The sequence below is a fragment of the Brachyistius frenatus genome, unplaced genomic scaffold, assembly GCF_029030835.1.
Source record: "Brachyistius frenatus isolate BFR_SWC_R1_liver_20210118 unplaced genomic scaffold, ASM2903083v1 Contig_115, whole genome shotgun sequence".
Lineage (NCBI taxonomy): Eukaryota > Metazoa > Chordata > Actinopteri > Embiotocidae > Brachyistius > Brachyistius frenatus.
Genome location: NW_027210714.1, coordinates 1 through 64,177, shown reverse-complemented (window position 1 = coordinate 64,177; position 64,177 = coordinate 1). Strand labels below are relative to the sequence as shown.

General features: G+C 42.0%; 2 protein-coding genes across 2 annotated transcripts; one reads left to right on the top strand and one right to left on the bottom strand.

The window, feature by feature from the left end:
• Positions 1-7,930: 7,930 nt before the first annotated feature.
• On the top strand, positions 7,931-33,722 carry LOC138629400 (inactive carboxypeptidase-like protein X2). Its single transcript, XM_069713058.1, has 14 exons — positions 7,931-8,397; positions 11,462-11,563; positions 16,698-16,807; positions 18,855-18,994; positions 22,001-22,085; positions 23,150-23,300; positions 24,298-24,386; positions 26,237-26,360; positions 26,534-26,730; positions 27,658-27,837; positions 28,787-29,084; positions 29,396-29,535; positions 30,544-30,643; positions 32,819-33,722. The coding sequence occupies exons 1-14, from the start codon at positions 8,115-8,117 to the stop codon at positions 33,073-33,075; spliced, it is 2,256 nt and encodes a 751-aa protein (XP_069569159.1). The 5' UTR covers positions 7,931-8,114; the 3' UTR covers positions 33,076-33,722.
• A 10,527-nt stretch (positions 33,723-44,249) lies between these two features.
• On the bottom strand, positions 44,250-49,998 carry LOC138629401 (G-protein coupled receptor 26-like). Its single transcript, XM_069713059.1, has 3 exons — positions 48,456-49,998; positions 47,368-47,481; positions 44,250-44,535 (listed from the first exon to the last, which is right to left on the bottom strand). Exons 1-3 carry the CDS (start codon positions 49,121-49,123, stop codon positions 44,307-44,309), a joined length of 1,011 nt encoding a protein of 336 aa, XP_069569160.1. The 5' UTR covers positions 49,124-49,998; the 3' UTR covers positions 44,250-44,306.
• Positions 49,999-64,177: the final 14,179 nt, after the last annotated feature.

The window sequence follows — 64,177 nt, the reverse complement described above, 5'->3', positions numbered from 1 at the left end:
CACCCAGTACGACATCAAAGTTGGCACAGGTAGCGTAAACTTACGTTGTTGAAGGGAATTTTTTATTTGTTTTTATTTTTTTATAGCATTTTAACATTCCGCTTTCCTTCATTTAAGAAAGCCGTAACGCACTTTAAATCGATGACGTCACGGAAGTGGTGCACATCCCATATGTAGCCTACCGACAAGTAGGCCTACATGATGTCATGAGTATAGTTGGGTGTCTGCCCTGACAAGCTTCTGTGCTTCGACCCATTTTGTTTTTGTTGCAAACTGACTGTGTTAGTGAGTAAGAAATGAAATACGTGCACATTTCTGAGTGGACCAAAGCTTTCTCTGAAAACAAAACATGACTGTCACTGAGAATATTGCTTTATATATACAGTATATAAAAAAAAATAATAATAATAAAAAAAAAATATATATATATATATATATATATTTTATATGACTGATAGGTGGCTTATGACTCGATGCAGCTCCCTGTCTCCGTCAATTTAAAATAAAGCAACCCAAGCCTTTTATACGTGGTCATTTTGCCTTAGTCTGTGTTTGTTTTATTTCCGTTTGTTTTGTTTTGTTTTGTTTGTTTGTTGGTTTCTTTCTTTGTTTCTTTCTGTCTTTCTGAGCTGGCTGCATGCTGTTGTCTATACTCGTGTTAATACCCAACACAAACTTTAAGAACTGTCTTTTGCGACACCGTTTTATGTCCTCAGCAGGAATCACTAATCACTATTGCTCACAATTTCCGTTTTCTTCGCAGTGTTTGTAGACTGTAAAGGCTGTTCACGTTAATGTTCACTCAGCCGCTCTAAGGGCTGAACCAATCGGCGATCAGTTTCAGTGCGAAAATGTTGAAGTTGAGCGTTTGTTGCAGCGGTGGTAGTTTCGGCCGGTTATGTTGCATGTGCCGATTGGTTAAAGGTATAGTTTCAAAATTAACCCAAGGGATGCACCTACTGTAGACTGTAGACTGTCGGCCCAGATATATATATATATACATATTCATGAAGTGAACTGCTGGTTTTGGCCTTTTTTGGCTTTGTTGACAAAAGGAACAGATGATTAAAAAAAAAAGGCAACCTTATCCTTTAAGAGGAGTTGCACCATCGTCCCAGCTGCTGTGGAGCCACCTTGAAGAAAGGTAGTCGAGATGCCGGCAGCATGGCAATAGGGTCCCTGTGACTGTAACACGCAGGTAGGGGACATTTAAGGGATTCGCAACAGGATTTTGGATGTGGTTGCGAGACATTTTCTCCACAGGCCCATTTCTCCTCTGTCAGTTTGGATAAGCTTTTAAGCAGGGCTTTAGCTGAGAGGGCTCTCTCTCTTCAACATCTCACCCACCACTTTTGTTGTCTCTCCTCATCAAGAATCCCTTAACTCCACTACTCTCTGCCCTCTCATCACGCTTAAGTCTTTTGTCAAATGAAACTTTAGTGAAATTCTATTGTAGTGTGGGGCTTATTAATGTGCAGGATGTTTGTTCCCTGGTCTCTTAGTTTAGTTTTAGGCTTTAGACCAACACAGTCAGGGTAGAAAACTCTGTGAAGTCCACTCCAACAAAGTGGAATTCAGTACTGCTCCTTCTTGCCCATAACAGTCTCATCCTCTCAATCAAGCTGGATCAAAATGAAAATTCCTCTTTTCAATTGCAGCTCTGTGTCTCATAGCAGTCAATGACTAATGAACTTTCTTGACATAAAAAAGGAAAGAAAGATCTGAATAAACAAGTTTATGCAAACAAACATTTGCAATCCAGCATGCTGATTGATTGTCTGATAGCCTGCCAGTTGTATTTGCAAGGGCTGTGTGAGGCCCAGTCATGCCCACTGATGATGGAGGGAGCAAAGAATGCAGAAAAAAAAAAAAAAGATCTTTATAAAAACTCTCAATTGGCTGAGATTTGTGAGAAAAAAAAACTATCTATAAAGCAACTTTTCTCTGAAAAATTGTACTATAGACATTAATCCGAAAGTAAATTGAGGATATTAAACAGAAGAGTCTTGCAAGTCGTGTTCAGTTCTCTCTCCCAATATTTGTTGGAAAGGCTCAGCCCGAACCATCTGTTTGTGATATACAGTGCTATGCAGTTTTTATCTGTTTTGGACACATACTGTAGAATTATAACTGGTCCCTGGCAAAGCTTGTGATTACTGATTGCCCTGCTTATGTCTTCACACAGTCTACTAAGCTAAGCTAAGACGCCATTGTGATGTTTTCAAGCAGGGAGCATTTTCCGTGCTCTTATAAACATCGATGCCCAGAATCCTTTTAAACTTGCACATTTGTTTTTAGGTTGGCTTTAGCTCCAAATTTAATATCAAGAAAGGTTTTAAACCTTCAGAAACTTCTTTTCAAACATGTTTTAACTCCAGCTTTTTGTCCTGATGGTTCTGTTTAGTGTTAGCAAGTCTCCATAAGGCAGAATTAATCGATTCAGCTATTTTCATCAGGCCAAATTCTTAACAATAAGGCATGTGTTAAGCCAGGTGTTTCTTGTTTGTTTTTTGTGCCTTCTCAGGCCTCTCGTGCCCTTGCAGTTGTGTCGTTGCTCAACAAGGTTCGATGCATCGCAGGATGTTGCTCTGCATTAGCCCTGACCTCAGACTGCAGCCCAGCATTTCAAAACAGGGACAGCACAGAATCCTAATGTGGTTACATCTGTGCTTGGGCGGACCACCTCCTCGAAGCAGCAACGCTGACAGATGTCCTTCAGGGTACCCGTAGGACATGGGACTACTGCTTTTACTGCCAATATCCTGAATGCAGCTGGATTATCAAACTTTTGATGATGTATTGAGAAAATCATTGTTGTCTAAGAGTCTGATGACTTTTTCTTTTAATGGTCTGATGACCATTAGTGTGTCAACAAAGTCCTAATAGGTGTTTTCACAGCAAACAAACAGCTTTGCCATAAAGAACAAACACCAGCTACATGTTACATGAAATTTTATCGCATTCGATTGTGCTCATATGCAAATGAATTCTTCTGTCAGGATTTTATTGCCATTCAAATAAAAAACTGCCATTAGATGTGAACATCTGGCCTGTTTGGTCACATCCAGCTGGACCCTGTCCCAGCTGCCACGATTGTGCACAAAGAATTAGAAACACAGGTGCTCAGGAAGGGAATAGTTTCAGGGAGGAAACCGAGGGCTGCTGTGCTTAGACGCATCGGGATCCAGGCCACCATGTTGTAAAAACTGACAGTGCTATAGAGCGACTTGAGGTCTAAGCATGTGATAAATGCATAAAGAGCCTTTTCATAACAAGCGGTCTCCAATGGGGGGATTTTCTCAGCAACCAAACCACAAACAAATAATAAATTGTCAATTTTTTGGGGGAAATCTGACAAATGTTTCTGCAAGGATCATACGATACAGATGTCTGAACAGAGGCAATGCAGAAAGTAGAAAACCTTAAAAGTAGGTTGCAGCCAGTAAAAAAGACAGATGTCCAACAAATATTTTGTCTCAATTGAGTTAAATAAACAGCTTACTGAGCATGTTGATAAGTTAGTATTCACATTCCAATGAAAACATTTGCTTTAAAAACTTTTATAGATTTTGATTTGAGGGCAGCAATCTTTAGCCTTACGCAATAGGGGACAGCAGAAACAAGCTATAAATAGAATACTGTCCTATTGTCTTTTACCCAGATAATTTGTTGGTACCCAGCAGATGTGTGGCTGCTGGTTGTTACTGACTCTCTGATAGAGTAAGTCATTATTAACTCCACTTTAAGCTCTGTTTTTGCTCTGTAGCAACCTCTGCGGAAAGCAGTCCAAATGGGAAATTGTGTTTACCAATTATTTGCTAACTTTGTCATTTGGTGCTTATAGGTAGCCTTGATTGTTTTTTTTTTCACAGGAAAAAGTTGCCTGCAGCTTCTGACAATGATGCGGTGATAACGTGTGTGTGTGTGTAAGAGTGAATCAAAACAGAAAAGTTGTGGATCATTGCACCAAGAAAGCGACTTAAAAGACAGGAAAGGAAGTATTGAGTGATAATCCTCTGTTGTCATGGTGACCCCTCCCATGCACACAGTAAAATTTCAATCTAGTCAGGACAACAGCCCTCCATATAAGTCACTTCTTACACTATTATGATGGTACTGTCGAAGGTTCTCCTTACCATTGCCAGAGGAAAGAAAAACATCTGACTGCTGAAGTAAGCACGATCTGATATGAAATATCAATAAAAACAAACCACATCTAATGAAACTGAATCAACTGAACCTGTTTCAAATCAAATGAAAGAGAGGGAGAGAAGTTGGACTGTCACTTACACTCTATCTGAAATCCATTTGAGCATTAGACAACACCAAAGAAATTCCACCACCTGTGATGTGATGCACCTTAATCAAGTTTCAACACTGACTATAATCACATCAATAAAAAATAATTCCTAATATCTCAACTGGTGAAACTGGTTGGATCTGCTGAGTTCCAAGAAGGACACCGTGAAAACATAAGCTGACACAGACTTCAAGTCTCAAAGCAGGCTGCTCTGCATGTGTGCCGGTCTACCAAATATGACCATTGCCACGTTTCACACAGTTTCCATGGACACAGGAGAAATATTGCTGAGATCCAACCCCAGGCTGTTACCTTCTTCTCTGATCCTACAACGATCAGAAATGTTCACAGCTTAATTGAGCCAATTTAAAAGTTTATGCAGCCAGAGAAATGTAGAAATAGATATGTATATTCTTAAAAGCCATAAAAGCTGGACTAAAAGAACCTCTCTATCTAGCATGTTGACTGTGGTTGTTGTTTTTGGTTGATTATTAAATATAAGGATGCTAGGATGCTTTTAAAACCTCCAATTAAACTTGAGGAACAGTGCCTGTTACTGCACTTATTCCATGTCTATTCCATTTAAATACATATAGCACTACCATTAGATTCAAGGCCTGACAGTACATGTCTCCTCCCTGTGTAGAAATTAAATACGTTTGCCTTTCAGGGGCGAAGTGAACAGAGATTACACTTGCAGATTTTGTTTTTATGCCTGTCCGAACATCAGCAATGCCAAGAGTTATCCATAATGTAATGCACATGCTTTTAAGCAGTAAATGCCAAGGTTGTAATACGCCATGCTTTGGATCCATAAATGTGTCACATTACATTTTGGTGGACATGTAAATAGATTATGGGAGAGGGAACAATGCTGGTTTATCAAGCAGGAGTAGAATTGTTTGTCCTCTGTGAACTCTTAACATCAGAATTCAGCAGAAATAATCGGCCACAAGCCAGTTTGTCAAACTCAAGGTTGTATTTGATGGATGATAATAAAATGTGTTTGGATGCATACACTTTTGTCTGTATGTGTACAGAATGTGTGAGACTGCACATTCATCAGATTCCCTCCGCAAGCAAAATTTAAAAGACCTCCACGTTTTAAAGCCAGTTTGGGTTCATTACCTACTTTAATTCATGTAATGTTTTGTCTCCAGCAGAGTCGAGGGGATCTTGCATTTTCTTTTTCTATTTCTCCTTTTTTGTTGTAATTATCACTCACTGCACACTGTTTCTCTGGGAGAATTTGGCTTCCACATCCTGCTGAGCAGTTAAAATACCATTATACATTATTCTTTCCACCCTCAGATTGTCTATCTTTGGTCTGTCCCCCATTTTTCTTCAGTTGCAAGGTGACAAAGCAGCAGCACAGAGTATTTTGCCGCTGAGCTTTTAACCTGTCACTCCGGGCACTGACGTCCAATTAATGAGAATCCTGCCAGGGATTTTCTCCCTAAAAGAGATTATGGAGAGAGGCAGGAGGCATCACTCTCCTTTCCTTGGGTGTTCTTCACTGAGAAAGACAGCTATTGTCACAACATCCCTGCCTCAAGCTGCTCTGCCTCACAGCTGATAAGCAGCTGTTTGATCTGCCTGCTTCAGACTATAGCAGGTGTTTTAATGAAGACATGCTGTTTTGTTCAGGAAATCATCTCATGCTTTAATAAATGCGGAGCATGTCTAACTAACTTCTAAACTCGAATAAATACGTTTAATCTATGTCATGCTTCAAGTGGCACAGAGAGAGGAAGACAAACATGTTCCTTAAGTAAGGTTTATGGTTTGGGGTCAGCAAGGTTTTTTGATTTGTTATAAAACAACAATTTAACTTAAAAATTAATAATAATAATAATAATAATAATAATTGCCACGAGAAAGTGAATTTTAACCATTCATATTTGAATGGCTCAATTTAAATAATTGCATTAAAAACTGAATTTGAATCACCAAATTTGAATTTGTAGTAGATTATGCAACATTTTCCTGACAAACGACCTCGTGTAACCACTGTTCTTCCTCAAAAGCAAACTGTAATGCGGACCTGTCTGCAGCGGCATCACAGTGACGGCGCAGTCATGCACGGGAGAAGCCCTCACACTGTGAGAGTTGTGAGTGTTTTAAAGTGTGCAGAGAGGCTATTACATGTCTCAAAGCCTTCGCAGTAAAATCTCCCTTTCCTCTTGGCTGCCTCCTTCCGTTTCCTCGCAGACAGTTCAGGATGGGTGTAGTCGAGATGAGGGGTGGGCGAAACGCAAATGCCTGCCTGGCTGGCGAAGCATTGTGCCAGCTGAACACAGTCTTCCAGCCTCAAGCTGTCCACCCACTACAGATCCTGTTTTCCTCTGATTAGCCTGCAGCACCCGCTGCCCCCCCTCCTTTAGCCTCCATTCAGAAGCTCTCTCAGTCTCAGGTGCAAGTCCAATTTCCAGGCAACCTTTTTCGACTTTTCTGTGCGCAATGTCCATCGACATCAGTTATGTGTAATGAACCAGTGCATTTAAATTGGACAGCATCCAGGCAGGCCACCAGGGTTGTTGGAGGATTATTATCTCCGTCTTCGTTTACCTTGCCTCAGGTTGATGAAATGTCAAGAGCTGTACTTATTAGTTGTGCGAGTGCTCGGTGGAATCCCCTCTCCTTATGACTAAATGAAGCCCAAGGCTAGACATTTCTTTGCTTAGCTATCGCTCCAAATGCTTCTTAAAATACCAGAGATAACACACAGGGAGACTCGTGATGAAATATTTCTCTATTTTTCTGATTTATCTTGAAGAAAAATCTTTTTAGCTGATAAAATATGGTTTCAGTCAGGGAAGTGTCAGTTTGACTGTTGCTGTAGGCTTTGTTATTGTCTTCTTGTGAAAGTGAGGCTCCATCAGCTGCTGTATGTATGAAACAGAGAGGGAGAGAGGGAAAGATTCATAAGGAACAGACAGTGGTGATGTGATGAACGGTGACACACAGGGCAACGCTCCATCCCTGTGTTGGAACATGCCTGGCTGCTCCACGGAGAGTTTGTTTGGTTGAATTTCAGGAGCTTGTTAATGTGTAATTACTGCAGAGTCCACACATGTCTTTTCCAGTAAAGGGATATTACGTGGCGTTAGTTGATATTAAAGTCAATAAGTTCACTTTTATTGAAAGATGTACACCCAATGTGATGAAAAGGGCAGATGAGTCCATCTGTTTGTTTGGGAATGCATGTTTTGTGCCAGTTTGGACTTTGAACACACCCCTATGTTGACCAGGACACTTGTCTCTGCTTCTCTTTTGAAGACAAAGAGTTGGTTGATAGTTCCCCTCGCAGGAAAGCGGAAACTTGCCCCAGACAGAGTGGGAGGAGATGTAAATGAAACCAGATCCTGAATTTGTCAATTTATCCCTATTTTACTTCGACCCAGACCAATAAAATGATTGCAATGTGTCAGCAGTTTGAACTGCTCACACACCCTCTCTCACACACAGACACACACACACCACACAAATGTTTTTTTTGAGTCACCTGCCAGCATCTAAAGGGGAAAACTGTAATTTCTGTCTCCCTGCCTCTCTCCTCTCTGCTCCCTCATCTCCTTGCTCGCTGCGAGTCTCCCTCCCTCGCTGCATTTTTCCCAGGCTGAGGCGTCCATGGACCCTCTGGCTCCGCTGCTTTCGTCAGCGACTTGGATTTCTTTGAGAACTTTGTGAACTCCTCGTGTTGGAGTGGGGAGGGAGAGGAAGAGAGGCAGTTGATGGGACGCAGCCCGGCAGCAGCAGCAGGCTCCTCTGGAGACGGCGTCAGGACTCTCAGCTGGAGATAATCTCCCAGGTCATGACGAGGCAACACCTCAGCGTCTTAACCCCCCTGGCTCTGCTGGGACTCCTCGTGGGGTTTGCAGACCTCAGCCATGGCTCTGCCGGTGAGGATGAGGATTACTACATGCAGGAGCTGCTGACGAGAGAGCAATACAACCAGGTCCAAATGTTGGAGAAGCCCATGGCCTCGATACCTGATGGGCATGAACACCCCAGACAAAACCCTGCCAAGAAAATACCCAAGGGGAAGACAGACAGCAGCAAGCGGACTGATAAAACCACAGTGGATGCAAAATCAGGTAAATGCACTGCCATCTCTCAGGAGGACAATATAATATAAGATAATAATAATGAAAAAAAAAACAATATCAGTCTCAAGCTTTGTTGTAGTAAAATCTGCTCTAAAAAAAGAATCTTATCATTACCATAGCAAATAATTAAAGATAATAATTTTGTAAATGTCACAACCGAATATTCAGACAGATATTTGTGTGGCTGCAAAATCTTTTATGTTCAGTTAACTTATGAGTCAATGTTCCGACTTTGATGTTTTTTTTAGGTATTTTTTTAATACAATTAATGATGCAATTATTTTAAATAACACCTGTTGTTCTGGCTTTTTTTTAATATATATATCAGTGGATGCTTGCAGTATAATGTTGTTCAAAGCCTCACTCATGCTGTTTTATTAATGAAAACAGAAAGTTTGAGGCATCAAATTGAACCTTCATGTGCTCCTTGACTCCAGAGGAGCAGCTGAATTCAATTCACATGGTGATGGATGTGCAAAAAAAAAGAAAGAAAAGAAACAACAACAAGGACCTCCAAGAGTAGTCCTCCTTCTTCTCCTCACTTCCCGGAATGCATATACATCACAGCTGTGTTTCTGTGTGGCTTCTGCACATCAAGCAGGATTAAAGGCTTCATGTGAGACAGAGGTCAGGGCTGCATTATACAGAGGTGCGGGAGCACATGTGAAATCCACACTTTCCCTAAAGCAGCTATGCACTGCAGTGCTGTCCTGTCCAGGCCAGAAATGGAATCATCTCATGCGGTAGCAGGTCTGGAGGTATGTTAGAAAGACAGCCAGGTGATTGGAGGACAGTAACAGGCGTGAGGGTGTCTGTTGGTTGGTGGCCGATAATGTAGAGCAGCTGCGTAGACAGTGACCTCATGTTTCAGGCATCTGGCTTCACGTGTCTGAACAGGACTACCTGCTGCAGGTAGAAAGAGAGGAGGAAGATGATAACATGGAAATATACAGAAATCACTGCTTCCCTTTGATTAAAGTTGTTTTTATATCTTCATCACTCTGCATTACATTAATAATATTGATTGTTTTGTGTTATTGGCACATGAATACTGACTGCAAAGACTTAAAGTGAAATGATTTTCAGCTTGTTAGTTGATGGTACAACTAAATATGGGAACTCTTAACTTCCACTATATAATTATCAATAGAACTGGTGAACTTAAAGCTGCACTGATCAATATTTGTTTTTACATAAACATTAAATCAGATGACTAGATGTAATGTAAAACTGGTCCCTTAGCACCACAAACCCACAGGAAATTATCACTGAACTCTGCCGTTCCCCTCAGCGTTGTAGAGCATTTTATCACCTTTCTGCTTCTTGCTTTGCTTCTGCAGCTCATTACTTTTCGGTTCATTCTCAATGCTCTCATCTCATCATCTCCAGACAAAGTGAGCAAAACAAAAAAAAAAAAACCTCTAATAAAACTGACTCTATTCAACCTTCCCAGCACTGTGTATCAGAAAGACAAATAAACTAGCTTGTGAACATGGCATAGTGTCAAAGCAGCTGGCTGTTTCACAGATTTTCCTGCAGGAGTTGATGTCCCTCCTCGACAACATGTTCGCCATAACAACTTTAAAAACTAAAAGTTTTGGGATTCTAATAAATTGCTTTGTATGCTTTTTTTTTTATCTCCATTACCAAAAACGGTTTTGAGAAAGAAGCAGAAGTTTCTTAATGTAAGAAGAGGATCATTTTGTCTTTTATCAGATATGACAGAATGAAACCTGTGAGTTAAATGGTCCTGAACTTAGCTATAGTTGTACACAATATGAAAAACCTTGTAGTTTTCAAAGGTGGATGTGCAGAGTGAACTGAGAATAGAACTCTTCAGCTTCAGTCTTTTCGGTGATTATAGTCTGGAAATCCTGTTGGCATTAAGGTTTGCTCAGCAACTCTGAATGGCAAACCAATGAGCAATCAGTGGGGGTAGCTAAGTGCGATTAAGTGTTTGTTTCAAAATGTAGTTCCAACAATGCGGGCAGTGGTAGAGCAAGACGAAGCGATACCAACAGTTGTAGGAACGCTAGCAAATATCGAGGAATTGAACCCAGAGCAAGAACCATGCCTCTTGTATTATTAACTTGACGTTACAAAGTTTGCAACCATGATTTACCGACACGGCGTTGCACTTTGCTCACAATGGGGGAGGGTTTCTGTCGGTGAGTTTCGGCACACAACATGCTTCATATGGTCGGTGCTGACTGGTTAAAGGCCGATCCAATAGTTTCAAAATTAACCTGAGGTCTATCTACGTCCATTAGGACATGACTGGGAACACTCCTCGTGGCCAGACTTATATATTCATGCAGTGAATTTTTGTCTAGTAATATCAGGCTAGGTCCGTGGTTAAAGTACCAATGCCTTCACTGCTTAAAAGTGGCCTATATAAGTGGAAGTGTGATTTTCTTGAGTTCACTTCACTACCCTTTGATCAACATCACATCACCATGAGTGCTGCCTGCACCACACCAACGTCTCTGTGACCATATGTGTCTGTGCTTTCTAAATCTGTTTCGCTGAGCCACATGTGCAGCTCGGAGCGCTGCGGAGGCTTTAACCTGTCCCTCGAATGAGATGAAGATAAAGACTTTCAGATGTGAGAGGGGTTGTTGTCATGTGGGGCCTATCCTGACCTTAAACTCATTCAAATAAAAAGCATACGCCTCACTTCTATCTTCAGTTCCTGGAATGCAACTCCCTGCCCCCATCCTTCCTCTACAGGGTAGTTTCATCATGGATTTGAACCTCGAGGCAGTTATCTCTTATATATTATCACTGTGTTAAAGATCTTCAATGACTGTACAAATTAAAATGCATATTTGAGCATAGGGAGCACAAGAGTTTAGACGTTTCAAATTGTGTGCCCAGAGATGATCTCTCTGTTCAGTCCCAAATCCTGAATCCAACCATATGTGCAGGACTTTTTTTTAATCTTTTGTCAACACTGTTGCTACTCCTCTCTATGATGACAACTATGAATCAGCAATTTTAATTGTGATCCATATGCATGTCTTTTTCTTTTTAATGTCATTTACTTCTGTAGTGAAAACACCCAACAAAAAGGCAGAGAAGAACAAGAAGAGCCCAATGAAAACCCCAAACAGCATCTCAGAGGGAGATGGACAACACAACATGATAGAGGAGGGTGAGTGAAAAACAGATGACACTCACTTGTTATGGGAAATTCATGATCTCATAAAAATTCCTTTTTCCTCCAATGCACAGGGATTATTTCCCCACTTCCAAAAGAGTCGTTATGATGGGAAAAAAGAAGCAAACTCTCTCAGACATGAAAAATAGTTTTGGAAAGCATATTTTCCCGGAGAAGAAAGGTCTGGCAGTATAAGATGATGCTCTCAAGCGGAGTCGAGCCACAGAGGCACCAATGTCCTCTTTGCCGATGAGGCATTGTGTTTGGTTTCCATGGATCACAGTATATTTGCTAAGCCGAAGCCAAGATGCCCCAGTAGCCTTTCTGGCATGTCAAAGGATAGATTAAACTCGCTCAACTGAGTCAGTGCAAAGCGCATGTGCTTTCGCCTCAGACGACACAGTGTAAAGCATTTCGAGCATTATGGCAAGCCGCGGTTAATAATTTTGGGAGATTTAGAGTGGGTATGGTGGCCAGCTGGGAATTTATGTGTTTATGTTGAAGCAATGGTAAAAGAACATACCAAAAGAGAAAGAAAGGCTGCCATTCTTAATTTGTCACTGGGGAACCGGAGCAGAAAGTTGGATATTCTTGCATGTTGGAAAATGGGAACACCATGCCGACATGCCTGGCATGGCTCACACTGACAAAATGTGGATGTCTCCGACTTCCAAAATCATGTTTTCACGGCTGAAACTGTGACTCAATACCAATCTGTTTTGCAGGATTGTTTCAGCGTCTCCTGGTAGCAGATGATGTAGCAGGGTTGTACTTTCAGGGCTCCAACAATATGCAAACATAGACTTTGTGTTGATCAGCAGCTTCATTGCTCACCTTCAGAAATTGTTTCACTTCCAAAATGTTAATTACTTGGCCAGGTATAGAAGCACCTGAGTGCCTGCTCCAAGCCCAAATTAAAACAACTGGGAGTTCATTAAATGGGGAGCCGTAGGCCAACAGGAAGTTTTTCAAAAGTTTCATCCAGCAGATGTTTCAACAGATCATTTATTATTCCCATCGGATGTAACAGAAATCTGTTGGCACCAGAGGTTTCCGCTCGGATGTCACAGTTTGTCACGTGCATTGTCAAACTGATTTGATCTATTTTCAAAATTGGGTTGTTGAAAAGTATAACTTGTACGAAGAGTTGCTTGGAAGCTTTTCTGTGTGCAGCTGTCTTGTGATGATTCAGGCTGGAGTTTGTCAGAGTTGAAAAAAGAAATAATACAATCTTCTTTTTACAAATGGAAAGCCAAAATCGTAATCATTAAAATGCAGTCTTGATCAATTCAACACACTGCGGTTTGATTGATCAATAGCAGCTTATGCTAATGTTTTTAAACTTAGTTAGAAGTTAGTTTGCTGATCTTCTGTCTTCTGTACTTGTGATACTGTAATTTGTAGTTCATCACAACTAAACATTTCAATGGTTTTATGAGAAATTGAAATGTGATACTTTCAAAGTTACAGCCTCATTCAAATATTTAAAGTTACAAAACACCTCTTCTGTTTAGATTGTTTTTACAGTGGTCAAAGCGTTTCCCCCAAAAAAGGGTTGGACACACTTTGTTTGGAAGCATCTCAAAGCTTACAGCCCATAAACTTCATAATATGAATAAATTATACTCCAACAGTATTTCAATACCACCAAATGTGAAATAGAAACTTGTGACTGAACTTTGATTCCCCACTTGGTTTTGGACCTCAGCGGTAATAGTCCAAGTGGCCGAGATAGCAACGTACAGTATGAGGCCTCGTCTGTCTGTCTTGTCATTTCTCTTATACATTATTGCCGAAGCCAGATGCTGTTTTTCCTGCATGGGACCTCTGTGAAAGGATTGCATGCAGCTGGAGATAATGATTTATGGCCTTGCAACATGGCCGGCACCCGTCGAGTTTTTTGTCTCCCACTTAACCTTGATCGTTTGCTTTGAGAGATGGGGTTGTCCCCAATATGTTGTGACCGCTACACACAGAAAGAGTGCTGACTTTATGAGTCCAAGAGGATTGTAAATATATCCACGCATGGTCACAAGTACAGCAACACATGTTTTATTGCCATATAAAGTTACTGTGCATATTTTGCTAACAGCTCTTACCAGTGGCCTTGTGTCTGGCTTGTTAATCAACTTGTACTCTTCAGTTTAAAATCAGGATTTAATTGGGTCTCAAGCTACGTTTTCTTTATGCACCGAACATAAATCGTTTCATGCATGTGTGGATTTGGGATCTTTTTTTTTGGTCTGTGGTTTCTCTAAAAACCTTAGAGCATGCGATTGACAGCGTCTCAGACACATCAGGCCGGTATGCAAAGCCAACTTCCTTTATGCAACATGTATAAGATTTACTGCAGAGCTAAAATGTCCACCTTCATATGCATATTCTTTAAAAGTAAAAATCCACGACATTCTTAAAGAAACTCCCATCGTCTCTCTCTGTCCCTGTTTCACTTCTGGGTGTTCACTTGCGAAGGCAGTCCTGTCTGTGCGAAAGCGACATGTGGAGCATGTGCCGCATGTCCAAACAGACCGGTGCCCAATCGGAAATTCTTGCTCTGAAATTCCATTGCTGTGATCCAGAGAAGTCTGAAAAACAGCTTGATCTGACCCAAGGAGCCGTTGGGCCGCTGAGATTTCACACGTCAGCTTTGAGATGCCCGTTTGGCCCACACTGGACGATATCCATTGTAGCGTAAAACGATGAGCCAATCTCACACAAAGAGCTCTATTTAGTGAACACCATCACGGTGTCTGCAATCACTTAAATACAGGCTTTGGTTCAAATGAACTGCAAACTCCCTCCAGCAGCAACGAAAACACTTTTAGTGATGTGCAGCTTTCTCTTATAAAGACTTTGTTATGTGTGTGTTTTTCCCCCAAATAAAGACCGTGTGTCTTGAATGCAGCTGCTTTCCTGCCAAACCTTAGTGTCAGTGGGTGTTGCTAGATAATTAAGGAACTCCATGTACTCAAGGAGTTAGGTATAATTTGATTGTTGATATTGATGGCTGCTAATTACCATCACTGGTGCTGACAGTGAATATATTATAGGACTCAATGCATAAATTAGAATCATCCTTTTATTTAGGCTGTAGGAATACCTGCACAGTCATCTCCTACTGAATTTCATGAATACTGGCAAAAATTTCAGTTCTAAAAATTATTAGTAAACGTAAAAGAAATCCTGCCAATGTCTCCACTCCATCAAGATTTAGTTGTGTCAGGATTTATTTGATTTGCTTGATAAGACAGAATGACATGATTCTCTTTGTGTACTTGGAACAACTGGATCTGCTTTTGAAACAAACTTATAATGTTCTTATATCACTGACAAATTCCTCCTTTTGCAAGTCAAAACTCAAGAAACTGTATTTGAATGGCATGTTCCATGTTAAGACAAGGACAGTTTAACACTGTAGCATTTCTGCATGACTTAATATGTGGCCACTCAACATGCCTAGAGCAAGACATCCAGTTCACACATTGCAGCCTGCATCACAACCCATCACATAGAGCTGTGACTGCCACCACATTAGGTATCAGTGGTAAAGCGGGACTTCACACTACAGTTCACTAGTCACAGCGACGACTTCTCAACCCTTAAAAACAGTTGTTTATCGTCTGCTGTGGCTCTGACAAAATCTTTGAAATTAACCCAAACGATGTCAGGAGACAAACTAGTAAACTACTAAAATTACCACCTCACAGTTAAATGTCAACCAGTCAAGACCTTGACCTTTGACTTTTAACAAAAAAACAGTTTGTTTTTTTTAGTTCGTTCTTGAGTACAAGTGAAGGTTTGTGCCAGATTTGAAGGAAGTTTCCCAGGATTTTCTTGAGAGATTGCATTCATACTAATGGGACAAACGTGAGGTCGATGTGACCTTTGACCTTCAATGTGCAGCTCATTACGCGGGGAGGGTCAATGTTGAATTGTGGGAAATGTAGGATCGAGCATTTTGGGGTTTGGCCCACAGAGAGAGATGAAAAGTGAGGATGTATCAGGCTTTGATCTTAGCCTTACATACATGTCGACTGCGTTTGGTTAAAGCCAGTGATTTGGATAATGAGAACTGACCTTCTGGTTATCCAAGCTTGACATTTTCTGCTTTTAAAATCTGTTGATTTCAAAATCTGAAAGACTAAATTTAAACATTCATCATCTGCCAAGTCTATTATGTAACAAACAGCTCCTCAAAAAACCCTTTCTGACGTTGAAAAGTCTTCCCTTGATCACATTTGATATGTTTTAACCAAACCTTGAAAAGGTGCTTGACAGGTTAACAGCCGCAGCGGCAATTTCCCCATTTTCTCCCTTTCAGGATAATGATATTGCTACAGTCAGCTCAAAGATTTAATCACATATTCAGGGTACAGTTAGATGGATATGATAGGTGTGCATTACAAAACGCAAACGTTCATAGCGTACGGCCATTAATCTGTGTCCAACAGATTAGCATAAAAGCATAAAGCTTGACACATTTTGAAATTCATGGCCGTTAAAACATGAAAGCCTCTGTCTAACTTAATTTAAAATTTACAGCAGGTTCACCGTTTATGGTTTGATTTTCCACCTTTTGAAAAATGGAGCTGTTTGTGCTCAGAAATGCACAAAAACTTGTGTTTATTTGTCTCCTTTTCAACTTGTGTTTATTTGTCTCCTTTCAAACTTGTGCTTAGGGTCCTGCAAGTGATCAAAGTAGCTGCAGAGGAGATTTACTTGATGACGTTTCCATCTTGAGTTGTTGTGTTGGGTCGAGAGCAAAGATGAAGAAACATCACCAGTGACGAAGGCTGCTAACATAATAATCACATTCTGCTTTTAATTGGGCATTTCACATTACGGGAGCGAAGCTGTTCTCTGTTAACTAAGTGTTGACCACATTCTGCAGCTATTATTAGATCTTCTCAGTAACAAACACAGAGTCTGGTGTCCTCGCGCTTCTCACATTTGAGCTCACTGTGCAAAGTCTAAATTGCTCATTACTGCCAGAGTCAAGCTCTTCATAAATGCGGGGACTATGAGGGGCTACAGCATGCAGTGCAGAAAGCACAACTCTCCTGGAGAAATGCCACTCGTGATACATAACATTACCATCACTGGCCAATTTGTTATTCTCGTTACCTAGGATGCCCTCCCATGGGACTGGAGACGCTGAAGATTGATGATTTCCAGCTTCACGCTTCATCTACGAAACGCTACGGCCTCGGTGCGCACAGAGGTCGCCTTAACATTCAGGTAGGACGGCAAGTGTTGGGCAAGCTTACCTGAAGTGTTGGGGATTGCATTATACCCTGGGCTATCTCACCTTTCCTTTCGCTTTAATGTTTTCTTGAGCCGTTTTTTTGTCCCCCTCCCACAAAGGAGCAATACAAAGGAAATATCATCGAGAGATAGTATCTTTTAATTTCAGGACCAGTTTAAGTTCATATTTTAGGCTTCATGGAAAGATTCCAGCTGCGATAACTGTCATTTCCTCTGTTAAACGTAGATGAGATTATCAGTCTGTTTCAGCTCACTGCATATTTTAATACTCCAAAGCTAACTATAAAAAAAAAAGAAAGTAATACTGCTGCCATCAAACCAGGGGCGCATCCCCAGACCTAATAAAAAAAAAGGGCTGGCATCTGGGAGAGGAGGTATTTCCTGTTAGTGCAAGCTGTGCTTTGAGGGTATTAGCCTGCATAGAGTCTGCAGCCAGCCTCATCTTCTGCAAGCCGCACTGCTCCAAATCCAGCTGCACAATTAATGAAACACACACACACACACACACACACACACATGCTCTTAATTCACTCACAACGGCAAGAAACACCAAAGGACAAAACAAGGGATTTGTTATTTTGTGTGTTTGCAAGTGCAGGGAAGGACGGAGATAGCGTCCATTCAAAGGCCAATTATCTGAAAATCAGGGGAAACACATAGAAAGCAGATGTTGCCTGTTGAATTGGGCCCGTGTCCAGTGAGCTCGGTTTGTTTTCCCTTTTTGGAGCCGCTACAGTTTGTTTAGATTGCACACACCATCAGCGCTGGAATGAATTTAACTATGTCTTTGTCTTGAGAGATACATGGAGGCAGGAAATCATGAAAAATAGAGATATTGCACTCTCTTTTCTAAAGTAGTAATTCATGTTTCAGTCCATATCCTGTAGCAAAAATACATACAGTGACAGACAATCATGTTATGGTAAATAATTCATGATCTGCACCTGGATGTGGATTGGCACCTAAAAGTAATCACTCGTTCCTTCTAGCCAAAAACTTCCTCCATTATTCATTTACATTTGTACATGAATCAGAACCCTTACGGCAGGAAGCTACTTGCAAATTACATCCATTACTGAACAATAAACTTACACATTCTGTGCATAAACCAGAAATTTGCTTCAAGGCAGCTGAACACATGCGGCTGAAACAATCCTCTCCCAGCTGCATGTTAATTAAAGTATGATTCATATTTTCTTTTCCTTGTCAAACCCCCATTATGACAGGAAGGCGGATGAGCCACTCAGTTTGTTTAACATACACAATGACCTTTGACTCACCGCTGAGGTTAGAATATGTAAATGTAGATGTGTCAAGCCGCTTTCTTCTCTGCTTAGATCTTTAAATGATTAACTGTTCTGTTTCAAAAAAAAAAAAAAAAAAAAGGCATAATAAGCGTGGCGTACTTCAAAAGAGACCTGACCGTTACGATAAAAAGGCCGCGATATTATGTGCTGTAGGCTCTAGTTCAGTATGTCATTATAATGTTTGAATTTCGATGATGAAGATAAACAGTGTGGCCTGTCAGCATATATGAGCGTGAATGTTCACACGTCTTGCTCTGAGCCAACAGTGTCAGCTGGTGCAGTGCAAGCTTTATAGAGTAGCATTCAATGTATCGTAATCGGGCAGCTGTTGAAAATTCGTCCTCACGTTACAATAAAAAAAAAATAAAAAAAAAATGCTGGGATTTGGAAAGAAGCTCCGTCAACACTCAGGCATTTAAAAAAAAAATTTTTTTACAAATATGTTTTGTGCTCGTTCCTGTAACTTAACTTTATTGGCATTATTCTGCTCATGATCCAGCCTGATTCTTATCTAGACAGAGAAGCAAATCCAAACAGCTCAGCCTTTGTCGACTTTTTCATACTTCATTGTCTCCACTGTCAACGCTTAAGAAGTAACCTTTAAGAAATGTATATCCAGGCAGTGCGTTGTGCCTGTACACACCGTAAGTGTGAGTCGGCATTTACATCTGGAGTAAAACTTGCGCTCCACTTGGCTGTTTTCTGGCTTGCAGGCCGGCATATATGAAGATGACCTCTATGACGGTGCCTGGTGCGCCGGGAGAGATGACCCGCTGCAGTGGTTGGAGGTGGATGCCAGGAGGCTCACAAAGTTCACCGGGGTCATCACACAAGGCAGGAGCTCCCTCTGGTCGTGAGTAGGAACCCTGCAGACTTGCATGGAGAGTTGCAGATGATTAGCTAACGTTGCAGGGGAGGAAGTGGAGGGGGGGGGGGTTGGGGCCATGGGGTGCTTTGTGCAAGGTGGTGGAAAGTTGGTTTGATACATTTGTGCCACTTATTTTTGGATGAACAGCGACCTCCAAGGAGCTTTTATAATTGAGCACATTTAAGAATAAATTATCTTTTAATCTTCTGCCTTTTTTTGTTTTGTTTTGTTTGCTTTGCAAAGGTCTGCCAATGCAGGCCTCTTTGCATTAATCACTCATCATAATTTAAGTCTTATAGTCTAGTCCATAAAGAGAATAATAAAAGCAAGACACAAAAAAACCAAAAACAAAGTACAATGCCAGAAAATCTAATTACATATGGCAGGAAATTCAAAATGACTACGATTAATGAACAATCATTCATAGAAGGAGACAAACAGCAATAATTGTTCCAGAGCTCCAAACGTCTCTTGGATCTTCCTTTAAACCCTTCTGACATTTTTTACTTCACAAATATAGACAAAACAGGCTCTTCAGTTATGTCCACATGGCGCCGAACCTTCACTGGTGTTTGGCCTTTTCATAAGTCTTTTCTTGATCCCCTCAGTGAGGGATTAAGGATTTATGACTTTGATTGATTGGAGTGCAGCTTGTTTCTTTCATATCGCTTAAAAAGTCACTACACCATAAAAAATAACAGCACTGTAAGCATGGTCATCATCACACTCAGATGAAGAGGGATGAGTGTTTTGGGCCCAAACTAATATGGTTATTGGGACCCAGTGAAAGACACAGCAAGTTTAAGTTTTACCCTAAAACAAACACCGATTTATTGTTCAGTGTGTAGAATTACTTGAAGGGGGTCCTTTGACAAATACTTTTTTTAAGATTAAGATTTGAAACTGAATCTGGCCATCCACCTACGCCGACTTTACTTTATCATAATATTTGACAACTTTTAGCCTTTGCACTTCTTAATTGGAAAGGGTGGCACAGACTTCTGGAAACTGTTTCGTGTAATCAGAGAGCACGGGGAGACACTTTATCAGACTGTGTTTGTAATTTTCCTTGAAGGCCGGTGCGATGTGAAGGCACAGAGGACTCCGATTGCCTGAGACAGAATTTCTCCGCAATTAGCTCTGTAGGGCATGTAACTGTCTGCGGAGCTCAGGGGCTCCTGTCTATAACAACACTTTAATTAGCAGAACTGGGAATTCCTACCAGGCCGGACCAGCTCAGCATTGATGTCTTTATCCAAAAGCAAGAGAGACGCTGCCAAGCTACATCCAGCACACTCTGGGTAGAGCTCCGTTTGGCATGATGGGACGTTCAGTCATCAGTGAATTATTTTTTTTATGGGCACAAATAAAAAGCATTGTACTGGTGCTTTACCTTTCTGGATTCTATATAAACCATCTTTAAAGGACCAGGCTGGTGTGTTTGCAGGCTGTAACTCTGTAACTACATCCCCTATATATTTATACTTGTGTTTGCAATTTCATGCTGTACTTTTAAAATAAACTTTCTTGGATAGCCATTTGGATCAAATTAATTTCCATACAGTGTAAAAATCTGATGTTCACCATTAGGGATTTAAGTCAAGTCTGCATTTATAAGGCTATATTACTGTAGCCATAGTGACTTTTTTTTTTTTTGTCTAAACCACAGGCTGTCAAATATATAACTGGATTTTTTTTTTTTTTTTTTAGTTTGTTCTGTTAACTATTCAGAATATTTTCGGTGTAACACTCACATTGGTTGATAAAAACCCAAACTTTTCAGAAAGAATACAGAGGATTTTTGCCAAAGTGCCCTCTGTTGCATGATAATTCAATTCATAATTGCTTTTAAAAGTTGGCACGGTGCAGCTTTGACAAAAGTTCATGCAGATTTGATGTTCACTGTGATGGATTTAACTAAGTGAGCAAGTTTCAAGAGTGCACTAATAGATTGTCAAGATGAATGGGGACCAAGTGATGCCTGGAAAGTCGGGAAAATAGATTGAAATTACTAAAACACAACATGGATTGTTGAAAACAGGGCCACAAAATCAACTAATGCTTTATTACCCGCCTTGGTGGATATGGTAATTGATTGGTTCAAGTTGTTCTTTATTAAATTAACAAACAAACAAATATGCAGCTGTAAATGTAAATGTGGAGCTTTCTTGGGACTCTTGTTCTGGCCTCACTTGCCAGCAGTTCGATAAAACTTGTCATCACAGCGGTTGCCGGGCCACCAGCCTGAGTTAAAGGGCAGCTGCCTATAAAACAATGACAAAATTTAAAGTTTCTTTTTCTGTACAGATTAAACAAATGAGATCTAATGTGTTAATTAGTGAGCTTCATGGGTGCTGCTAGGTTTGGAATAAATCCAAAACTGCTTTCTTCTTTTGTATTTGTTTTCAAGATAAGCTAACAGGCTGCTGGCTCATCTCATATACCATACATATGTGGCAGTCCTAACATTCTTGCCAAGAAAATAAGTTGGTGAATTTCTCAAAATGTTCTTTTGGCACTTACTGGTAAAAATATCTTGAATTTAAAGCATTGCACTTTGTTGGTTGTAGACCACTGAATCACCACCGACGTTTTTTTTTTTTTTTTTTACATTCACCCATTGATTCAAATGAATAAATGAATGTATAAAGTGAAACAAAAAGGCAATTCACTGTGATTATCAGGCTCAACTTGACCCAGTTAAAAAAAAAAAAAGAAAAAAAAGAAAACGAGTGAGAAACCTCCCTTTTGCTCACATTTCTAACCTCGAAGTAATAAAACTCTCAGCTGACAGTTCCTTTATAAATTCCTTGACCTCCTCTCCAGTTGTACAATTTGTAAATGGGTTTTAGGCCCTTGGAGAATTTCAATGTGTCTGGATGGGTTGCTGAGCGACTTCTTCGCAATCACCTTGGTGCTCTATTTGCATTGAATTCAGCCTGACAGGATGTTCTTTTTTTCCTTTCTCTGACTTTCTCATGACGTTATCAGGAGCGACTGGGTGACCTCGTACAAGGTCATGGTCAGCAACGACAGTCACACATGGATAACGCTGAAGAATGGCTCGGAAGACTTGGTGAGTAACAGTCATGACATTTAAAAATAATTTTCTCCTGTATATCTATAGGCTCTGTAAAGCTTTCGAGCTCAGGCATTATTATTCTTACTTTCCAGCTATATAAGGACTCTTGTTTCATGCAGCACCGGTTGAATGGAAGCAGATAGAAAAATTCATTCTTGCTTAAGAGCAATTACAGAGGGAGATTCAGATGCCTGCTTATTTCCAGGCTTAATGAGCTGAGAGGCAATAGTAAATACTGATGATCCTCAAGCAGATGGGAACCTCATCCTGGCTCGTTGTGAGAGTTGCGCCTTTTTTCTGCACTTGATGTAATTGAATAGACAGAAACCAAATACAGCAAACTGCTCACCAATAAGTAAAAAAAGAAAGGAAAAAACGAGGGGGATATATAAATAACCCCTTCATTGATGAACAGGCAAATCTGATTAGGTTGATTATAAAATCATATGCTCATTCCTCCCAACACGTCCCAGTTAATGATATTTTGGTGTAACTGCACACTGCTGATGTCATCGCTGTGGGAGATAATACCCCTCCAGTAATTTAGTCCCTGCTACAAGCTTCCCTCTCACCCACTCGCCCACCTTTTGTGCCAAATGCCAAACTGCTCTGTTGGTCTTTTCAAATGCCAAAAGGTGCGGAGAAGAACTCCAAGTGTAGGTTTTGAAATTTACAATAAACTCCCGGTAGAATCAAAGTTGAGTGACAAGGCGCAGGTGCATGGATGTGTTTGTTTAGAGTTTTTTCATGATATTTTCTTTGTCCTTTAGTCCATTTTCCAAATTTCCAAAAGCTCCTAGAGGATCTACTGTATGTTCTGATCTTTATTCATGTTAAACTTTATTAGATTTATAGGCTGATTCTGAAAATCTGAGAAAGACCAATGGATGACAATTAACATTCTTGGCTACGATTGGTGCATTTACAGCTGTTAAATAAAAGCTATTGTCCATTCGAAATATGCTCTATTCAAAACTTAGATAAGCAACAGTTCACTTCATAAAATATTGTGTTCACGGCAGATTATTCACCGTGACTGAATCTGTTTGCCTCAGTAGATATTCAGTGGTAACAGAGAGAAGGAGATCCCAGTCCGGAACATCTTCCCAGCGCCTGTGGTGGCTCGATACATTCGAGTCAACCCTCGCTCCTGGTTCAACAGTGGCAGCATCTGTATGAGAGTGGAGATCCTTGGCTGTCCTATGCCAGGTGACGGGTTTGTATGGACAAAGCAGACACATGAAACTTTAAAAAGTCAGACAGGAAAAAACACAGGGCCTAGTTTTGGTTTTATGTGCTGAGGTTTTGAACCAATTTTCCCTGGAACATTTTGTACTGAAAAAATAAAGCGTTGCACAGCACAGGTCTGCAGAGATGATCCACAGTAACTGGGACATTGTTTCTGGAAAGACAGGCTGCTGCTGCTGAGTTATTCATGTATAATTGTGCATGCCAACAGCACGATAATTAAATAATAATTTCCTTCATTTTGTTTTGGGGTTTTGGTGGAAACCTGTAAAGCAGATCTCTCAAAACCTTGGCACAAAGCACCAAAACTTTCTGCATGGCTTGATGCCTTTAGAGGTAAGAAAGGAAATGTGTTTCTCAGTCATTTTGGCCGAGCTAAACATTAACCACAGAAAAGAAAGCAGGTGCTTGGTATTTATAGTCCTAAAACACGTGCCATGACTGATCATTCCTTCCTTTTTTTGTCATTGAACCCGGTATCATGGCAAAGCGCGAAATAGACACGCCTGTCCACTACAGTAAAACGTGAGATAGCCACGGTTTGGTGTGAAAGTCACACGTTTTCCTGCAGTGGAGGAAAATGAAACCTACTGCATGCTTTGAGCCATGTGATTTACAGAAAACTGAAACTTTGCAAAAACACATGGTTGGGTTTAGGGAAAAAAAAAACATGGTTTCGAGCCTCATCGTCCGATATGGCAGTCTGTGACTAATGCCTCCAAGCCACCCCTCCTTCCTCGTAATAACGCCAAAGATTGTTCTTTGTACACTTACAAAACGTGTAACTTTCACGCTTAGACAGCCCAATGCGTGGCTATCTCCCGTTTTGCTGTAGTGGACGGGCGTGTCTATTTCACGCTTTGCCGTGATACTGGATTTTATTACTGCAAAAAAAAAAGAAACTAAGCCGTCTCTTTTCATCTCGGAATATCAGTAACTGTAAGTAATCTGATTCCAGATCCAAATAACTATTACCACAGACGCAACGAAGTCATAACAACGGACGACTTAGACTTCAGACATCACAGCTACAAAGAAATGAGGCAGGTGAGTCGCAGCGAACAGACAACAGTAGGTATCAGCCCGCTTTCTTATTCAGCAGAGACCAGAACGCGGAGAAATAAAACATTTTGTGTAACTGTGAGCCAACACCAGTCAAGTTGTGTCCTTTGCAAGAACAAAGTGTGCAACAGAACAAATGAAGTGCGCCCTGCCAGCCACATGAAAATGCATAAAGCATCTCCTGGGTTGTGTCATTACTTATTCATATAGTTGTCATGAACAGAGGCCTGTTTGTACTGAGAAGGAGGACAGCTGTATTTGTCACTGTGTACACTGTGCTTCAGTGGTCGTGATGGCACAAGTGCTGTGGCTCCTAATCTTCTGTAGTGTAGCTGCTCCCTGTCCCACACAGTTGACTATATGTGTCCTGAACTGCTGTTTAGGACGCCCACACTTAATGCTCCAAATGTTTGGCTCATTGTAAAGCACCCGTTTTTTTTTTCTAATGTGGCAGCCTGAAATGCTACTGCAGGAATATCAAAGCACATTTCTTTCTTTCCCGCTAAAGCTAACGTAGGTCACACAGGGTATCCAGCCTTTAAAGGCCTTCACAAAGAAGGGGAGGGCTATTTTTAAAACTTCTTTTCTAAAGTCTTTTCACCCCTGAAAATGCACTTCTCCATTCAAGTTTCGGGTATCGTACCTCCTCTTCATCAGTAGCAGTTTAAATAGTGCCGTGCCACAACTTTAAAGTGAAAATACCCAATTAAGACTTCTCAAATAAAGTACACGCCCCACGGGAGCAGTGAAAAAGATATCCCTTGTAATATTTAATACTTTTTTTAGATTACAGCTGATATAATGTCGTAGCGTTGGGAATACTTATATTACCAGAGCATAGACTGTTAAGAAAAATTATAGTTAGGAGGAAAGGATGGACAGTTTCTGCATTCCTCACAGAGTAAGATGTTAAATTTACGGCTCATCCATGCCAAGCGGCTTCTCTTCAATAATTAGCCCAAGTATAGTTTCTACATGAAGATTAAAACATAGTCTGTCCTATCCAGTTTTATTATGTTTGTATAAGAAAGGTGGGATATGTAAAAATATCCATGCCTTTAAGACAAAATGTCCTACATTGATTCTGGTAAATACGTCCAGGTATATTTATCAAGGGAATGCTGTGCTTTATTAAATTGAGTGGAGGTATTTCACTGCCGACTTGTAACCCTTTATTTTATCAACCAGCCAGACGTTTGTTTACTGATTTACTTGGTTAGAAAAAGTCAAGATTAAATCCAGTCTTAATTAAAACCCCATCGTTCCGGTTAATGACTCCTCCAGCAGCTGGAAGAGCGAGTAAACACAGATTTCTGGCATTAACTCTGTCACTTTACTCAACAGCTGGTTAGTCTTTTTCCTGCTGTGCTTCTTCTTTGTGTCACCACTCGTGCCCATACAGCTAAATGATAATTGTTACTATTTTAATCTATGAGCCTGTCTCCGTAATTACCTTGAGAGTTTTCACACAGTCCCCCTCACAGGCTAGAGTGGTATTTAATAAGGCCTGTGACACAGCACTGGTGATATTTATTTTTGAAATGTTCAGTAACATGGAGGCTATTTTGTTCTGTTGTAAGACTACAGGTATCCACCATTGAAATGAAGAATAAAAACTACAAAGTGTAATTTTCATGTGTCAAAATAAGCAGCAAGTTTAACCCTAACCATGTAGGTCTACATGTTTTTGTTTTCCTAAAGCACTTGACACTGATTTAACATGCTTTGCTGCATATCAGGTTGGAACCTAACGGTTGAACTTCTGGTTCACATACTTTAGGTCAGTTTTTAAACGATTTCTCAAGAGTTGATGCTCCATTGTTTACCCTCCACAGCTTATGAAGGTGGTGAATGAAATGTGCCCCAACATCACCCGGATTTATAACATAGGAAAGAGCTACAGTGGCCTCAAGCTGTATGCCATTGAGATCTCTGACAACCCAGGAGAGCATGAAGTGGGTGAGTAGTTTGTAGTTTACACAACGATGTGGTTTAATGCAACAAGACTTTATGTTATGTAAAAACAAGACATCACACCGTGTTCCCACCAGTGTTTTTCTCTGTGTGGCTGTTGTTGCTGTGACTGCATAATTGATCCCTCGTCTCTCCCTTCTTATAAACCTGTTGACCAGGTGAACCGGAGTTTCGTTACACAGCAGGTTCCCATGGTAACGAGGTGCTGGGACGAGAGCTGCTGCTCCTGCTGATGCAGTTCATGTGTCTGGAGTATCTATCCGGCAATCCACGGATACGTCACCTGGTGCAAGAGACCAGAATCCATCTATTGCCATCTGTCAACCCCGATGGGTACGAGAAAGCCTTTGAAGTGGTAGGTCTGCAAGACAGCTATTAGTGACCTCGCATCACGAGCTGGCCTCGGGTGAAAACAGCACCATATCTGCTCGGCAGGTCTTCTCCTGATAAAAGTGGTGCAGGTGCATGATGGAAAATTAGTTTGAATGATCTGATGAACAATGAATGCAAGTGGGCTGGAGTGCTGCAAAATACCTCTGAAACACGTGTCGTTTAAATCAGGTGCACGTTGAGATTAAAGGCCCAGTTGTAATGAAACACACGCAGATAAAGACAAGACGGAGAGCTACAAAACAAGCCTGACAGTGCTCGTCATTAGGAAACTTGTGTAAGTGCTCTATACATCCTGAAACGCTTTGTTTCACAAAGGCACCAAACAACAAATTTTCACATTTGTACACGTACATGCACGATGAAAAGAGATGAGCCTATTTAACCATGAGGCCTATAGAGTGGCAGCAGACAGGCCTCTCTTCTCCTTTTTTTTTTAGCACGTCACTCTTTCATGGCTGATGCAGTGATTCATGTTTTTCTAAGAAATATTTTCGATATTGGCTTGAATCAGATGACTTTGTATAATGTGGAAGGGTCAGTAATAGTGCAGAGAGTGCTACATCCACTTATAATAAATGGTCAGCTCTGCATCTCTGCAACTCTTGGCCTCTTTTGGCTGATTGTTTTGGTAACCTGGCTGCTCCTAATCAGGATGTTGGAGCAACTTTCCCCATCTGTAACGATGAGGTCGCCCACCCTGCACAGGAAACTCACATCCTTGCTTGAATCTGCAGTCTCAGAACTTTCAGTTACTATCCAGAGACTATAGGTAAGGGTTGGAAGGTGGATCAACTGGTTCCTTCTGCAAATCAGACAACTGTGTTCCGACTAAAATCTATCATTTTCTCAGAATTTCCTACACATTGTGTTTTTGTTTTCTGTTACACAGGGTTCAGAGCTCAGCGGCTGGTCTCTGGGTCGATGGAGCAACGATGGAATAGACATTCACCATAACTTTCCCGATCTCAACACGATTCTGTGGGAAACTGAGGCCAAGAAGTGGGTTCCTCGCAAAATGTTCAACCACCATGTTCCCATCCCAGAGTGGTACCAGAGCAAAAACGCCTCAGTGAGTCTTACTGACTGTTACAGAGAATTTGCATGATATATTAAATTTAATGTGGAAATTTCAGCATCTCTACAGATGTAATTTTCAAACTAGGGTTTTCCAGAAATACCACATATGTATGTCAAAATGTAGGAGCTGCAACTTAAGAGAAATGTAAACTGGAATGCTTTTAAAGTCCTCCACACAAACATTTCATTGTCTGCAATTTAAATGTTGTCTTCCATGTGCAGCATCTTCGATAATGTGCCATTTAGTTTGCTGTGACTTCACCTCCAGGTGATGAATCGTGACACTGTTCTCTCTACTTGCACCTTCTCCAGTATAACAAACAAATTTCACGGTGGAAATCATCAGCGTTTTGAAAAGGGTAAAACCGTCACGAGGGCACGTCAGCGCCATCTATTTTGGGAGCAGCGTTGTGTGACGAAGAGGCTGTGAGCTAAAATATACCCGGCAATCTATTAAAAGCTCAGCCTCACGAGTGTTTTGACGTTATGTGAGTCATGAGTGAGTCACACAGAGCCTCCAGAATAGATGCTGCAGAGCTGGGATCCCCATCCGTTCTCACATTTCTGTAAAACTGTTCCTGCTTGCATGGCTGACTGACTGACTGACTGACTGGGCTGAGCATTGCTTAGAGAGAACAGGGCTGGCGTATGAGCCCAAACATCAGGGGCAATTTGATCAATTTCCTGATTATAACGTGAAAATACAAGCCACTGGATGCAAGCTGGTTTGCAACCTCTTAATGATTATTTCAGAGTAACAATTAGTGAAATTTGTTTACAGTGAGGATCGTGTGAACGACCTCTTTGACAGCTTCGTCACTCCCTCTTGAGAGCACGTCGAGGGGAAATTGTTTTTAGCACGAGGGAGTTAATTTAGCAATCAAACTGAGATGATTGCACGGATCACATTATCCACCCCTCTCCCCGTGTCCCCGCCGCAGGTTGCCGTGGAGACACGAGCTCTGATAGCATGGATGGAGAAGATGCCCTTTGTGCTGGGCGGTAACATCCAGGGAGGGGAGCTGGTGGTGACCTTCCCGTACGACAAAACCCGCTCCCAAGGGGTGAGCAGGGAGTTGACCCCCACCCCGGACGACCACGTCTTCCGCTGGCTGGCTTTCTCCTATGCATCCACCCACCGCCTGATGACTGATTCCAACCGACGGGTGTGCCACACGGAAGACTTCGCCAAGGAGGATGGCACCATCAACGGAGCGTCCTGGCACACTGCAGCCGGCAGTTAGTGTCCATATCTGGCTGAGTGTTTCCTCTCTGATCCCAACACTGAATTATGCAGGATTTCTCTGCTCAGCTCTGAGCCTGTGAGCTGTAGCTTTTTTTAGCCTATCTGCATATTCAGTACTGAGCCCCTTTCGCGGCTTCAAAAGTTTCTAGATTATAGCCCGAAGCATCGTGTACGAATTTGAAAGATAAACAAACAATGAAAGACAAAATTAAGAGCGTTTCAAAGTAAATAAGTCGACATTAAGTAGATTAACTTCTAACCTAAGATTATGCGAGCCAACAGATATGTCTGTCTTCCTTGGCAGGTATGAATGACTTCAGCTATTTGCACACCAACTGCTTTGAGCTCTCGATGTATGTGGGTTGTGACAAATTCCCTCATGAGAGTGAGCTGCCTGAGGAGTGGGAGAACAATCGCGAGTCTCTTCTTGTCTTCATGGAGCAGGTACAGAGGCGAAGTATAGCCCCCGCAACTAACACATTTCAGTACACTCAAGAAAAACACGTGTACATACAAAAAAATAATACATAAAGTCACATAAACACAAGCTTTTTATTGTTTTAAAGTTATTTTAGGAATTTGTTCCTGTTATTCTTCTCACGAAAGCACAGACTTAAAAGTGCTGTATCAACACTATGAGCTGAACATATAGAATACAGAAGAGATGTTAACTATCGGACAATTAAATGGGTGTTATGGTAAAAAAAAAAAGAGATACCCAAAGACAGGGTCTGAAATTTATTGTAAAAACCGACAGGAAACCAAATTTAATAACTAAATCCTCTGAGGGACATTTCCCATAAACGCCTGTCACTAAGAAAACATAAAGCCTGAGCTCAAAAACAAACAAAAAACACAGGATGTGCGTAATGTCCCTTTTTCCTGACCATAAGCATGTATTTTTTTCAACCTGAGGCATCTCGCACGTATCTATGAGACACCAAGGGGTTGAGACAAAACAGCAACTTTTGCCCAAAATGACTCAATGTGTAGTTTTGACCCCCCCCCCCCCCCCCACACACACACACACACACACACACACACACCGTTTGCCCTGTTAAAGCTACTGCATTACATCTCAATACAAACTCAACACTTCCTGTGTCCATTTCAAATTAAAAGCCCCCGAGCATCCTTCATTTCAAAACAAGCCTTTTATTGTGAAACATTCGCAGGAGCCTATTTGCGACTGAAATCAGATAGTAACACTTCAGCTGATAAATCCATAACATCTGTTGAAAATAATCTGTGTCAAACTTGCCGCCGTAGGAACGGTAGTTCACAACCTCAGAAAGAGCCAACAACTTAACAGCGTAAGTTCGTACATGTTCATCGCTGGTGCCTCCTGGCACTTCAACAAATAGCACTACAAACCCAATTGTGTCAAATAATTCGGTAGATGTTGATGGAGGAACCAAGATTCACACATGGTTTCATGTTTTTCACATGCAGGCGCATCGCGGGATCAAAGGTGTCGTCAGGGACCTGCAAGGTCGTGGAATAGCTAACGCCATCATCTCTGTGGAGGGCATCAGCCATGATGTTCGCACAGGTACACTGCAAAGCATTTCATCAGATCCTCGTGTGTGAACGTGTTTATTTTAAACATGTTCACATGAAAACGCTGTTCAGCTTACAGGCTGTCTGGTTGCAAGCAGCTGTCCCTGTCTTTTTTTTTGCAGCATCTGGGTATTTTTTTTTTTCCCTTCATCTGAAATTTGATGTGAGTAAGCTGAGATTCTGCAATCAAAGCAGAAGAAGCTACCTCAGGGTGCACTGACTCGACTGTCTCTACACTTCAGCCTCTCGCACGAAGGTAGCATTTCATTGTGAGATGGAATAAAAAGGAATAAACAAAACCAGGTGATTTTTTTTTTTTTTTAGCAAAGCCGCAGGTTGGAGTCTGACTCAGTTCACAGTCGTGGCCGGTGCTGTCGAGGCCTCCTGCTCTGAATTTGACTATCAATTGTGAGTCCTCAAGGCAATCTCTGCTGATGCCTAAGAAATGCGGGCTTCAAAGCCAAAGTAGTTTTCACTTAGAGCATGAAATCAAATGTCCAAAAGGACATTAGCCATTATTATTCCTGGAACTAAGTACAAGTCACTGCTTCCTTTTAGAAGCCATGTTGTTCTCAGTTGCAAGTCAAGAAAGATTTCCAGCTAGTTATTTTTTAAATTCCACCTTTTGAGCAGATTTGCCTTGAAACTGCGACCCTTCAGAGACTTGTGCAAAGAAGTAGTTACTGAGAAGACAGGGCAGAGCTTTTCTGCTACCGATACATTGATTTCTAAAACCAGACAAAATTCATTAGCTTATTGGTATTTTACATTTAAGCATTTCAGGAAACGATTAAATTCCCTTCTGCCACCTAAATGTGAGTGATGTGAGCGTTATGTCCGTGTACGGTAATGAATGTCTCTGCTGCTGATCGACAGTTGACCCGAGCAGACCTGCCATCATATTTCATTTGTCTCTGTGGTTGTTCAAACGTGTCAGGTGGGTGGATGGATGACAGGAAGGTAGCATCTCTGTCGTTTTTGTGAGTGAGTCAAAGGCTTGAAAATAAACCACAAGCACACTCGTGTATCCAGGTCACATAAAGGCAGCGCTCAGCATAGAGAGCCTGAGAAAATCCGACGTGACAAAGCAGAGCTATTTAAAAAAAAAACACGAGTATAGAACTCCTCCCTTCTCAAAAGTAGAACACAGAGAACTCTGCAACATTTATTTTCAGCTCCAAATGAAGGCTTTTATAATATTTATTTTATTTGCCACTGTTGAGTGAGCTGTTTAAATTCAGATTTCTAGGACAAAGGTTCCCACATCGCTGCTGTTGCAAAAGTAATGTGTGTCTGTTATGCGTCTAGTGACTTAGCCAAAGTTTTATGTTTACACGGTCCGTTATAAAGCTTTTGAGGATACAACATGAATGGTAAAATGAATTGCTAACGAGGAAAACTAATGCGATCACATGCATGACACATGTTTACCACATTTTGTAATGATATCATGGGGACAAATATGTGGAAAAGTTTTTACATGGGAATCTACATTGGCTTCACACACTACAGCATGAAAATGTTCCAAAACCGCATGTTTCACATGTGCACAATCACATGTCATTTTCTACATTTTTGCACGTTTTTTTCCTGCAAAGACTAGTAAGATCAATTTCTCTAGGAATGAAAAAAACAGTCAGCACAAACTGGGGAGAAACTTTTCACTTCGTCTCAAGGATCACCTGATCAGATTTTAGGTGGTCAAAGGTCCTCACGAAAACATTTGTGGCAATAACTCAATAATGAATTTGCTAATCATGACAAGATTTCAGACAAATGTTTAATTGGATAAAATGATGAAGTGATGACATTTGATATCCAAAGGTTAAAGGTCAACTTCACTGTCGTCGTCGTCATGTTCTGCTAAAAACCCTTTTCTAGCCAACAATTAACATCATGACTCAGAAACTCAATATACACAGTACACAGGTACACACAGACAGCTGAGTATTTGAATACCCGGTCAGATCTTCAGTATTTGCTGTTTGTCACATTAATTTGCTGTTCTGAAGATGTTTAATGTCAGACAGGCAGCGTGTTTTTGCTGGACTTCTATTTTGTAGCCTGGAGCTCAATGTAAAAACTAAAGACACAAGTTTAACGCTGCACTTTCCTTGCAACCCAACAACAAAAGTGCAAAGTATCTGTTCGCTGTGTGTCTCTTCAGCTGCTGACGGTGATTACTGGCGCTTGCTGAACCCTGGAGAGTACAGAGTAACAGCCAGGGCCGAGGGCTACAGCATCACCAGTAAGAAGTGCGAGGTGGGCTACGAGATGGGCGCCACCAGGTGCGACTTCACCATCGGCCGCACCAACTTGTCACGAATCAAGGAAATAATGGAAAAATTCAACAAGCAGCCCATCAGATTGACCAACAGGCAGTTCCAAGTTCGCAGGTCCAGAGAAAGACGTCTGGGGACATAATGACTGCCATAGGAAGAATTAAAAACAAACATCTGCTCTGATCAGACTGGGGTGAAGTCCAAGCTGAGGTTTGGACCCGTGTAAGATTCCTCCTGAGTGCTGTCAGTGGAATTATTGTTTGGAGACTGAAAATGTGGATTAATTTAAAATGGGGCGCTCGATTCGATTTTTGGTTTTGGTTTCATCCCCAGAAAACAAGCTCTCTCTAACTTCACCGTTGTCATCTCAACTTTTCTTCATATCCACGGTAGTTTTGTCTTCATCAATAAGAAATATGAAGACATTTACCATCATTCCTTCTCACATCAACTCTACATAGTGCAGATAACAGATCATAATCACGCTAGAACTTATTTTTTTACATAAAATAAAATTAAAATACAAATTACAGATGAGGAATCTTCGTTAGCGTCTAATTTTAGCCACTGTGAGGAACTGCCATGAATGTCATTATGTACATACTTATTAACTTATCTTATTAACAGTTACGTAAACCCCTGCAAAAGCTTTATAACCTGCACTTGTTTAGTGTTCAGTCCTTAAAAAGACTTGCATACTTAGTGAACTGTTGTGTGTCATTGATTAATTTTTTTAATAAACATTTTGCTTTCAGTTACTAAATAAAGACCATATTTGCACAAATTGAACCTCTTTAGCTGCTCATGTGTGGATTTTACTTGTTAAGCACCGAGACTCCAATCTCTATAGGTATCACACAGAGTACCGCAGCACAAAATATCTGTATTAAGTCATATTATTTCTAATACTATTATCTCTTTGCCCATTTTTTTAATCATCTTAGAGTAATGCTGAGTCAGGCACTGCCAAGACAGTGACGGGCGGAGACACCAAGAACTGAGCTTAAAAAATGCTCATCGGGAGACCTACGGGTGAAGATACAAAGGCTAGTTTTTTTTAATTTTTTTATTCTACAGTCTATGTCATTGGAAACTTTTCCCCTTCAGCAGACGAATGTGAAAACAGTCTTCTAGTTTTAAACTCTGCTCAGTGAAGCTCAAACCTTCAACGGTGGGAACAAAAAGAAAATGATTTTTTTTTTGCATGGATTTAACTTAAAATGTAGTTACCAGAGCTTCTTAGAGCTCCATCAGTACCTCCTCCAGAGGTGAAAGAACAAATTACAAGACATACTGTGGGCGAATAAAGACTCATTCTCTCTTAAACGTTTTTTTTATTATTATTTTTTTGCCACTAATCTCCGACGACGCAACAGGGGGTTGCAGTTTATTCTTGCATCCAATGGCTGACAGAAGGTAATCATTCCAGTACAGTGCTAACACTGACAGGCCAACACCTACACTTAAATCCATGGACTGTGTGAAGCATTCAGCCCATCTAACAGCTATCCAGAAAGACCAGGAACTGATCATAACTGATCACTGGTCATACAGTGATAAAACCTTAGCAGTGACGAGCCATTAGCCATGAGGTTATTTGAATATATATGAATAATTTCAAGTCTGACTTTACATTCCCTCCTACTTGATTAAACATCCCGTGATGTAAAATCAACTCCATTTCCATTCCCATAACCGGGTTGTAACGACTGTGGTTCATTTTAAGCAGCATCTCATTCGATTTCCGCTGTGGTCGGATTGTATCTCGGGAGTGTCAGAGAAGAAAGACTCTAACTATCAGAGCTCTGCTGGGGCTTTTACAGATCACTGTCTTATTCTGACAACAACACCTGCCTTCCTTCGCTCTGGCCAGCATACAATTAGAGGAAGACCTCCACCTCATCTCTCCCTCATTCCTGCTTCCAAAGGTTATTGAGAGGAGGCTCACACACCTGCCATCAGCTCGGAGCAGTGGAGAGTATAGGAGTTCATATTTCAGAACTATAGGCAGCTCTGTACCATAGTGGGTGACTTTGAATGTGAAACACAGGAAATGAAAGTGATACAGAACAGTGGGTGCTACATATGAAAGGATCTTGCCGGTTTTAAAATCACTGAATATGAATTAGAGAGCATCAAAAGAACACCATGTTTTATACCTTACAGACGACCAGTGACTTTAGGTCCTGAAAATAAAACCAAATACCAACAGTGTTTGGTCAAATGGTGCTGCATTTGAAAATAATCCCGTCATCAATTAGATATTAGGCCTCAAAAACTGTTTTGGGTGGGGGGGGGGCTTGTCTGTTTGATTGACAGCCCTGTGGTGCAGTAGGTGGGCGGGGCAAAGCGCCCCCGGGTTTCCAATCAAGATATGTTCACTTCTGGCTCCAAACCACTCTAAACTATAGCAAAATGACGAAGGCCAGCCTGCAGCTGTGATACTGTGCAGATGCGTGGGGAAGACACAGCCACCAGCTGACCTCACCAGCAGTTCAAAAGGCCAACGCTCCTTCAGAAGTCCGTCCAGCCTTTGAAGTGTTAGAAAGCATCGGCCTGGAAATCACAGGAGTGATGCACCACGCAGCGTTGGTAAACCAGCTCTTAAACTAACACCCCCCCCCTCCCGCCCCCGCCTCTCCTGGAGCCTCAGAGACAGATTAGACTCTGCGGTTGTGATGGACATCAAAGACAACAAGCAAAGATAGGGAGGGTGGTCGAAGAGTTTCCTCCTTCCTGGATTATTTCAGTTTAGACATATCACACTGTGTTTAAATTTGTCTTTATGAGAAAAGCAAAGACATATTTCAACCAGTTTGATTTGATTGTTGTATGCAGCACGGTTATCTTATTTTCACAAGATCATATCCCTTTGGAAATGAAACCACTGTACGAGTTTGATATTTCATACTTAAGAAACTGATTGCCGATTTGCAAACGTGGAGACATCACAAATTCTGTTGGAGGAAGACACGTGAGCAGTCAGACAGATGGATAGATTTTAAACGCATATCTTGTTTGTCCAAACTATTCTGACAGAAGAAATGAAGGTGAATGGGAGAATCATCAGCCTGAATGTGTTGGCTTGATGGCGGCCATTTAACTTTTCAAAATGGTTCTGCGAAACGATTGTTTGCATATCATTAAAAACCCACAATGCTGCTGGCGCTGGAGGAAAAGTCAGGGGATCACTAAAGTCAGTAGACGTTAGCCTTCAGGCACCATGAATGTTTGTATAAAATTTCAGGCCAATTCGTCCTCTCGTTGTTCTGATATTTCAGTCTGGACCAAAGTGACGGACAGAATAAGACCAGGCTGGGAAGAAAAAAAAAAGTATGCCAGGTGGTCGTTGCACCTGAAAGCAACATGAGTTTTTGAAGTAAAGAAACAGGTAATAATAAAAAAAAAAATTTAAAAAAAAATAGGCGAAAATTTCACTAGTGATGACACAAAGGACAAATCTGACTCAAGGCCACAAAGGAGGAGGTCTCGCACACTCCTTTACTGAAGTAATTCAATAAACATTCACAAAACCCCAGAACATGTAGCCTGTTAGGAGGGCACGGGACGGTGGTGTGTGAGCCGCTGGTGAAAAGTGTTTTGTGTGGGAGGCTGCCAGGAAGCCCAGAGAAGAAGTCGCTGCCCAGCGAGGCTCTCCTCTTAAACTGTTGCTGCCCCGGCACAGATGGTGCAGGTTTAGACCACGCACACGCACACGCACACACACACACACACACACACACACACACACACACACACACAGAGAGAGAGAGAGAGAGCAGGGGAAGGTCATCACACACAGCTGCTTCACTCAGAAGCTCTGGAATCTCATGGTTCTGCTGCGTGAGAGGTTTTGGGAGATGATTTGGAGTTGGACGATAAACCCGTACATGTGCGTGTCTTTCTGTTTCGTTACATTTGTACAAACCAACCTCCCCCCCCCCCCGTCCCGCCCTAACCTCCCCTCCCTTTTGCCATGTTCATTTATCCTAACCCACAGATTACGATCAATCGAAAGGGGGTGGGGTGGGAGGGGGGGACACCTCACGTCAACCTCCTACTTGTGATTAAAAATGGGAGATATTTGGGAATTTCTCCCTCTTGAAGAAAAGGACTACAGACGCGTTGGCGGACCGTCGGCAGAATGGCTGCAAATTGACCACCGCCGGCAGCAATATCAAAATAAAATCCACTATCAACAGGGATCAAATTCCCGACATGATGTTCAATGCGAGATGTAAAATGTAGCTGTGGAGGATTTGTAAGTTACTCAAACGCCAAGCAGGGGTGAGACAAGTAACAAATGTGACGCATTACTTTGGCTGATAAGCAATTCGCAAAGTAATATATCTTTTAAAAAAATAAAAAAATTCTCTGAGTAATATGAACAAAATAATTCATTGCTGACCTGTCCGGTACATAAATCCCAGAAGTATTGAGCTGGCCTCGAAGCGCTGTAATCAGGCAGGCAAGTGAAAACACCTGTGATCGTGTGCTGAGACAAACACGCGCTGGATGAAGTGAAAAACAAAGAACAACTAGAACTGGCATTTTTTTTTTATTTTTTATTTTTTTTATTTATTTTTTATTTTGCCTCCGCCAACCAAGTCAAGTTACAGTTCACATCCACGTCTGTCCAGACTCACACATGTACTAAAAGACTTCCAGGGAATTTAATCCGAGGCGTTAAATGTAATTTTAGGGATGCACCGTGCATATAAAACTGATTTAACTTGACTTTTGTTTAGCTTTTCTGCCGTATTCGCGTGTAAATTCAATGAGCGAATGAAAAAAAACAAAAACCCAGAGTCAACGTCCCTTTGAACGTGGTTCGCGTGCCTGGAACGACATATTCGCTCCGACAGGGGGGGGGGGCTCTTCCGGTGTACGCGGGGAACGCGGCGTATTTCACGTTTTATTTTGTAGTCGTCGACCGCTGGTGTCGGCGATGCTTCACTTCCAGCGGGTTGTTCAGTTTCCCGCCACTCTCCGTTCCCACCTGTTCCCTCGTTGACCAATCGGGGCCAGTCAGGTCCGTAGCTCCGCCTTCCGACGCTTTCCAGCTGCTTGACTGCCTCCGTGCTCCCCGCGGTCGAGCTTTCCGGCGTTTTCCGACGCGTCTCGTCGGCGTTTTCCTCACGTCTGACCTGCGATTACCCGTTTCGGTATTTTCGCCTTTGTCCCAACAAAACGCACCAATCTCCTCAGCGGACGTACGGTGACGAGGCGGCGACGGCCACGTGACGGCACAGAGAACAAACAGTGGAACCGAAAGCATGCGGGAGAGAAACGAGGGGAAGTGGAATAATAAGCACCACATGCTCTTTGTTTATTCACTGATGACGCAGATAAGACTTGGTGGATTCTGGACGTTTTGGGATTTTGGAATCAAACACAAAAAGGCCTTCGAAAAGAGGAAGGGCAGTTTTTCAGAGGTAAAGGCCCGTTTGTCTTTTGTGCATTTTTGATATTTTGTGGTCTTCAGCTCAAAATGAATGACTACTCTTTGCTATCACAGGCCTTTTTTTTTTTTTTTTTTTTTTATGGCTCTCCAAGTACCTGACGAAAAAATATTATTCTACTTTCTTTTCTACCCGCGATACTGGAGAAATGTGTCACTTTACATTCACACGTTTAAAAAAAAATAAAATAAATAACCGTCACTGCGCCGCTGTATTAATTCACTTTTCGCATTTCAGATATTTTGTTTCAATCCATCAAACACATTCAGACTGTCTGGGCTCTGAAGTTAAACTCTTTTTTGTTGTTTTTATTTCCGATTTAAGAATTTCTCTCCCTCTTCTTATATCTCGAGAATATTTTGGCGGATTTCTTTCAAATTTGCCATAAACGTTCACTTGGTCCCAAGGATGAACAGATCAGATGTGTGTGTGTGGGGGGGGGGGGTTAAAGGTCAAGGTCACTAAGACCTTCAAAACGCAACGCAAATATTGACTCAAAAATGAACGGATTCGATTTTGGTGGTCAAAGGTCACCGTGACATCATGTCCATCCCATGGTGGGAAGGGGGGGGGGGGTTGTTGACCCGGTGAGCTGAAACTGACCAGGACTAAGTGTCGCGGTCAGTGGAAGCACACCTGAGGATAATCACAGTGGCTCCTCGGGCTGGTAGTCAGTGCAGAGAATCTCAGCCACTGGCAGCCACGGTTGTCCCACTCGACTGTTGACGCCGTTCCATTACCGCCTGCGTCGTGTCTGGGGTGTGAACCGGCCCGAAAAAAGAAAAAAAAAATGTCTCGACTCTGACCCGATTGCGGGTGGAAACGGTTCAAACTGCCACAGATACAGGAAGTCACACGACTCTTGTCAAACCCTCCTGGGTTTCCCGTTTCTTTCCTGGATTTTCCTGCATTCTCCTGAACTGTGAATTAAACTTGATTAATTGCTCAACTGAAGATGCATTGCGCCCGAGCAGCTTCTCATCAACTCCTTATTTATTTTCGATCGCTGAATCTTTTGATCGGACCAAAACCGAGACTCAATTCTTGTCTAAGACCATTGAAAAACAACAACAACAACAAAAAACAGACAAAGCTCTGCTATTATTTTCAGATGACAAATTTCTTAATGACAATAATCATAACCTGACTGTTTATTTTGAAAAAAAAAACACCGCTTTGCAAGCATACTGATTGTGTTCTTTGTAAAAAAAAAAAAAAAAAAAATTCTGTTACAGTTCACTGACAATATTTTTTAAGCTAACGACACACTGAGAGCAAGACAAATGTATTCCTCAACTAAATAATTGTTGCTTTTATGTTTGTTAAAAATGTGTTCTTGTTGTGTTTAAACTGCCAATAAAGTAACAGATACACATTTTGGAAATGTTTGGACTCAAAACGTTGAACAACGTACCAGAACCCGACTTGCAAAAGCAGTTCACAAGGGAACTTGAGACTCGAGAGGATCTCTGACCTATTTATCGTCCCGAGAGACAAAACTTTTTTTAATTTTTTTATTTTATTTAACTCGATGCTAAAAATTGCAAATGAAACAGAGGATGTGAATTTTGTTTCCGGTGGTGGGGGGGGGGGTTGTTCTCGAGTTTCTCTCAAAAATCACAGCTATATATACCGAGAGTTTGAGAGCAGGCTGAGCTTCTTCTTCTTTTTTTTTTTCTTTTCACACCAGTTCCAGAACGCTTTGTTAAAGTCTACATTTTTCTTTAATCATCATGGTTAAAAACTAAAAACGGTGACTGAACACCATGAAAACCAAATGAAAACAGCGGTCGTCACATCATCACCGCCGTCTTCATCGTCGTCATCATCATCATCACCACCACCAGCTTGTCACCTTGGCCATCTTTAGCAACAGCAGCAGCGTCGAGCCAAGGTTCGATAAATTAGGGGAGTACATAACAAAACAAAAACAAAAAACACTTCAGGCGGCCTAGTCGGTCACCAACAAACAAAATGAGGTATATTACACCCAACTCGTCGTCGCCTACCCGCAGCGGTTAAAACTTCATTTGCACTTGAAGCAGCACATTCTGTAAAACTCAACAGATACAGTGTCGTCATAAATTACATGAACGTATATCAAAAAAGACCCCAAAAATACTTTATACACACACACACACACACACCGTCGTTTTGTCTAAATCCGTCGACACGCACATCCTTTCATGTCCAGCTTGTGTTTCATCAATAACTACGGTCGTACATTTATGAGGAAAGACATCACGTGCGTCGGTGAGAGGTTTCCATGGAAATCGGAGTCGGGGCACAGAAACACAGAGGAAGATTCGGGGTGGCGTTAGATCGGAAGTGAATAAGGCAATGAATGATTCTATCTACTGTAAATTGTTCAAGATGTCCATATGCCACCGAATGGAAAAACTTTAAAACCACCGCACGTTACAGAATTTAAGGCATCGGTTATCTTGGGAGGGTCATACAGTACTACGCAATGCATCATAGGTCCAAGACAACCAGTTCTCCTCTGCAGAGTAAATCCTTCAACTCGTAGACACAAAAATAAAAGCAAATATGTATCGATTTATAATTAAATAAAACATTTTTTTTTTTTTTTTTTTTTGTATCTTATTTATGTTCTTAGAAAACGAACTGCAGCTACTAATGTTTGGCTCACTGGGCATCGTCGCTTCATTTTGGCACCTGCTTCTCTTCAATCTCTTTCTCGCTGTTGGGCTCGTGCACGGACAGAATAAATGCATTTGTGATCTAAAAAAAAATCCAGCGTACGCTGAGAATCACACGTCCATGCAGTAAACTTTTCGGCGATGTGTAATTCTCCGTTCGAAGCACCTCCGTCTGCGGTCCGTCGACTCGAGGGGAGCCCAATCAAAACCCGCCGACACAAAGCTGCCTTTTCGTCCGATACAGAAAGGGAAAAAAAAAAAAAAAATCACATAATGGGCACAACGTGCTGTGCAGTGGGTCAATCAAGAAGGCTCTTGGCTGTAGACTTCTCCGTCTGCTGCCTTTCACTGAATCGGATTTGAGGATGTCTTAAACTGCACTGTAACTTTTAACTTGTATCCTATTTCTTTTTTTTTTATGTTTTAGCTTTTTAATGACTATTTTTTTTTTTTTTAATGTTTTAATCGCTGTTCTATATTGTTTTTAAGTGAACTACTTTGAATTGCCTTGTTGTTGAAATGCGCTCTGCAAATAAACTTGCCTTGCAGCAGAGGAAATGGGACTAATTAAACATACAGAGTAACTACCTGTTCAGTGTGAGTGTAAAAGGGTTCCATCCTTTTGTAGCTGTGCGTCTCATTAAAAACATATACGTTACACTGCTAACTATCTGTCTTTAAAATGTCTTCTTTTTTTTTTTATATAATTTTTTTTCACACTGAAGGTGATTTAGTTAGAAAAGCATTTCTTATGAGCAACTGTTCTCTGATATAATTAAAATAGAGGATGAAGCTAACAAATGTCCAAGTCTGTTCCCACTGTTGAAAATGAGCCTTTACCTTCAGCCCATCTACCACTTCTTATGGTTTCCACATTAAAACGCCCTGTGGGCTGATGTGATATTTATTCACTGATTTGAGGGCAGTTAAATTAGCACTGATTCAAACAGGTACAGTCTCCTCATGTTTTTTTGTTTTGTTTTGTTTTTTTAAATAATGGGATGCTTCTTCCAGACCCTCCTTAATTTTCGGCCACTGTAGCACTTCTCATTTAGGTTTCAGAGGGAAACGATTGGTCATTGCATTGATTAGTTGATTGACCGAAAATGTTTGCAATCGCCCAAATTGTTTGTCATTTTTAGATTCCCCCCCCAAAAAATGCCCATAATTCATCAGCTCCAGCTTCTCCTGTCAAAATCTTCCGGTTCGTTTTTCTTTTTTTTTTTTCTTTTTAACAATTATAAACAGAATATTTGTGGGCGTTTCCTGAGATTTTTATGGACCAAACAAATAATTGATTAATAAGGGTAAAAATAACTGTCAGATTACTTGATCGTTAAAAGAATCATTTGTTGCATCCCTACAAATTATTCTAGCAAGAACATTCAAGTTTGTGTAGTTTCACATGGACCTTGCCTTCTCGCCGGACTCCTGTCGGCTCGGCGTCTTAAAAGACCCACGGGTTGAACCTCTGCGACAGCATCCGTAGAATGAAGGTTACAGTGCATCATTTCAAGTGTTTACGCCATTTTCCCCCACATTTAGCCTATGTTATATCGTGTCTTCTGTAAATATGTGAAGACTTTTCAACATAATCTATTGCTTTGTTCAGTTTAAGAAAGCTCCTTCGTGAGGAAAAAAAAAAAAAGTCACCTTAAGACCTTTTTATCAAAGTAGAAAGTTAATATGATGTAATCTAGCCATACTGAGAAAAATCTATATTAATAGGCTCATAGAACTACAGCTAATGGCAAGCTACTCTACAAACCTGCCGACTGTCCCAAGAATGAATGACACTATGATCATAGCGAAGACATATCATCCGGTTTTGGGGACCAAAAACAAGCATCCTTACCGGTATTTGCATGTTCACAAATTCAAACATGCCTTTAAGGTGCTCTCAGCTATCACTGTTAAAAAGTGCCTTGGATGTTTAGTAAGCAGGAAGCAAGAAGTTTTTTTTCTTTCAGCTTTACCACGAACTCAAATTAATTATCTCTGCATCCAGAGGAGTTTCCAAGATTTTTGTTTTTTTTGTTTTGTTTTTGTTTCTTTCAACAAATGGCCGTCAAATCATCTGATCATTTTGCTAAAAGCAAGAAAAAAAAAAAGAAGACATCTCGCGCCGTAAATTTTCCTTTTCGTTCCATCCCGCCCAAATGTGTGAGAAGGCATCATTCCAGTTCGCTCGTGTCTGCGAGGTACCCACCCGGGTGAGTACGGTCGATCACGGTCCACTTGACCGAACAACCCGAGGGGGCACACACCAGTCATGACGGCAAAGGCAGCCGGTTCGAAGGCTCGTTTCTGCCATTAAAACTCCGCTCTGCCTCGGCCTCAGCAAGTCCTTCAAAATGGGTGTTGAATGCACAAACGGTGCCAAAACAAAACAACAACAACAAAAAAACACTGGATCTTGCTCTTTTCTTCAAGTGGCTTTACAAGACAAATGCAGTAAAAAATAAACGTATCCGCTTAATTTGGAGTTTCTTTTTCTTTTTTTTTTTACCCCATTAAGCCTGGAAAAACCTGAGCCGGGCTGTGCAGCGGCACCGTCTGCCGTACTGTACGTTTTCACCATGTCACACAGTTAGGGGGACTTGCACGGTATCACGTTTCGGTTCGGGCTAGTTTTCAGTGCTACATACAGGACCGACGTATCAACTAGTCACTCGCAAACACTTTGCCCAGACTAAAACAGACATGCAAGTCGCTCCCATCATTTTGTTAAAAGATGAGATGAATAAAATATACTGCAGCAGTGTCAAAACAATACTGTGAAATCGATACATATCGAACTCTGCGTCATATCGGACCGAAAGCCTCCCCAGTTTAAGTACTGAGGCTGTGAACTGGCCCGTTCTTCCCGGGCGAGCTTATCCCGTCTCTCCGGGTGGATGTGAAATCTGCTGTTATTTATCGACCTCGCAGCGAGTTCACTGCGCTGATCTGCTGTTCTGGGCACTCGCTATACGAGCACAGTGGTGTTTCCTGTGCAGGGATATGACCTTGACTGCAGAGACTCCTTTTTTTTTTTTTTTTTTTTTTCTCCCCCTCCCCCTTTCTTTCTTTCTTTCTTTCTTGCCTTGAGCACGTCAGACCAAATTCAAGCAGACGTGGACAGGAACAACCAAGATTTGCCTTCTTCTTTCCCCCCCCCCCCCCCCTCCCCCTCGCCCTCCCCTTCCCCCTTTGCCCGACGGTCGCCAGGTCAGCCCTCAGCCAGCATAACGTCAGCGCGCGCCGCGTCACTCGGCCGTCGGTATGCTGTTTCCCTGGTTCTCGTGGCCGCGGCCGGACGCGTTCAGGGAGCTGCGCTTCAGCAGCCTGTTGATGATGTCGGAGCACGTCTTCTTGTACTGGTTCCGGAGCAGGGAGTACACGAAGGGGTCGCACGCCGCCTTGCTGTAAGCCAAGCACTTGGAGACGATTCCCCAGTGAGGGTTGATAGGCACCGCTGGAAATAACTCCACGATCCTGCGGGCGAGCATAAAGAGAGAGTGTTTGAAAAGGCGAGCAAACATGCTGGAAAAGACACGCATGCCCTGAGATTATTATGCAGGAATGGGAATTAATTTGCAAGTCCCTGTTGCACATAAGAGCTCTTTCTTTTCACTGCGAGCAGGGCGCTTCTTTTGTCACCGTGTAAAGATTCCGTTTTCATTTCTGTACAGTCATCTCATTAAGAACTTATTGATTGTTTGCAATCACCCACATGATCAGATGTAGGAAGCTGTAAAGTGAATCACGAATCATCTCCCCCTCCTTCTCTCGCGTGGATTCACAGTATTCAACTACTTTTTTTTTTTTTATCTTTCTTTCTTTCTTTTTTTATATCTCACTCCTCATTTGCAGCCAGCAGCATTTTATGTCATTTGGCACAACGTCAGCGGCACCGGAGGGATAAAAACAGATTTGTCTAAGCAGTGATGAGCGTCCGGAAACATGGAAATTAACTTTAACTGTAATTTACAACCGAGCATTTAAAATACCACACATTTGTTTTAAAGGGGCTCCTAATGAGCCTCGGCAGTTGTCGGCATCTCACAGGAGCGGATGTCAGTCCGAAAGGCGTCAAACTGGAACTTGAAGTGACCTAATTACTTTCACGTTAACTTTTGTGAAGTGTGAAAATATTTCACTGTTCGTGGTGTCATAAAAGGTGTATAAAAACCGCTGACCCTCTCCCGCCTGCACTCTGTATGATTACTCTGTGCACAATTGAGCTCTGTCAGCACATTAACACTGGCCTTTCATAGGCCAGCAGCCATCGCTGACATTTGCCCACACACTCCTTGACGGACACAGAGGGAACAGGAGGTTAAGTCAAGCTGCCGCACCACCACAGCGGGGCTCTCGCTACACACACGACGAGCCTCGGGCGGGCGGTCGAGGAGCTTTTAGCGTTAATATATTCCGATTTTAATTAGTAAACTGCCGGCGCGGCCATGGTCATCCGCGACTGACACGTCACTGATAAACACAGCAAAATTGTCCGCCCGTTGTCCGAGCGGATGGGAGTAAACACGGCGGAATGTTTCGCGTCAAAAAATAGTCCCAACTTCTTCCACTTTACGATTTTAATCCAAGACGCCACAAGAGCAATGTTTAGTGGATAAAATGAAGACGGCTACATCTTCTGGATTGTCTTTAGCGTGTGCTTGTGTTGCTGTCAGAAGACGTGAAATCAGCATACTTAAATGCATTTCCACTATTAAGAAATGCCTTAGAGCACCTGAAAGCTCGTGGCTGGGAAGTTCTATTTGAGAACTTGCGTCTACCCTCGCAACAACTTTACCTCAAAGTACTTTTGCATTCGCTCCCAACATGCTTTACATTCCTTTGTATCCAGAAGAACAGTTGGCGTGTTGGCCCGGTCCAGTTTGTAATACATGCAATAAGGGAAAACCTTTACGTGATGCATTTAGGGCTCATTGTTCATTTCTCCGACAGCATCCAGCTGCTGGTTGTGAGCCCACTCTCTGAAATCCACCTGCTCTACGACGCAATAGATACATCCACCCGTCACTGTTTGAACCTGCAGCGACAGATGCGCTTCCGACACGCTGCAGGAGTTCGGATCGCTGCGGCTTTGCCAGCCCGCTGCACGTTGCACAACCGTTGCGCGTGTAGCGTTACAAACCATTAAAACAACTGTGTCGCAGCCATGATCGTAAGAGGCAAAGCCACAGCAACAGTCGCCCGTGACGGCGACGTCGTCTCACGGCCGCAGACGTGCTCCTCCGGGTTTTGTCTCGTAATGCAACGGCGCAGACTCGCGCCTGAGCAGCCGCAGCTGGAGGCCAACCACATCTCGCTGTAGTCACGAGCAGCGGCGGCTGAGAGCCACTAGGGGCTGCCTCCAAAAAAAAAAAAAAAAAAAAAAAACGGTGGTATTCAGACGTGCATTCAGACAGTTTTGGTTCAGTGTGTGTGCGGTTCAGGTTTTGAGATAGGTCCGCCTGTCTGTGTGATTTCTGATCCCACCCCGATATAATCGAGGTGAAGCGGATTTCTTTTCAGGTCTTTGCAACATTGACTCAAGGAATTTAACATTTTGAATAGCAACATTTTCCTCCTGGCCCTGTTAATCTGGACAATCTTCAGGACAAACGGGGACTATTAACACAAACCATGTCTTTACTAAGTAGAAGATAAGACATTAGAAAAAGAAATACTTTTTTGGGGAGAACTGACACTAAGAGTCTCATGTTTATTCACGTCTAATTTAGTTTAAAAAAAAAAAACTGTTTTATATTGGCAGTAAAGATTAAGCCATTCATTGTGTTTCCTTGCTTTATCTATAATATTCTTACGTCCTTTTGATTGATTTTAAATTTCTCGCACGTTAACGTTGCTTCAGTGTTTCACTCACTCCAGGCCTCATTTGACATCCTCTCTTTGCCCAGGGATCGATGCAAGGGGGCTTCTCCCTAACCAACCGAGATGCACCCGGTGAACTTGAGCAGAAAAGTGCTAATGCTGCAGCAGCAACAGCAGAGAAGAGGCATATTACTTATCACAAGGTCAGCCAATCTCATCTTCCAACTCCGACCAGTGTGGAGAGGTGACACGAGGGGAGGGGTGGAGTGTGGGTTCGTAGGTGTGTGTGTGTGTGTGTGTGTGTGTGTGTGTGTGTGTGTGTGTGTGTGTGTGTGTGTGTGTGTGTGTGTGTGTGTGTGTGTGTGTGTGTGTGTGTGTGTGTGTGTGTGTGTGACAGGCAGCAGAGCAGGGAGGTAACCAAAAGGCTGCTCAGTGTGTGCCAATGTGGTTTTCCCCGTCTCGTCCCTCGATCTCTCTGGCGCTCACCTTGTGATCACGTAGGGGGCGAAGCAGAGCATGAAGGTGCCGATGAAGGTGCTGATCTTCCTGGTTGCTCTCTGTCGTCGCCTCTTCTGCTCCTCCAGGCAACGCTGACGAACACTGGAGGCAAAGGCAGTTCAACTGGTTACTAATCAGTTGGACACGCAGTTAGTGTTGTCTCGTACTGTAACAGACAGCGAGGAGTGGGTGCGCTTGTGTCCATCCCCGCTGTGACGAGGTTAAGTATTAGGAGGAGCCAGCAGAGGCTGAGCTGAAGTAAAATGCAGACTACAAAGTGGGGATCCTCCTCCCACCCCCAACCCCCCAAACTCCCAATTTCAGTTTCATCACTTTCTGCGTTACTTTGTGTGCGAATTGAACACACCGTGGCTGTGATGCCAATGACAAACCGCTTTAAGTAACATTTAATTAAATGGAGGTCAGCATTGTGAGTAATGACGTGAAGGATTTAGAGTATGCACCTCGTAAACATTAGCTGTAATCTACAGCAGGCTGTGTAACCAGGCTTCCCCTGATTGAGCTTTTACACACACACATACATACACACTCTCACTCTCTGATGCGTGCACGCATGCAGGCACGCACGCACACACACACACACACACACACACACACACACACACACACACACACACACACACACACACACACACACACACCTCGCTACTATATATTTGTTCTAGCTACACTGTATGGAGGCAGAGAGAAGCAATCACTCCGGTTGACATTTCAATAGAATTACATTGTCTATCCCCTCTGACTACTGAGGACACGATTCAAATGTCAGCGCGAAGCATCATTAACGGTACTATCTGTCCCGAGGTGCCATCACTCCCCGTCATAGTGACTGTAAAGCCCGATCTCGCTGTTCTGTTTCTGTGGTCAGGACAAGAGTTTGGTTTCTCACAAGAGCAGATTTGAACATGTTGTTCCGTTTTCCTCAATGCCTTCTCCTAACTGACGATCTCAACATCGCCTTAAAGCTGCCAAAATGTGAATCTACGCAGGAGATTACTACAGCATACAAAGAAGTACAAGTAGTAATACCAACAGGAATAATAAAAGGAACTCACCTGGGGTGTATATCCACGAGCAGCACCAAAGTTTGCATTGTAATAACGTCTATCCTCCTGCAATGAAACCTTGCCACTTTAAGGACTTTGAGGTATGTGACACACAGCACTATAAAAGACAGCAGAAAGGTGAAGGAGTGGAAAAACACGGTGAAGATAACAAACTGGGTCCTGCTGCTCGCCCTCGGGTTGGACAGGGTGCAGGACGCGTAAAGCCGGTGGTATCCCACCCAGGAGAGGCAGGTGGCCACCGTGGAGAAGGACATGGAGTGCGCCCACGTGTACCCGAGCACAAAAGCCGCGTCTTTGTGCCGCATTTTGGAGTGGTACCTCAGGGGGAACACCACCGCGATCCACCTGTCGATGCTCAGAGCCGCCATGCTCAGCATCGAGTTGGTGGACAGAAAGGTCTCCAGGAAGCCCACGATCTGGCAGAAGCCGTCTCCCCCCGGCTGAGCCTTGCTGACAAGTCCCACCAAAGTGAGCGGCATATTGGACACGGTTAGCAACAAGTTGCAGAAGGTGAGGTTGAGGTTGAACAGACCGGGGACCTGCTTGCGGATCTCCGGGTTGTACAGAAAGCAGATCAGCACCAGCACGTTGGACAGCAACGACACTATAATAATCACAACCACCAACACAGAGAGAATTACCTCCGCAGTGTCCATCCTGTGAAAACTCACTTCTCCCCACTTTTTGTGCGCATATCCAGTCTGGTTTTGCGGCGGCAAAATCGCATTAAATCACCCGTAGCCGTGTCCACGCATCCCCCAGATCTCTCCACCGGTGGAGATCCCCGCTTCCTCTCCACTACATAAGTCTCCGCGCAGCAGACGCGATCAGGAGGATTCCGGCATGACAAGAAGTAAGCCAACGTTGTTTTTTTTTGTTTTCTTTTTTTTTTTGGGGGGGGGGGGGGAAATCCGTAAGAGACGAACTCCCCGTTATTCCTCTTAAACTACAGGAAACGAGCTCTCGTGCCCAAAGCTGCTCTGTTCTGGCACTGCGTGTTGCAGAGGGGTTTTGTCGTCCTGTGATGCGCTCCCGAGGCATCACCCCTCCGCGCGCACTGCACGGTGTGTGGGCTACTCGTTCTCTCCCCCGTCTCCTCTGAGCGACAGCGAAAATACAAATAACAGGAGAGTTCAACTGATTCCGAGACGAATTGCCTGAATTAACGTGATTTAAACTCATCTTCGACGAAGAATACGTTGTGAAACAGATGTAACAGGAAATGACACATCTGCTGTGTGTAAAATCTTTTTTGTGTGTGTGTTAATTTCGACAAAGAACACTATTTTTTTTTTACAGTTAGTTGTGAATCTTTTTTTTTTTTTTTTTTTTGTATCGTCTTTAAACTCTCCTTTAGATTCATTGTGAAGCAGAAGTGTCGTGGCAATAAATACTATACAGCTCGCATATTCTAAGGAAACTGTCACACTGGCACTACAGAGCACACAAGACAGCCTGTCGGGAGGCATTTTTAATGAATCATCAAATGGTTGACGTGAAAGCACTCAGGTGGCCAATGCTGGCCAATGCTGGTCTCAACCATCATTGCATCCCAGCAGCATCTCCTCCTCATCCTTATTCATTAAGTCTGCTTCATCACATTGATAAGGAACAACATCTTCTGTTCCCCTGGAAGCTGGAAAACGCCCCCACACTCTGCTTCCCCTCTGGACTTTCGCGTGGAGAATTTTTTTTTCTTCTTCTTCTTCTTCTTCTTCTTCTTCTTCTTCTTCTTCTTCTTCTTCTTCTTCTTCTTCTTCTTCTTCTTCTTCTTCTTCTTCTTCTTCTTCTTCCTCTGAAGCGTGGGATTCATCACAGTGTGATGCGGCACGCGAGCCACTGAAGGCGCCTGAGCAGAATAAGGTGGTGGTTGTGGTTGCAATAAGTGGAGGGGGAGGTGGAGAGAGGGAGGGAGGGAGGGAGGGGGAAGGAGGAGAGGGAAGTGAGGGGAAAGGGGGGGGGGGGCTGAGTGCGTGGGCGGAAAAGAGTTATTGTTGCTGCAACACACATGGTATTTGACTGTGGAGATGTGACAGTACAGGCAGACCACCGTGTCCTCTTCCGTCGCTCCGGTGTGGCCAAAAAGGTGAACAGAGAGAGGAGGAACAAAGAGGGTGGTGTGGTGGTGGAGGTGGTGGTGGTGTGTGTGTGTGGGGGGGGGGGGGAAGCTATGCTTTGAAAGTGAGGCTCATTAAATCCCCGTCCTGTAATGGTGTCTGGTGGAGTGCACCGATGTTTGCTCTGGATGCAAAGAGAAGGCGGCCGCGGGGGAAGGCACCCCTGCCAGCTGCTGGGTGTTATTAGGCTGAAACGCAGCTCTGTCTTGGCCTGGAGTGAGGCTTTGGCTATGACGGATGCATTTCCGGCATTGCGTGCTTTTACATGTGACGGGGCAGTCGGCCCGTGGAGAAAGGCGCACTCGAAGCGCCGACGCAGCCAAAGTGCTCTCTGCCGTCACTTCAGAGGCCTTATCGGCTCAGAGCCACCAGTTGATCCCGCGCGCAAGAGCAGCTTTTTATTGGCATCGCTTTAATTATTCTTTTCATAATTAAATGCCAGCTGCACAGACAATAATGTCTGTGGGAAGAGAGCGAGAGAGAAAAAAAAATGCCTCTAAAAATACAGCTCGGAGGGGCTTGAGTGATACGGATGGATAATGTAGTGCGCATGGGTGAGATGATGGCACTTGTGACGGATATTGTTGCTCTAGCTGGCAAATTTTCAAAATATTCTTTCATGCCACCTGAAAAAAAAAAGAAAAGAAGCTTAATTTGAGGACATCACTATGTCTATGCACGAGACGGACATGAAATACAATGATTAAAGAATATCGAGGATATTTTTTTATGAAATAAACACCACTGAGGTCAGTCCAGGTAAAAGCCAGCAGCCCTTACTGATGTCTTTAGACATCCATCATGTGTTTTCGTTACCTTAGAATGAACCCTTCGTATGTATATAGGGAGCGTCACGTTCCTACAGTAGCTCCGAACGGATAAACCAGACGCTGGCTCCAAAGAGGGACTTTGTATTTTTTTTTTTGGGGGGGGGGGAGTTTTGGGGCCACCGTCGATTCTCCTACATGCTCGGAAGGGAAGGATGAGTCGAGGGGTGTTCGGTCGGTTGAAATTAGGCAGCAACTCACCCATTGGTTTGTTAACTGACGTTTTGAAGCCTCCAGTCGCCATCTTAGTTATTTTTGAACAGAATTGACCATATTTGGAAGAGCTAGGGAGGAGTGTGAGGAGTGTATCAAGAGTCAGAGGATTTTTTTTTTTTTTTAAACCAGGCCCTTGTGGCCCACAGTGGTATTGCACTTTGAAGGACTTCCGCGTTGGCTTCACTTTTCAGACTCAGAGGATACGTCCATTTAGATCTGCAATCTTTCCAGCAGGTGCTTGTGTCCAATTAATAGTCCCTGACTCGTGGACATTGAATTTGTAAAGATATAAAAACAGTACAACTTTACATTTAACGCACGGGCATGTTTAGTATTAATGATCCCTTTTAAAAAAATATATTATCTTTGACTTTTTCCATCATAGGTATATAAAGATCACCTTCATTTCCCCTGCATACACTGCCTCTGGCTAAAATTTGAATTCCAACGGGATACTATTGCCATTATTCATCGTCTTCTTTTAAATGCGCAGGACGGCTTATGTATCATGAAAATCTCCGTTTTGTGGGTGAGTCCTTCATGTTTACTGTGGCTGAGACAAGATCTCCAGACTGCAGATCTGCACTTTGAAGATAATACCTCTTGTCAGAAGATTTAACAAGTGCAGGACTTGACTGTGCGAGATGGTAGGATGAGAGAGAGCCTGCAGCGCTCCTCCTTTGTGCTGTGACAGTGTGGATTTGAATTTGCTGCCAGTTCCAATTCCACACTCGACTTCCCTCTGATTGGCAGGCCGGCGTAAATTTTAAACCGCGACGTTGTTGCTTTAGCTTCTGCGTCTCCCGGCCTGTTTTGAATATAGACTTACGACTTACATTTTCAACACATCTCGACGAGTGACGCAGGACTTGCATCTCGAGTTGAGGAGCAACATCTTAAAAAAAGTTTGGAGAAATTTGTTGCAAATATGACGAGTGTAAAACTTCCACAACTGAGACAGGACGACTGTGTTACGTAACTCGGTAGACGGCGTGCTGGGAGCGTTGAGCTGACTGGTGGCACAGCAGTCTTGTAGTTTATAAAAAAAAAAGTCAAAGGTGGAGACGGCAGGGACACTCACTCAAGACAAGAAGCTCTACACAAACAGAGTGAAATGCCAACCTGCAAGTAAGGAGAGATGAAGGTGTTGACACTGCTAACAATAATGCTGAGAGGCGAGCTTCGTGTTACTCCTGACTTAGTCATCGCCGCTGCAAACCAGTCTGATATTGAACAGAGCGCGGTACAGCTCGTGTGAGCCAAAGTAGTTAAAGCAGCAGTGGAACAGTGTGTGAAGCTGTTATTACAGTTTCCAAAGCTTAAATTAAGTCATATTGTTAAAAAAAAAAAAACTTTAGGATTTGTACACTTCCTGAATAGGTTTACGACGAAGGAAAAGTTCATCATTTTGGGAAATAGACTTATTTGCTTTCATGCAAAGAGTTTGATGAAAATATTGTTACCACTTTTATGAATGTCCCAAAAAAATGTTTTTGCTGGCAGCTGGCTTACGTAAATTGACATGCCTGTCTCTGTCCAGGTGGGATCTGACCTGCCAATCAGCACCTCTAAATTTGACTAATTCATTTTTTTTAATTTTTTTTTTTGTGTGCAAACAAACCAGTATTTTACCTGGATTAACTACTTGATCCAGACCTGGAACTAGAATCTCCACTAGTTGCCAGGTCATGACCAAGAAATAGTCCGATAGCCGCTCGTAAAAGAGCGATTAAAAAAAAAAAAAAAAAAAAAAAGCCTTTATATATTTATACCCAGTAATGGCAATGAGCATCAATGCTCGGATGAGCTCCTCACAATCCTTTTTTTCCCCACGTCTCGGGCTACCTGGTTTCAATCAGACAGGCCTATAATTAGTAGAAGGTTCAGTCAATGAAGAGATCTGGGCAGCGTCTGGCTTAATGAAGCTGTTGAAAACCAATTGAAGATAAAAGGCTAAAAATACCTTGTTCACATGTCATTTCGTCAGCGATTACATCGTGTAATCAGCTCTGTCTGCTGCTGATTGTGCATAACAGGTTTATGTTTTGAAACTCAAACCTATGAACACCGATATAACACAGATTAATCTGACGAATTGATGCTACAAACGTGTTCTCGTGCACACAGCACTGCGTTTACCATTAGCGCCACAAATCTTATGTCCATGCTGTGTATTAGGTCCTCATGTGCCGTATGGCTGCACTTGTTGTAGCCATCCTCTTTTATCCTTCTGCTCCACGACATTTCAGGTCACTCCTCAACAAACATGATATTGCATAAGACTACCTTGCAGATTAAGACTTTGTATAATAAACATACAAGGCTTTGTAAGAGGCTTGTTATGTTTCCAAAAAAAAAAAAAAAAAAAAAAAAAAACTGGTAATCAAGGCTTGCTAGTTGGGAAATTAATAAAAAAAAAAAAAAAAATTTTTTTTTTAAAGCACTTAAATAAAACACAATTACTCTATCAAAATGATGGAAAACAAAAAGAATTGAACTCAAAAAAATTAAATACAGAAATACAGATTCTAGGCTGGCGGTAGCACCCTTCTACACCGCTTGCAACAAAACCAACCCCTCTCACACTCTCACTCTCACATGCACACACACACACACACACACACACACACACACACACACACACACACAAATCTCATCCCCAAAAATAAACACGCTGCAAACCAGACAACCAACTGAAGCTGTTGACCGTCTTGAGGGAGGGAGGGAGGGAAGGAGGGAGGGAGAGAGGGAAGGAAGGGAGGGAGGGAGGCCCGTACGCACTTACAAGTTGGGTACGCACACAACTGAGCACCAAACCAACCTCTTTGTACAACCTCCCAGCCAGGCTGATTACCACCAGGTGAGGGAGCGCGTCACTGGTGCAGCTAATTAGCCCTGATTAGCAACCGTGAGTCTCAGATCTCAGCATCCCTGATTAGAACAGGCTAAACAACCCGAATGACAAGGTGGTCTTTATAATTGGCTTCCTCTTCGAGGCGGTATATGGTCTTGCTGGCGGCTCTGGGGGGCTGAAACAACGCTCATCGTAAAGAAAACCAAACTGGCGTAAAGGTACCGGTAGGCCGAATATTGGGCACCTGACGATGGGCTCAATTAAAAAGCCGGGGTATTCATTCTGTAGACACCACAAACGTCAACAAAAAGAGCAAAAATTGTGCCAATTCATCTCGTAAATGTTGAGATATTTGACTCCGTTAGCTGGAACTTTTGACTCGTGGCACCAGAAAAGGACAGGCAAAAAGCTAAAAAAAAAAAAAAAAAAAGTCATGTTATGATCAGAATCATTAGGATTCATCTTCTGGACACCGTGAACAAAACGAGCAACAAACTTTATCGAAACACTGCTTATCGGTTAACATATTAATCATTTCTAAAAGTCCGAAATCGGAAATTGTTTCCTACTTTTGACACCCGAGTACGTTTTGCTGCCAATACTTCTGTTCCAATCCGCTTACATATTGTATCCACGGCCTTGTTCTAACATGGGCCCAGTTACCAGTGATGGGAATTGACTTTTACTTAACTATTTACACACAATTTTTATGTAATCGTTCAGTTTTACGTCCTCTTTTAGACTTCCTCTCTATTAATGAGTTGAAAGGTTTTGCTCCACCGAATGCAGCTAGAGAGGCAACTAAAATTCCTATTAAATTATGATGCATCGCTGGTGCATCATGATCCGGAGGTACTTAAAATTAGCTCCGACTCGACCAGCGACAACATTAAAATGCTGTTTATATTACTGCGTCAGCTACAATAACACAATGATATGATCTCATAAAACCCTTAAATGCTGCATAAAAATGTTAAAAAAAAAAATTAAAAAAAACCTGTTTGATGAGATACTTTTGTCCCCGTCCTGCTTCTGCATGCCCGGCTGGGCAGAGCACCATCTAAACGCTCCTGCAACAATCTGAGCCCCGTCTTCTCACATTAGGTGTGATGATGTCGAGGAAACCCAGCACCAAGCCTGAGCTCGCCATCAGCAATTGACTGCATAATCGGCACATCGTTAACACAGATACTGGACCGTTGGGTACAAGCTAATTTTCATTATAGATCCAGAAGGGTTTTGGCAAAATGTGTTTAAGGCTGCCACCAAATCAAAGGATTTGATTTTGAAATGTTTTATTGTACATACTGACAAATTTATTTTTGCCTCTTTGTTAATATCAGGACTATAAAACAATTATTATGATAGTTTTCTGCGAGCATTTGCCGCCCAAAATTTTGCAGGACGTTGTCAGATTTATAGCATAATTATGTAAAACTGTTGAGCCTTACAGAGAAAAAAAAAAATAAATAAACTGGAGTGAGCTGTATTTTTTTGCCTAATGTTGACAAGGAGAAAGTGCAACCGAGTTTGATACCAGTGGTAGTTTCACCACATTACAAAATAAAAGCCACATTCAACCGTGTCAATTCAGGTCGTACAGCGGCTCAAATACGAGGCTATCTGTCTGTCATCTCTTTATTTCACAGTTGAGTTCACAGTGACAGTGTCAGCTGTTCCTTGAAGCCCACGCTACAGCGGAGGAAACACAATTTCCAGCGTATTGATCTTGTTATTAGTATTTTTCCAGCAGCGTACCAAATGTCAGAGCTGTGAAGCTGCATAGATTTTAGATTAATAAGCATCTGGATAAACATAAAGCGGAGATAGGAGGGACTGTCATCGTGCTGAATTGTAGAAACTGTATGTTTTCCCCTGGGAGCTGATTACATTCCTCCCCCATACTGGATGTTTTTGGTTTTGTTATAAAGATATATCAAATAACAGTAAAAAATTTAAAAGGGGAAAGCGATCCTGTTCCCTTTAGACCTGTCGTGTCTATTACTGCCAGGGGCAAACTCATCAATGTCAATCAGCATAATGCAAGACCTTAAAGAGCACAATTGACGAATAATCAGTCATCATCAACGTACAGACTTACAGCCTAGAGCAACTGACCTTTGATCTTTTCTTGACCCTAATACAAATTTAACACGCATATCTCCAGAATTTCACCTGTTCTCAGTATATTTCTGTTGTCGATAAGTCACTTCAGAGAATAATAGGATAGCCATCAGTTTTGACTATGATGGCTAATGTTAACTGTTACTTCAGTGTGTCAATATTTTTATAACTGGTTTCCCCTGATAGCTAGAAACTACTGAACTGTAACTGAAACCTGCTTCACTGACAATGAAAAGACATTAGTAGTAAATAAATAATCCATAAAATGTTGTATTGCTCTGCTGAAAGTCATCTTGAAACCTCACTCACGTGTGTGTGTGTGTGTGTGTGTGTGTGTGTGTGTGTGTGTGTGTGTGTGTGTGTGTGTGTGTGTGTGTGTGTGTGTGTGTGTGTGTGTGTGTGTGTGTGTGTGTGTGTGTGTGTGTGTGTGTGTGTATAATTAAATCTCGATCACCTATTTGTGGGAAGCATTTTGGTATAATCAGACGATGCAACATTTATTTTTTTGTCTCTAGGAGTAACAATAATAAGACTTATTGAATGCTTAAAGGAATAGTTCAACATTTTTGTGCATGTTTGTGCTCTTCTTCAGGGGTATAATAACACTTTGGTATGCATGTTGAGTTTCCTGGGATGCAAACCCGTGTTCATCGCTGCAAAAAAATAAAAAAAATAATAGACTTTCTCATTGTGGGAATGACGGCAAAACACACTGATGGGATGTAAGAGCAACCCTGCGCAGCACGTCACTTATGCATATGTGAATCACAAGACAGATCAAGGAGCATAAAGCAAAACATGCCACATACAGTAGGGAGCCGCAGGGCATTTCTCCGAGGTTGAAAGAAGATGAAATGGAGTCTCTTCCTCCTCTAGATTTCTTTGTGCACGCTCCTGCCCCACCTACATGTAAATAAGACCCATGTAGAAGACTTCAGTCAAACGAAACCTGTAGCCTTGATAATCACCCGAGTCCGAACAACCCGCAGTGTGTCCGTGTTTTGTCCCGATCCGCGTCCTTCTCAACCCCTGCTTTGTGTTGAAAAGTCCATTTTCTCAGTCACTGATCTAAATTCACTTCAAGGATTAATTTGCCTTCCTAATTTGATTTCACAGTAATTTAATAAATCCCCTCCAAAATAAAAAAATAAAAAATTTAATCAGTGTTTCATTCACCTTTGAGAGAAACCTTAATTAGAGACGGTAATGTGTAATTATTCTTTTATTTCCGGATTAACGTAGCCAGCACGAATAGAATGCAACAAGGGGATGACAACAGGTTTTAGCTCCCGAAAATTAATTTCATACCAGCGTGATTGCATGAATGCGAGACAGCATTTTGTTTTGCCCCCGTTTGCATAGAGGCCCCCCTATCTAACTTGCAGGAGAGTGCAATTAACCTCTGGGGTCTCCTCTCCAGCGTGCAGCTATGTGGCACATATGAGGCTGTGCAAATGGAAACCATGATCAGATCCCTCTGGGATAATCCTAAATCTGTGAAGCAATGTGATTATACACACACACACATACTTTTGGGATTTACTATCAACCGTGACTTATAATCACTTTATTTCAGGAGTCGTACTGTCGCTGTATAGAAGAAGCCTCCTTTCCAGCCGAGTGATCGCTGTTGGCGAGACTGAAAAAGCAAGAGCTTCGACTCGTGTTTGTGCAGGTGGTGGGCTCATGAAAGAGGTTATCTTGGGAGTTCACTGTCGCGATGACACAAGTTCAGTCTGTAAATCACTTCTGCCATCTAGTGAAACAACGCAGCTTTACAAGCCGACTGAAAGCCTTTGTCCAACAGTTAGTACATGAGCGAGGAATGAACTACGACTGCAGCAAAATTTAATCAGTGGTTCCTCCTTGTGGTGAAGCAAGGTCAGTGCTGGTTTTATCTACTTTGTCATTTTCCTGCTATTTATAGGCCGGTCCCCGTCTACTTGGATGGCGTGTATAAATTGCCCGTCTTGCTTGTCATAGATATATGAATCATTTGACATCTGTGTATATTATGCGGCAGGAGGTGACCAACGGATTGGGCTTTCAGCCAAGATGCTGTTTGGCACCCTGAATTATCACTTCAGGTTGTTTTTAAATTCAAAACAAGGTGCCGTTAAAGCTTCTGTCCACATGAAGTAAAAAGGCATCTTGTGCTAAAACATGAAATAAAAGAGCACAATGTTCCTGATTATATGTACAAAGTAATGGCGAGTAAATGTGAGCCCGCTGTTGACAACTATTTCAATGTCAGAGGTCAGAGAAAAGGGCCCAAGACTAAACTCCATTTAATCTGGGCAGCGTTTTGGGGCTCATCGCCCTGCTTCTGCAGCTGCAATAAAGCCACTTCACTCCTTGTTGAGATTAATAGCAGGCACACACAGGGGCCATTAGTGTTGAAAAGCCACTGCCCCACCTCTTCTCCAGTGCTACCCTGGGAGCCACAACCTCCATAATGGCTCCATTCTCTGAATTAATGGCGCTCACCGGCCATATGAAAAAACGGGGTTTTAATTATGGGCCTTGGTGGTACAAGAGAGGAAAAAGTGAAAGAGGGCGGCAGGGAAACCTTTTGAGCCTTCAGAGGCAGCTCAGCAGAGCTAATTCTTATTTCTGGATAACACTCGAGAGGATAAGGTGTTTTACTAGTGAATGAAAATAAAAAAAATAAAAATTGTCAAACACAATTTATGTCACAATTTTAAGTTTTTTTTTAAAGTTTTCAAATCTGGGTAATTTCCATTTTTATTAGAATTTTTTTCTTTGCAGATGAAGTACAGCAAAACTTAAATTAAAATATAATTTTATTTTGTCATACTTTATGCTCCGAAGTCCGATGTTGTTATTCTCTGCGAGTTAGTCATTAATCCAAGATATTTTCCGGGCTGGATTTTTACAATAAAACTTTAGTTTTGTCCCTCTTTTTTTTAATCATAACAATTATTTCTTTTCACCATAAAAATCAGACAGCAACAAGGGGTGCGTCACTGAAAACGTCCCACTGCCTTGTAGCCGTTTGTCAGGCGACACTGGCAGACTGCTGCTGCAGGCTCCACGCCCAGCTCAGGATGTCCATCAGCCTGTTCTGTAACTGTATCCGAGCGGAGATAGACAGGTAAAGTCAGCACCGACAATAGACCTCCATGACCTACTGTCAGCAGCCAGCAGAGGATTTCCTAAACTTTTTCGAAGCAGTGGACACAAGATCCCAGCGTATCAATAAACACACCATCATTCGGGTTAAGTTTCAAAGAGCAAAGACATCCGATAGCTGAGAAACTGGGTCTCAGTAAACTGTACTGTACTGTGAATATTGATAGCAATTTTAGATTACAATTTTTTTATGATTGACATTAGTTTGTCTCAGACTCAATTACTGATGTTGGTTTTTCTTTGGGTCATTTAGGGACGTGGAAAACGAGCGTGAAAATGAATCATGTGCCCAGATAGACAAAGTCTAATAAAAAAAATGTATTAGTATTATGTATTGCTGTGTAGATATGGCGATTTCTGTGCCTACTGAGCCCTGCAGAGGGCGAGGGAGACGGCCAGTCCACTGAGCATCCCTCTCCCCTGAAACCCAAGAAGCTCCTTTTAAAGAGAGTCACTTGCAATCAGAAAGCCTCCATTTAATTACAACACACAGGAAATTACCGAGTGAATGGGTCAGGCGCTGATAAGAGGCTGCGCCCTGGGCATGATAGCTCCTGAAACCCGAGGAGCCCCGATCTCAAAGCCGAATTATCACAAAGGCCAAGCCTGGAAGCCCGACGATCTGATTGTACTGTCAACCAGATTCATAATTAATATATTTATCGAATTAATCGCTGAAAAGAGCCCTGGCCTCCTGAACAGTAGGCAGATTCATTTGCCACTGGCTCGGCTTACCGCTAATAACAGTGTTGTCAGTGAAATGGGCCCAGAGTGGGCCGATGCCCCGGACCTCATGACAGACAAATTGCTCATCTGTGTAGAGATGATATGGGGAATTTAGGGAGCAAAAAAAAGAAAAAAATGCCATTGTTTGGTGACAACCACAATTGTAGCCTTGTTTCAGATTGCGAGTACCAAGTTGGAGGAACATGAAAGGGGAATTTGCTGTATGGAGAGAGTTGAAAATACCTGTTGTTATACCTCTGGTTTAACAAATCACTCATCAAAGGGTCTGCCTCTGTGGCGGCCACATGTCGTTCAAGTGAAGGAGAATCTTCATTGTATTTTATCACCTAAATGAAAATGAAACAGCACAGCAGTATATAATTCGCAGCTCCCGAAACATTTCACTACAACACATAATAACCTCCACCAAAGCTGCAAAATCTAAAAAGCTAGTTTTTGTTATTGATAAATAATTCACAGAAAGTATTCTGACCATGATCTTTACACACAGTGGCAGACAGTCACGGGAAACATGTGACTTAAGTGTTACTGAAGTAAAACGTACTGTTGCATCAATGTACAAACAGGTCTCCTGCATTACAAATAAAAGGTCTTTTAGTTTGTTTTATCTGGAAAATATAAAATACCGGATCCCGGAAAAAAGGACCGAGTCGCAAGCATATCATGTCTGACATTATTAGATTGTGATGCAGCAGTGAGTAAGCAGCATTTGATTCATTTACCTGCACAGTAAAGCAAGTTTTAACTTTTTCATTTAGTTATGGACTTTGATCCTGTGGTTTCCCAGGAGCCCTCTAAAGATACAGTGGGTACGGAAAGTATTCAGACCCCTTTAAATGTTTCACTCTTTGTTTCATTGCAGCCATTTGCTAAAATCAAAAAAGTTCATTTTATTTCTCATTAATGTACACTCAGGACCCCATCTTGACAGAAAAAAAACAGAAATGTAGAAATTTGTGCAAATTTATTAAAAAAGAAAAACTGAAATATCACATGGTCATAAGTATTCAGACCCTTTGCTGTGACACTCATATTTAACTCATATGCTGTCCATTTCTTCTGATCCTCCTTGAGATGGTTCTACTCCTTCATTGGAGTCCAGCTGTGTTTAATTAAACTGATTGGATTTGATTAGGAAAGGCACACACCTGTCTATATAAGACCTTACAGCTCACAGTGCATGTCAGAGCAAATGAGAATCATGAGGTCGAAGGAACTGTCCAAGGAGCTCAGAGACAGAATTGTGGCAAGGCACAGATCTGGCCAAGGTTACAAAATAATTTCTGCAGCACTCAAGGTTCCTAAGAGCACAGTGGCCTCCATAATCCTTAAATGGAAGACGTTTGGGACGACCAGAACTCTTCCTAGACCTGGCCGTCCAGCCAAACTGAGCAATCGTGGGAGAAGAGCCTTGGTGAGAGAGGTAAAGAAGAACCCAAAGATCACTGTGGCTGAGCTCCAGAGATGCAGTAGGGAGATGGGAGAAAGTTCCACAAAGTCAACTATCACTGCAGCCCTCCACCAGTCGGGGCTTTATGGCAGAGTGGCCCGACGGAAGCCTCTCCTCAGTGCAAGACATATGAAAGCCCACATAGAGTTTGCCAAAAAAACACATGAAGGACTCCCAGACTATGAGAAATAAGATTCTCTGGTCTGATGAGACCAAGATTGAACTTTTTGGCGTTAATTCTAAGCGGTATGTGTGGAGAAAACCAGGCACTGCTCATCACCTGCCCAATACAATCCCAACAGTGAAACATGGTGGTGGCAGCATCATGCTATGGGGGTGTTTTTCAGCTGCAGGGACAGGACGACTGGTTGCAATTGAAGGAAAGATTAATGCGGCCAAGTACAGAGATATCCTGGAAGAAAACCTCTTCCAGAGTGCTCTGGACCTCAGACTGGGCCGAAGGTTCACCTTCCAACAAGACAATGACCCTAAGCACACAGCTAAAATAACAAAGGAGTGGCTTCGGAACAACTCTGTGACCACTCTTGACTGGCCCAGCCAGAGCCCTGACCTAAACCCAATTGAGCATCTCTGGAGAGACCTGAAAATGGCTGTCCACCAACGTTCACCATCCAACCTGACGGAACTGGAGAGGATCTGCAAGGAAGAATGGCAGAGGATCCCCAAATCCAGGTGTGAAAAGCTTGTTGCATCATTCCCAAGAAGACTCATGGCTGTACTAGATCAAAAGGGTGCTTCTACTCAATACTGAGCAAAGGGTCTGAATACTTATGACCATGTGATATTTCAGTTTTTCTTTTTTAATAAATTTGCACAAATTTCTACATTTCTGTTTTTTTCTGTCAAGATGGGGTGCTGAGTGTACATTAATGAGAAATAAAATGAACTTTTTTGATTTTAGCAAATGGCTGCAATGAAACAAAGAGTGAAAAATTTAAAAGGGTCTGAATACTTTCCGTACCCACTGTACATCTAAGGAGGCTTTAAAATGATTAACAGGACAGGAAAGAAGAAGAAAAAAAGTTTCGTTTGACTTCATTTTTGGGGGAAATTCTCGACGCTTTACTTTATTTTGTTTTAGTTGAACGTTGGCTAAATTGACTTGTCGGGACTGAAAAGGTTGAATGAAACCTTGTGATAACTTTAGAAGAACAATAATAATTTAGTCGAGTAGAAACTATAGGAAACAGGGGGATAACAGTTATTAACAGATAAATAAATTCTGAAGTATGTTTTGTAAATATTGAGTGTATACGGAGCACCGCACAGAGAAGTCATCTCAAGTTTGGGGAAAATGGTGTTCACAAATGTTTTTACTATGAGTGTCCTACTTGACTGTAAATATTATGATGTATTATTTGTCTTCATAAAGACAACTTTTAGTTCTCCTCTTCTATCAGTTGAAACAAAATAAAAGTAGCAAAATTGATTTCCCAGTTCTGCCCATATATTTTTCTTAAAAATCCAAAAGGATCTTCTGTTGTTATCGGAATTGTTGAGAACCGACTGGCCTTTGATAGAGTCGACCTTTCTCTATCAAAGACATCGTGTCACCTTGTGTTCTTTGAGAACTAATTACAAATTAAACACATGCGGTAATTTAAAAGATTAATGAGAATATTAAAAAGCTTCCGTTTCAGCGAAGGGGTCCCTTTTGTCTCCTGGATTTCCATCTGGGCCCCTGAAAAGCATGAAATGGATCATAATCATTGGTTAACATCCGAAACTGATTGTGGCGCTGCAATTACACGACAGATACCTACAAACACACAGATTTAGTTCATCTACAATATATCATGATTTTATGATATTATAATATTATATATTATATTAGTGTGAATAAATAACTTTAAGCAAAACTGTTGCAGTGTCTGTATTAATTTTTTTTTTTTTTAGGAATTTTCAGACAGTAGTTCTACAGACTATTTTGCATTGTTGTTGGCCTCCAGTGAAAAGTGAGAAAACATAAATCAACAGTAATCAACCGAGTTGCATTAACAGTCCTTAAAAAAATAAAAATAAAAAAAAGGCTGCGTTCGAAAGATGGAGAACATCGATGTAAAGCTTGCCAGAGTGAAATGCAAAGTTGAGGACGAGGCGGTAAAGTTTTCATGTGAAACTCTAGAATTTAACCTTCTGTTCAAAGCCTGAAGAAACAAGTGTTTCAGTAATGTATTTTTAATGCCTTTCAAGGAAAACAA

What these genes read in the sequence shown, in the direction of transcription:
- LOC138629400 (XM_069713058.1), top strand. Translation starts at nt 8,115, where the DNA reads ATGACGAGGCAACACCTCAGCGTCTTAACCCCCCTGGCTCTGCTGGGA. An exon ending in AGAATGGCTCGGAAGACTTG is followed by an intron (nt 22,086 to 23,149) that starts GTGAGTAACAGT and finishes TTGCCTCAGTAG; the next exon opens with ATATTCAGTGGTAACAGAGA. An exon ending in ACGAGAAAGCCTTTGAAGTG is followed by an intron (nt 26,731 to 27,657) that starts GTAGGTCTGCAA and finishes TCTGTTACACAG; the next exon opens with GGTTCAGAGCTCAGCGGCTG.
- LOC138629401 (XM_069713059.1), bottom strand. Translation starts at nt 49,123, where the DNA reads ATGGACACTGCGGAGGTAATTCTCTCTGTGTTGGTGGTTGTGATTATT. An exon ending in CTCGTGGATATACACCCCAG is followed by an intron (nt 47,482 to 48,455) that starts GTGAGTTCCTTT and finishes CTTTGCCTCCAG; the next exon opens with TGTTCGTCAGCGTTGCCTGG. An exon ending in GCCCCCTACGTGATCACAAG is followed by an intron (nt 44,536 to 47,367) that starts GTGAGCGCCAGA and finishes GCTCGCCCGCAG; the next exon opens with GATCGTGGAGTTATTTCCAG.